This window comes from Grampus griseus (assembly GCF_964374135.1).
Source record: "Grampus griseus genome assembly, chromosome: 17".
NCBI classification, from domain to species: Eukaryota; Metazoa; Chordata; class Mammalia; order Artiodactyla; family Delphinidae; genus Grampus; species Grampus griseus.
This window is the reverse complement of record NC_139011.1, coordinates 52,711,650-52,771,272: the sequence shown is the minus strand read 5'-3', so window position 1 is coordinate 52,771,272 and position 59,623 is coordinate 52,711,650. Positions and strand designations below refer to the sequence as shown.

Genomic DNA, 59,623 nt, shown 5'->3' with positions numbered 1-59,623 from the left:
TAAACCAGAGCTCCTTGGAGAAATAGCCAATTCCAGGTCAGGGTAAAAATTGAACAAAATGAGTAGGGAACAGCCTGTCTACAGAAAGCAAGGAATTTGTCAGACTACTGGGGTTATATCAGAAAACAGGATGACTATGCTTAAATCCATATGTTAATAATAATATTTTTTATTTTGAAAAACAACCCTTATTGGTCACTTTTGGAGGATGCTAAGAGCCAACTTGTTATTTGGAAAACTAGTAAGTAAATGGAACGAGTTGAGCCTTTATCCTGCTTTCTTATATGAAATGTAAACTAGGGTAACCAACAGTTGTTGAAAAGTCTCTTTTTATATAGTTCTCCAGCTAATAAATGAAGAAGGAATGATAAACTAAAATATAATCATTTTGTGACTGAATGAAACAGTGGACCTAAGTGGTAATCATAAATGGCATCTGACATAAAAAAAAAAAAGAGATACGTTACATGCATCCTGATGGAAGCATTCAAGACTGCTGTTAAGTGTTCTTGCAAAAAATCTAACATGAAAGGGACCTAGTGGCCAGATTTAACTACCAACTTATAGGAATAACAGGAGATAGACCAACAAGTTCAGTGACACCTCAGAATGTAATCAGCAAATTCCAAACTGTGAAAAACTCTCCAGAACCTGAGACCAAGTGTCTTAAACAAAAAGCAGGGCTAGAGGGAGGGAAGGCGTACCTAAAAGAAAGTTAAGAGGCATGTAACCCAATTATAATGTCTCCTCATTCCAACAAGCCAAGTGTAAAAAAAATTATGCTGAGAAAATTTGAACATTAACTGGATATTTAATATTAAGGAATAGGGCTTCCCTGGTGGTGCAGTGATTGAGAGTCAGCCTGCTGATGCAGGGGACACGGGTTTGTGCCCCGGTCTGGGAAGATCTCACATGCCGTGGAGCGGCTGGGCCCGTGAGCCATGGCCGCTAAGCCTGCGCCTCCAGAGCCTGTGCTCCGCAACGGGAGAGGCCACAACAGTGAGAGGCCCACGTACCACAAAAAAAAAAAATAATAATAAATAAAAATAAAAAAATAATATTAAGGAATAACTTCAAGTACAATGGAGTCATGATTATATTATAATATATAATACAGTATATGTAACAATATTATATTATTGTTAAAGGATTTTTATCTTTTAGAGATAACTGAAATATTTATAGATAAAAAATGATATCTTGGATTTACTTGTAAATAATTAAGGATAGGGAGGAAGTAGGCAATGTTATAGAGCAGGGCCAAAAACGATGGCCCAGACCAAATCTGGCTCACCACCTGTTTTGTTTGTTTGTTTAAATATTTATTTATTTATTTGGCTGATCGGGTCTTAGTTGCGGCACGTGGGCTTCTCTCTAGTTTTGGCGGGAGGGCTCCAGAGTGCGTGGTCTTAGTTGCCCCACAGCATGTGGGACCTTAGTTTCCCAACCAGGGATCGAACCCATGTCCCCTACATTGGAAGGCGGATTCTTAACCACTGGACTACCAGGGAAATCCAATGTTTTTGGTAAATAAAATTTTATTGGAATACAGTCAGGCTCATTTGTTTATGTGATCTATGACTGCTTTCTTGCTACAAAGGCAGAGTTGAGTAGTCGCAACAGAGACTGTATGGCCCACAAAGGCTAAAATATTTACTATTTGGCCCTATGGGGAAAAACCTTCGTGATCCCTGGTAAAGCTGAACTAAGACTGGCCGTGAGTGAATAATTATTGAAGCAGGGTGATGGATACATGGGGGTTAATTATAAAGTATTGTTTCCATTTATATATGCTTGAAATGTCCCATAATAAAAGGGTTTAAAGTTTATTTGTTTGAAGTGCTGATAGCTTTAGAAAAGGACTTTGACTTGGCCTTTGACTTTGTCACTGAGTATGGCATCCTGGGCCCACTCCAGGGGGCCTACACAACACTGTGTAGAAGGCCTACACAGCACTGTATCCTACACAACACTGCCTCTAAAGACACTCCGAGGGACTGTTTGGCTGGGAATGGCTACGAAGCTAATGACTCTTGGGAGCTCTTAAAATTGACAGAAATTTGTAATAAGTCCTATATATTCTACATAGATAAGCATACATACACATATACATATATTTGTATAGCATGCTACCAAACCGCAATACCTTCATTCTTTGGATACAATTACCAAATATAGTGTTTCCTAGAGAAACGTGGAACTAAAGACTCTGTAAGAGCAATTTTATCCAGCAAACAGCTATTTGAGTCTCTGCCCGCCCTCAAGGCATGCTACTAGGCACTTGAGAGACAGAAAGATGATAAGATACTCTTCCTGGCTTTCAGGAACTCCATGTAGTTAAAGAATTAGGATTACAGTTTGTAGTAACAGGAGGAAGAAGGGAAGCCATTGCAGTAGCTTCTTAGCACACAAGCCCACACCTGCTAAGCATATTAAGGATTGTATCTCATTTAATATTTACAACAAACTGAGGTGAGTGTTATTATCTTCATTTTACACATGAAAACACTGGCACTCAGAGAGAGGAAGTCATTTAAACTCATACTCTGTCGCACTCCAAAGCCCACTCTCCTAAACATCATTGGTAGTTTAAACACTGAAATGAACATTTTTATTACATTTTCACAAGAAGGACCCATTTACAAAGAAGCTCCAGATTATTGTCACTGTACTGCGTTTCCTCTCATATCCCATGAGTTTGATCTCATTTTTGATAGGTACCTGCAGCAGGAATGAGACATTTTTGCTTTTGCTAGGTTAGAAGAGTAATGTGAAGAAAAGGAAATACTTTGCCTGCTTCATCCACTAATTTCATAATAGTGGAGAAAGTAGATGTCTATCATTTTAAAGAAACATTGGAACTTGTCTGCTTATAAATATAAAACATGGCAAACTGAAGTTTTTCGCACACACTCACACAAAATCCATTCTTTTTTGAGCATGTGGACATTCAGGGCTAGTTCTCAGCAAAACCATGAAGACTGTGTTGTGCTCTAAATATTTAACAACTGGCTCTCTCCCCAAAATATGTATATATGTTTATCATAAATTTTATGATATAAAGGATGCATATTACCCAATTTACAAATAACAATAAAATAATACTCTTTCTTACAAATCCCATATATTTCATTGATTTTCACAGTATGCTTTCATTTATCTTTGTTCAACTCTAGAATCTGTAGCCAACCTGTGGTTGCAATTGACAAACAAGTATAGTTCCAGTGACTGTTGGTTGATATTTTTATTTACATTAATGAGTAGGACAAAAATGAAACAATGAAGTCATATGTAATGTGTGTGGCTTCTTTGCTGAATAAAACAGTTTTTTGAATACTGAAAGACTATTTCTTCAAATTTTTTGCAATTCACAATGTAACTGTAACAGGAAGGGGGACGGGGCCCCTTCCAGGGCCAGAAAGTGAGCTCTTGTCTAATACTCGGAAATGGATTGTCCGAGGAGACACACGTACTGACAAAGCAAAAGATTTTATTGGGAAGAGGCACCTGGGCGGAGAGTAGCAGGGTAAGGGAACCCGGGAGAAGTGCTCTGCCACATGGCTCACAGTCTTGGAAATACTGAGAAGAGACTGGAGAATTTCTGGCACCTTAACTTCAATTAAGAATTTGACACAATATGTATGAAAGTGAAATACTACATATGTAAAATAGTGTTCAGGATATTTGATACAATTTTAGAGCTAAGTGTAAGGGAGAACAAGCATTCCTTTTGGGAGCATGAAACCACAATTACGTCCTGGCTTAATTAAGCTGTGCATTTTGAGCTGCCTCCCGACTTCTGAGAGCTGGTTCCTTATTTGTGATTTGAGTAATAATACTATCAGTCCAGATACTCGTCTGAGTATCCTGAGATCCAAATGGGAAAAAGAAAATGACGAGCGCCTTGTAAAGGGTCAGATTTTGCAAAGGTAGTGGCTTATTATTAAGAATCACAACACTGTGTATCAGCTCCCAGGATTGTTTTCTGGTCTCTGCCTCTAACGACTGGGAAGGGAGGGAAGCAGCTACGAACCTTTGACCAGGTTAAGGCATTACTAGTCACTGGTTTTACAAACACGGTGCTGATGAATTAGCTTCTCAGGGTTCTCCAAACTACCTGCTCACGTTTGCTCTATTTACATATAAGCTAATTAAAAAAAAAGAAGTCCTCTCTTTCTTCTTATTGATAGTCCTCAGGACACTTAGGACAAATGTAATTTACAATTGAAAGCTCAGAAGCTCAGATGGGGAAGGAATGTTTACACAACATTCTGCTGTAGCAAGGGTTCCAATAGCAAAGCGGGGAAGGGGCCATTTGCTCTCGCAGGGAAAGAGCCCTGCCCCCCGCCTTCTCACGACCCTCCTCTCCCAGCAAGGGTTTGCTCCCGGGTGTACTCGGGTTATCTAGCTGATTCACTGTTGATGTAAAAACAGGGCTGGGCAGGCGATGTTGAAAGCCACTGAAAGCGGAGGAAACTAGTCACGAAACCCCGACTATCAGCTGAGAGATCGCTTCCCGGTAACTCCGGAGAACTGCTAGCACTCTTTCCAGACTGGTGCACGTCCTCGGGGTCTGCCAGGGACGCAGAGCTGTTTTCAGCCTCTCCCGGCCGCGACCGCTTCCCCCATGCTTGAGGGCGCCGAGCTGTACTTCAACGCGGACCATGGCTACCTGGAGGGCCTGGTGCGAGGATGCAAAGCCGGCCTCCTGACCCAGCGGGACTACATCAACCTGGTCCAGTGTGAGACCCTGGAAGGTAAGCGCCGCTCTTCTCGCCGTTTAAAAAGGAAAAAAGGGATTGATGCTGCCCACTGGAAGCATGGACCAGGGGCCTGGGAGTCCAGGGCGGGTTCTTAGGCCCAGGGTCCAGACTTCAGGGGTCAATGAACTTGGACGAGGAAAAAATATTACACCTCTATTTTCAGTATTCTCTAAGTAAAATGTCGCATTTCCTTTCATTATGAATGTAGGCAACAAATCACGGCGGTTAGTACTTTGTCACCAACAGAAATTCAGTGTTTTCATATCCTCATACAGTTCTTACAGATACATTGCGATATCATTTATGTTTTCACTATTTCAAAATTATACTAGATATTGCACTCATCCTTGATATTTAATGTCTTAATAAAGAATCATGTTATTGCACATTTTAAAATATCTTAATAGCTATATTTTAAAATATTTGGTTTCCTTTGTAATACTATGTATTTTCGTTCTACATATTTATTTATTTTTGGCTGCCTTGGGTCTTCGTTGCTGCATGTAGGCTTTCTCTAGCTGCGGCGAGCGGGGGCTACTCTTCGTTGCTGTGAGTGGGCTTCTTATTGCGGTGGCTTCTCTTGTTGCGGAGCCCTGGCTCTAGGCACGTGGGCTTCAGTAGTTGTGGCATGTGGGCTCAGTAGTTGTGGCTCACGGGCTTAGTTGCTCCGCGGCATGTGGGATCTTCCCGGACCAGGGCTCAAACCCGTGTCACCTACATTGGCAGGCGGATTCCCAGCCACTGCGTCACCAGGGAAGTCCCTCGTTCTACATATTTATAAATATTATCTGGAGAAGGATATCACCAAACTGTCCAGGGATCCATGGCCAAAAAAAAATAATAATAATACCTTAAACCTTGGTCTAGAGAATTTTATTCTATTCTACTTACCAGTATCTATTAACACGAGAGTATGCATATTTGAGGTTTGTCTTTAATGGAGCTTAAGAAAAAAATCAAGAGGCATGGTATGTGGTGAGGCCATCCTAGATTCAAAAGTCCTGACTTTGACCTCTGCCAAGAATAGGTAGGTGACTTGGGGCTGAAAGCCTCTGAGCCTGATTCCTTATTTGTAAAAGTTGATGGTAACGCCTGCTTTGCTGAGTTGTTTGGAGAAATAAATAAGGCAGGACATGAGAGAATGTGTTAAGAACTGTGAAGCACTCTACAAATGGAAATGATCTCTTTCTTTTAACCACTTTATGAGGTATGATTGACATGCAAAAAGCTGTATATATTTAACGTATACAACCTGATGAGTTTAGAGATAGGAATACACCTGGGAAATCACCACAATCTATGCCATAAACCCATCCATCACCTCCAGAGGTTTCCTCCTGCCCTCTGTTATTACTGTGTGTGTGTGTGTGTGTATGTGTGTGTGTGTGTGTAAACTACAGGCTCTATGCTGTACAGTAGAGCGCTACAGTAGATTTCTAGGACTTATTCATCTTGTATAATCAACACTTCATATCCGTCTCCTCATTCCCCCCCCCCCCCAATTCTGGAAATTATCTTTTTCTTAAAAAAAATTATTTATTTTAAATATTTATTTATTTATTATTTTTTTGGCTGCGTGGGGTCTTAGTTGTGGTATGTGTGCTTCTCTCTAGTTGTGGCGCACAGACTCCAGAGCACATGGGCTCAGTAGTTGCGGCACAAAGGCTTAGTTGCCCTGCTGCGTGTGGGACCTTAGTTCCCCAACCAGGGATTGAACAAGCATCCCCTGCATTGCAAGATGGATTCTCAACCACTGGAATACCAGGGAAGTCCCTGGAAATTATCTTTAAGCTACAGTATTTTCAAAGGCTTACCAAAGATTTCACATTTAAATATATAGTATTTTTATTATTAAAAACACTACATTTGTTTACTTTGAAACATGCTTATAAAATTAATATAATAATGTCAATAATAGGGTACTTTAAAACTTCTAGATTATTCTAGAAAAAACAAGAAAGCACTAAGGATCAAGACTGCCAGGAAGAGTATTAGAAGGCAAAATAAAACAAAAACTCAGAGGTGACTTTGCAAGCTTCTCAAGTAGGGCCGATGTTCCTGAGGTCACCTTATGGTTCTGACCAGTTAGAGCCAGAGTTAAGGCAGAACTGCCCAAGTTGAGGGAGACCCTCTCCTTTCATTAGCAATGGAAACAGCTAGACAAATCTTGTAGATGGTAACTAATTCTGTTGGCTACAAATAATTGCAATATAATCTCAAATCCTAAATCACTTCAGCATATTTAATTAGGAGTTTGGTGTCCGGAGAATGTTAATCATATATATAAAATCAGCATAAATTAAGGTAGAAAAAATTAGTGAACACAGAGCATAATGAATGCTTCTGAGAGAAGCCATTTGAATGAATTCTCAATAGTTTTCAGTCAAGCTTTTAAATGGGCTGAGGAATGCAAATTTAAACATAAACAATATGTGAAATGTCTTCATGATACAAAGCAAGGTTTAGCCAGCTCACTAAAGAATTCAGAGAAAAACCACCCTCAGCTTCAGTTTGGGGGAGAAGGAAAGGTTTCAGACCCTTTTGAAGACCCGAAGAATGAACTTCTTAGAAAAATACACACAGGTGCATACATTTAGAATTTTCCATATAACATCAGGCGGTCATGGACCACCTGAAGTCATCCTGCACCCCGAGTAAGAAACTCTCTTATATACACCATTGCTTTATTGTCATTGTATCTCATGGTTTCTACCTTTCTTTCCTCCCATTAATATATATATTTTTTTCAACCATTCGTTTTACAACTGTGTTTGAATCTGTTGCCAATCTGTTCGGAGACTCTTAGGAATATTGAATATGAGCCATCAAACTATAGGTTATAATGATGCATGAGAAAATCAATCTAAATAAAGTAAGGGTTTCATCTCCTCAGTTAACTGTTGAGGACTCTGAGGCTTAGAGTGGCTGTGACTAATCTAACCACCTTGTCAGGGGAGGGGTATGCAGACATCTGCATCTGCTTTTCCACTAAAATGTCTGCCTCCTGAGCATGAATGGAAGATACATGAATAGGTCCATGTTGCTCTCAGCTCCATTTTTTTTTTTTTTTTTGTGGTACGCGGACCTCTCACTGTTGTGGCCTCTCCCATTGCAGACCACAGGCTCTGGACACACAGGCTCAGTGGCCATGGCTCACGGGCCCAGCCGCTCCACGGCATGTGGGATCTTCCCAGACCAGGGCACGAACCCGTGTCCCCTGCATCGGCAGGCGAACTCTCAACCACTGCGCCACCAGGGAAGCCCTCAGCTCCATTTTGATATAGAAAATAATGTCTGTCCTGCCTGTTTATTTTATAAGATGTTGCGAAATAAATCACTTGTGAAAAGCAGTGCAACTGTTGCATGTGTGAATGTACGGAGAGAAACCCAGCCACATTCCGAGCTGGCTTAAGACATGAAGAGAAGAACTCAACGACACTCATTGAGACAGAAGTTAAGGATTTTAGGATTTGTTTACTTTCTTACATAATATGCACCATACAAATTATGGGTAAAGAAGAGTAGGTAAAACAGTGTCAGGATAGTATTATGTGTTGAAGCATTTTCTGTAAAGGAAAGCTAACTTGGCAAAGCTTATATTTGCCTTTAGTCTTTTGAAGTCCTCTAGTCTTTAAAAGAAAAGTGTCCTGATACCAACAAGTTGTTTTAGAACCACTTACCAGGAACATATAAGGTTTCAGGTAAATTTGGAAGAGAGAAACATGAAAATTGTCCAGAAAAGCTTTGAAAAATCCTAGTATTTATGATTGTGTGAGTGTGGTCAGAAATACTCATCCACTCCAAGGCCTGACCCTGACTAACAATGACCTGAACAAGTCACTAGGACCCTCTGTGACTCAGTCCTTCCAGGGGACAGGAGAGGAAGCCAGTTCACATGGCCTGTGTCGATGGTACTGCTTGGAGGCTATATTCACATAGAAAATTCTTAAAAGTAACTTTTAAAACAAGTTCTTTAAAATTAACTTGAACCAAAATAATAATGTTAAAGGGACATGAAATAGTCTTTAGAAGAATTAACACTGCTAATTTTTTTAATTAAAACTTTTTTTAGAGCTGCTGTAGGTTCACAACAAAATTAAGGAGGAAAGACAGAGATTTCCTATATAACCCCTACTCCCACACACGCATAGCCTCCCCCTTGTCAACATCCCGTGCATTTGTTATAATCAGTGAACCTACACTGATACATGGTAATCACCCAGAGTCCAGAGTTGACAATTCAGTCACTCCTGGTGTTGTACATTCTATGGGTTTGGACAAATGGATAACGTGTATCCACCACTATTGTATTATACATAGTATTTTCACTGCCCTAAAATTCCTCTATACTCTGACTATTCTCCCCCTCCCTGACCCCCAGCCCGGCAACCACTGATAACTTTACTGCTTCCTTAGTTTGGCCTTTTCCAGAATGTCACATAATTGGAATCATACAGTATGTATGTAGCCTTTCCAGACTGGCTTCTTTCACTTAGTGCTATACCTTTGAAGACCCTCCATGTCTTTTCATGGCAACATTGCTATTTTCATCAGATTTTTTTTTAAATTACAAACAAGACTTTGTAAGTATTCTTTCTTCTTCAGAAAAAGGACAAAGTGGTAAAATGAATACTTCAGAGCTTTAGAATTTAGTAAGAAATAGCCTTTTCTAAAATTTATGGTGAAAGTGATCTCTGGCTCTCAGGGTGTGGTAAGAACGCTCTGGACCCAGCATTTACCTCGTCCTCTTTGCCATCATTTTTGGGAAGGGGATGAGAGGAGGTGATTATAGCTCATGAACAATTATTTCCTTTTCAAGGGACATGACCTTCATTACTTTCCAACTGTGTCTTCATATGGGAATTAAATCATATATTAAGCACTTTCCCTTTAGAGCCGAGGAAGTAAAGATGGAAAAGAAATAGTCCCTGCCCTAAAAGGGCTCCAACTCTAGAGAATAAAAATATTGAAAAAATAAGAATCCCTTAATGATAGCAGTTGGGCCTCAAAATTCCAAATGCATGTACATTTGACCTGGTACTTCATGTAGCATTGTTGGGAATAGCAGAAAATGAAAAACAAATAAAATGTCCATTGGCAGGGAACTGGTTAGATAAATTATGGAACAGTCATGTAATGGGATATTCTGCAGCTACAAAAAGAAAGAAAGAAAAAGAAAGAAAGAAAAGAAAAAAGCATGAGGACACACACACACACTCTAAGAGGACTGATATGGAAAGATAGGTGAGATGTATTAAGTGAGGAAAGCAAGGGGAAGAACTGTAGCATACGCATACTCTTTACTGGAAAAGGCAGATACATTTAAAATATATTTTCTATATGATTGTCTCGATACAAAGAAACTGTGAAAGGATTCAAATGAAACTAAAACTAGTAATTTACTGGGGCTAGTAATGAGTGGTGGGGGTGGTGGATAGGTAGGTGACAAGTAGGAGACCTTTCATTGTTTACCTGTATTTATACCTGCTACCTATTTTTTTTTTAAATTTTATTTATTTATGGCTGCGTTGGGTCTTCATTGCTGCGCGCAGGCTTTCTCTAGTTGTGGCGAGCAGGGGCTACTCTTCGTTGCGGTGTGCAGGCTTCTCATTGCGGTGGCTTCTCTTGTTGCGGAGCACGGGCTCTAGGCACACAGGCTTCAGTAGTTGTGGCATGCAGGCTCAGTAGCTGTGGCGCACGGGCTTAGTTGCTCTGTGGCATGTGGGATCTTCCCCGACCAGGGCTCGGACCCGTGTCCCCTGCATTGGCAGGCGGATTCTTAACCACTGTGCCACCAGGGAAGTCCCCTTACTACCTATTTTTAAATTAAAAAATTCATATAGAAGGAAGACTCTTATTTCAAAGGACTTTCACCAAGCTCCTTTAGACATTATTTGTACCTCTAATTATAGTACTTATTTTCTCTGCCTTGTATTAAAAATGCATATACAATACCATCACTTTTCTGTTCAAAAATACTTTCGTCAGGCAGAATAAACTTCACTCAGTTTAAAGGCTGGAGCACTCTGTCCTATCTCTACCTGGTAAGCATTTCCTCAGAACCCTTCTGCCCTTCTACAGTTATTCCTTCAGCCACAAATTCCATTCACCATTCTGCTTTCCTGGAGAACACCCATTCCTCTTTAAAGTCTCCACTTCCGAGTCAATTTCTCTATAAACCCTTTTCTACTGTATCCCTATTGGGACAGAATTGACTACTCTCAATTTAGTGTTCTATTGTGCCTTGTAATGGACCTAATTCTGTGTAGCATCTGTGATATTTGCATAAGTATGTCACCCTGGGGCAGGACATTTGTCTCGTTTATCTATTTAGTCCCCTGAACTATCAGTTAAGGGCTTACCTCCTGAATGAATAAATGAATCTATCCCCTCCTAAATTTAAGCCTTAAGGGCAGAAACTATAAATATGTCTGGTGACAGAGGTGTTAATTAACTAGGTGGGAGAATCCTTTCACAATGTAAATGTATATCAGATCACCACAATGTACACTTTAAATGTCTTACCATTTTATTTGTTGGTTATACTTCAATAAAACTGATTTTTTTAAAAAAAAAAGACTTTTTTTTAAGGGTTGAAACCACACCATATACTTTTTTGTCTCCTAGCTTCTCTAGCCCAAGGCTATGTTTTGCACATAGTAAGAATCTGAAAATACACATTAGAAATGTCTGCACGTTTGAGTTTAAGTCCTGGCTCTTCTACTTTCTGGCTCTGGGGTGTTAAGCCAGCTGCTTAACTTTTAGTCATGGTGCTTTCTTATCTGATGCTTAGATGGTATCTCCCTGGCCTAACTCCCAGTTACCAGGGGAGTTAGAAATTTCTGAAGATGTTTTGTAAACTGTAAACCATAAGAATTCCTGGGAAGTCATAAGAACACCCCCTGAACCGCAGTGTATATACAACAAGAATTAATTTACCCTCTTCTGCTGGACTTTGGAATTCCTAAAATAATCCTTCCATTTCTTGGTTATGGTTAATGGTGTTTGGTATATGATTCTAAGTAGCTGATTCTATTTGCCTTCAAAAGCACTGGTTTGTTTCGGAAATATTCATTCTATAAATAAAACAATTAAAAATATAAGAAGAGTTTAAACCTATAGATAGAAAATCTATTTGAAAGTGAACCGAATCTTGAAAGACAGTAGGTTGGGAAAATGCCAGTGAGATAAGGCATAGGAGGTGGGTGGAGGGGAGTTGATATGACAAGACATTCTAGGTTCTTGGGAAGAATTAATGAACTATAGATAGAAAACAATAAAAGCATATGGGTGAGGAGTAAAGCAGTTTGGCTGCAATACTAGCATACTTGGAGAATAAGGCAAGAATTTAGGTTGGGAAATTGTTTGAAGGCCCTTGAAAGTCTAATTATGGAACTTCAAAATATCGGATGAGGAGGTACGTTTGAATCTTCAGTCAAATACTTGTAAGCATAGAAAACATGAACAAGTTATTTCTCTGAGCATCGGTTTCTTCATCCATGTTTTTGTTTTGTTTTGGTTTGTTTTTTTCGCGGTACACGGGCCTCTCACTGTTGTGGCCTCTCCCGTTGTGGAGCACAGGCTCCGGACGCGCAGGCTTAGCGGCCATAGCTCACGAGCCCAGCCACTTCGCGGCATGTGGGATCCTCCCGGCCCGGGGCACGAACCCGTGTCCCTTGTATCGGCAGGCAGACTCTCAACCACTGCGCCGTCAGGGAAGTCCGGTTTCTTCATCTATGAGATGGGGATTATTGTTAAGGTTGAGAGATAATGTATATTAAAATCATTGTCAGTGGTAAAATACTCTGCAAATATTATGCAAGTTGCTTTTAATCTGCCTAAAACTCAGTAGTTCCAAGCTACTTATAGGATCATTATAAGATCAAAATATTTCTTAGGAAATATTCTTTGAGGCATGGAATACCTGGAGAGAAACAAGTCTGGGAGAATCTATTAAGAGATTGCCACGGTGAGCTAGGTTTATGATATGGTCATTCTAAATGGGGGATATAAGGAGAGGAAATATAGGAAGATATTAAGGAACAATGCAGGGGATTTGGAGTTAATAAAGCATCAAAGAGGACTTGAAGTTTTATCACCATGAGAATGGCAGTACATTAGCAAAAATTGAGGAAGAAGCGTCTCGTTTTATAGATCCTGATATATTTATTAAAATCTGAGTAATTATATGATGGTAGATTCCAATATATTATTTAAGAAAATTCTGGTTTAGAGAATAAAAATCAAAGTCTTAGCCAACTGAATCGAATTACTTTGGAAGTAGATGGGTACAAGTGAGGGAAAAAAGTCTCTTCACCTACATCATCTTTTAAAATCTCCACAACAACCCAAAAGCATAGTTTTTATACCTATTTTGTAGATGAGGAAACTGAGTTCAGAAAGGTCAAATAACTTTCATAAGTTCAGTGCCAGCAGAGTGTGGTGAAGAGGCAGGGGGCTGCTCAAAGATAGCACCCTTCACAGGTACCTCTGAAGGTGCTTCCTTGGCATAACCTACCTGGAGTGTGAAAGATCTGGACATTCATTTTTATAGAGTATCAACAGGAAGCTGCACAGAAGAAAAAAAAAAGACCTGTCCAACAAATTAATAAAGAAGAGGTAACAACCAGATTGTTGTCCTGCCTCACTGGCCAAGAGATCTCAGATAATTCCCTGAACCCAGTGGACTGCAACCCACAGAAGATGCATTTTTACTTTATGACCCTGTGTACACACATGCGGGCACATTTCATATACACTACTTTGGATGATATACTCAGATATTTGTTATAATAGCTCAATCTGTTCTCTTTATGTTATTACATCTGGGACCTATAAAATTGATTTAGTTGGTAGTGATCTCACAGTTCTTCATTTGAATAAAAAAAGCCACTTGACACACTACTCTGGATAAGAAAAGGGTGTAATTTTCCAAAGTGTGCTCTGTGGGTGTCTCCGTTGATTTCTGGTGGCTTGGGAGGTTCTGTACCATACTCTTTCCAAAGAAATCATTCAAATTAATGTATTAAAGGCTTTCAGTTCCTGCAGTTAAGAAGCCTTTTTATTCCAAATGTATTTGACCACAAAGCTCTATTCATCACATACCTATTTAGATAAGCATTTAGGGAAATGTGAGGAAAAATATGTGATCCTATTTTAAAAACTATAAAACTATAAGCATTATTGTCATTACTGACAGCTAATGATATTGTCTGAGCAAATATTTCAGGTCATAAGCTTTTCTTAGGATCTGATTGCAAGTGTCCCTTGGATCATCTTGGGGCTGGTGAGACAGGGCTCCTTCTATCTCAACTGTCTCTCCACCAAGCACAGTATTACAAGATTGCTTACAGGGTCTGAAACACTTGAGACATTTTTTTTATATAAATTTATTTATTTTTCGTATTTATTTTTGGCTGCATTGGGTCTTCATTGCTGCACTCGGGCTTTCTCTAGTTGCTGGGAGTGGGGGCTACTCTGTTGTGGAACACGGGCTCTAGGCACGTGGGCTTCAGTAGTTGTGGCACGCGGGCTTAGTAGTTGTGGCTCTTGGGCTCTAGAGCGCAGGCTCAGTAGTTGTGGCACACGGGCTTAGTTGCTCCACCTCACGTGGGATCTTCCCGGACGAGGGATTGAACCTGTGTCCCCTGCATTGGCAGACGGATTCTTAACCACTGCACCACCAGAGAAGCCCTGAAACACTTGAGGCATTTAATTTCAGAATCTCACTGGCAGCTGAAAGGTTTGGAAGTTATTTTGCTTAAAAGAACCATATGTCACATGAGCAATATACCATGGTTTTGGAAGAAATACCATTTGTGTCACTTCTGTTGGCAAATATTCCTCCGTGCTGAGAAGGCAAACTGTCAAACTGTATAAAAGTCTGACTGTCAAAATAAAAGCCAAAGAAGACATAGCAAAAGAGTATGATTTTTTTAAATTAACTTAATTAAATAGGTAATTGAGCAATTAAATTCTGCAGTCAATCAGATGAAGAGCATTTCTGTTGCATGACTTACTCCAGACACTGAGGAAGAATGCCTGTCTGCTGAATCTCAGAGACTCAAGAGCCACTTGAGTGCCTAACTGCAAATCCACCCTCCCATCAGTTTACAGAGCAATTAGTTCATAGCCCACAGGGGCTCCCTGTTATCCTCAGGATCAAGGAAGTCACACCAAGCCTTCCTGGGGACAGCCCCTGCTTATTTCTCTGTCTTCACTTCTTACCCCTCCTTCTCTCCTACTAAGTGCTTCAAACCACCAAACTGAACTGTTTTGAGTTTCTTGCACCCACCATACCCATACTAATTCATGGAATGCCTTCCTTGCGCTCTTACATAGCACCTTAAGGCTCACCTCTGGTTTAACCATCTTCTGGAAACTCTCCTAGGTTTTTTTGCTCTCATCCCTATGCATCTTGCTCTTATTTTCTATGTTCCCATATATCAAGGTTCTTATCTTTATCACTGAATTTAGTTGTTTGCATCATCTGTTTGTCATACCTCTACCTCCACCAGATTGTGAGTTTCCTTGAAGATGAGGAATATGTCTTGTCCATTTTGGGCCTCCTGTGGTAACAGCACATAACAGATGCTTAATAAATGTTTGAATGAAAAATACAGTAAGATCCAGGATGCTATATTATCTCCAGTTGTGTGCTAGATGGTGCCAAAGACTTTTTTTTTTTTTTTTTTGCGATACACAGGCCTCTCACTGTTGTGGCCTCTCCCGTTGCGGAGCGCAGGCTCCGGACGCGCAGGCTCAGTGGCCACGGCTCACAGGCCCAGCCGCTCCGCGGCATGTGGGATCTTCCCAGACCGGGGCACGAACCCGTGTCCCCTGCATCGGCAGGCGGACTCTCAACCACTGCGCCACCAGGGAAGCCCCCAAAGACATTTTTGATATTCAGATATTTAAGAACACTTATACGTTGGGTACTGCACAAGGAACCAAAAGATAAAAGATATAACTAAAAGATATAACGAAGAAAGCAGAACTGCATTTTTGGAGTTAACATATTAAGACTTTATAATATTCTGGGACAGGAGCTGTGCTAGAAATATTATCCAAGTACTTTGAAATTCAGCGTGAGATTGAATAATTCTGCCAGACAGAATTAAGGCTTTACAGAACAACTGATAATCTGATTTAACTGATTGGCAATAAATTACAGACTTTTAAGATATGAGGCTGGCTTTGAGTCCATTTATCAACGTGATTTTGAGCAAGCTATTAAGCTCTCTGAGCTTCAGGGTTCTTATCTGTAAAAGGGGCTAAAAATCATTCCTAACTCATAGGGTTGCCATGAATAGTAAATGAGATAATACACACTTGATACAATGCCTGATATGCAATAAGCGCTCAATCACTGGTAACTATTATTTTAATGCTGAAGGATACATTATAATGAGCAATCTGAAAAGGGGAGGGGGCCAACTCTATAGAGTTAGATGGGATCAGTATTAACAGAAGTGTAGGACTGGAAAACAAATGGTTTGTTCAGGATGAAGTGACAATAAATGAAATCAATTAAATTATCTGGCAACCAAAAACATTGCCATTTAAAGGACATCTAACATGGTCCCATGGAAATGATGTTGGAATTCAAGAGTAAGGAGACCCATCTCCTAGTTTAAGCTCCACTACTATATAACTCCCATTTAGACCTGCTGAAACTCAACTTCTTCATCTGTAGTCAAAGGATATTGGTGGCTGCCCTCCCATACCCATGGTAAATATTAGTAATAAACTTTTCTTTTCCATCAAGCTGAGATGGAGGCTTAGTATCCTCAAACAGTTTTCCTAGCACTATTTTCAAATGACTAAGTTGGCTCAGGTAAAACCAATTTGCAATCTCTGGACTAGGTGGTCTTTTATGTTCTTTTGAGCTGTGCTAAATAATTCTAGAATTTTTCAGGTAATTAAAAATTGTTATATCGTACTAGACTGTGTTAACATGAATTTTTTATTGCTTTAGAGATTGATGCTCAAATCTAAATCACATGTAGACCTTATGTTAAGGTCTAATAAGATAATAATTAAATATGCATTTGTCATAAAGTTACCGTACTTTCAATTAATGTTGTAAAGGTTATTCATGCATGTTCAAAATTTAACCTGATTTGAGGTTTCATTTAATTTCAGATCTGAAAATTCATCTCCAGACCACTGATTATGGCAACTTCTTGGCTAACCAAACAAATCCTCTTACTGTTTCCATTATTGACACAGAGATGAGAAAAAAGCTATGCAGAGAATTTGAGTATTTCCGGAATCATTCCCTGGAGCCCCTGAGCACCTTTTTCACATACATGACGTAAGTGATAGCAGGAGGCCCTACTCCTCCCCAGTGTGATTGTGCAAAGAACCCCGAACAGTTAACAGGTGGGGTGTTAGGCTGACATGAGGCTTAAGACCTCTTCTACTGTTTGAGAGTTTGAATACATTCAAATTTGAGCGACTGATAAGTTCACAGAGCTGCATTTTCACTGTTAGAATATAGATTTCATTTATTTATAAACATGATTAGATAGGTGGCAATGGCCCCCGTGTAAAGCAGTGTTTTCAGTTTTCATTCTAAAAAATAAGTACTGCTGATGCGTGAAGGTAGATATGCGACATTTCCAGATCACTTGTCAGGGTGGGGTTGAAATATCACAAATCGTTCTTAAAGCCACACCTACCCTTTCCTGATTCCTCTTCAACAACATAAGGAGTTCCCATCACAGTTATATGTGTTTTATTTTTAATCCCTCCCCATCACCAGTGGTTCCAATCTTTCAGTGTGAAGGCCCTTCTTTTTAAAAAATGTTTGAACTTCTACACAATAGCAAATTGTATTTCTTAATCCGGTTAATAGATTATATCCAGCGCTCAAAACTTTGGGCCTCTCTAGTTGTCTTAGCTGACAAACTGGGAACAAACGCCCGCAATGGATGAGCTGTTTATCATGTATATACAATTTAGATGTAATATACAAAGTTATGATTACTAGATCCAGGGCCTCGACTGGTTGAGAAAGGCATAAAATAAAAATATCCCTTTATTCCACATGTCCCCTCCTTCCCCACTCAGTTCGATTCCCTAAATGTAGGTACTTCTCAGTTTCTTATTATTTTTCTAAAAAAAAATGTACATTGTGTATGTATATTGATGCACACTCAACCCACCCTACCCCCACATTTTCAATTTATACAAACGGAATCAGTTTTTTCCCACTTAATATTTGTTAGAAATATCCTCATCAATGTCATACTTTATTAAATAACTGCGTAGAAGTCCGTGTTTGGTACATATCATGACTCCATTTATCAGGCATTTATTAACAACTAACTAACTTTTTTTAAATTACAAAATGTTTTGCAGCTAGCTTATTACTGTGTAGGTCTTGAATTTATTTCTAAGCTAAATTTCTAGCAGTGTGAGTAATGAATCAAAGGAATGCCCCGTTCTTTTTTGTTTTGTTTTGTTTTTTTGTTTTTTTAACAGGAATGCCCCGTTTTTATCTTAACAAAATTTGCTAAGTTGAACCATCCCAACAGCACATGAGAAGGCCTGCAGCCCTAACCATTACCAACATCACATACTACCTTCTTAAGTTTTGCCCTTCCAATAGGTTAAAAACTGTATCTCTGCTTTAATTTATATATTTTTATTAGCAAAAGGGAACATCTTTTCACACTTAACTAGTCATGTGTATTTGCTACCCGATCAAATACTTTTATTTGCTACGTGACCAAATACTTTGTCTATTTTTTTTAATTGAGGTATTCAGCATTTTTTGTTTATATATAAAAGCTCTTTTTAAATTAAGAAAGTTAACCTTTCATCATATGGGTTGAAAATTTATTTTCTCAGTTTGATATAATATATTTTTATTTTTATATTGTTTGCTGTAGGAACATTGAAAAATTTTAATTAGCTATTCGGCAGTCTTTTCATTGTACAATCTTTTGATTATTGTGTCCTGCTTAGAAAGGCCTTCTGCACTCCAACTCATCAATAAACTCGCCTGTCTTTTCTTCCATTTTTTTGCTGTTGTTGTTGATGTTTCATTTTTTACATTTAAAACTTTGATTCATCTAAAATTTATTTTGGTGTAAGGAATGAGACTAGAGATCCAGCTCAAATTGTTCTTCACACATAGTGATCCAGTTGTTCTGTACCATTTCCGTAAATAAGCAAGTAGAAGAAATGATCATAATTCCAGGCAGGAAGTAACCACTGACGTCCCTGAGACATGTTGTTAGTGCCTGTGTTCCTTGTTTGTGCAGTCAATCCTCCTATCACTAAATAGTATAGAATTTTATTTATAGGCAAGACACAGATGCTGACATTTTTAAAGACTCCAACAGTATACAACTAGTCAGGGATGAAGATTAGATATGAACTTGGGTCTGACTCAGTCTAAAGCCCAAGCACTTTTTTTGAGAATTCTGGAAGGGCCGACATTGTTGCCAAGCCTGGAAATGGAGTAGAATTTGGAGATTCGGGAGAAGGCTGAACATCTGGGGTTGACGCATGAAGAGGGAAGGATTCTGCCTGCATGAGGAATAACTGGTCAGTTTGGGCTGGAGTAGGCTGTGCAGAAAAGGAAGGAGAGAAATGGGGAAGGGAGGCTAGAGAAGTAAATTCCAACCAGATAATGGAGTCTTCAGTGGCCAGGCTAATGAAGCTGGCCTTTATCACATCAGAGTATTTTGTGTGTGTGTGTGTCCCAAGATTTATTCCTCTCCATAACAGTTGGGGTGAAGTAGAATGCACTTGAGCTTTGGACTGAGTCAGGTCCGAGTTTATATCTAATCTTGAATGGCTGCCTGTGAGAGAGGATTTGCAAGCAGGGAAGCCTCTTGCAAAAATGTCTGGCATGGGTAATTATGAAGACGTTAAAGATTCCTGAGCTTTAAGACAACATGGCCATAGTTATGTAACAGCAAAAATGATAATCCAAATGCTAGACACCATTTATGAACTATTTCTATATGCCAAGACTCTGCTAAGTACTTTACAAATATTGTCTCATTAAACCCTCATGACAAGTCTTATTCAGTTCTGATCATAACCATTTTAAGGATGAGGAAACGAAAACTTAAGTGCAATAACTTGCCTAAGTCACAGATCTAAAAAGTGGAGGAGTCATGATTTGAAATAAATGTTAGCAGTAGGCTTTGTAAAATTATTTTGCTCAGATTTTAGATGAGTTCGGAAAATCTGACCTGTGATGACAGGGGACAGTCCAATTTTAACAATGAGAAAGCTGCCAGGCTTTGTACTTTTTAGGTTGCAAGACGATCTCACATGATGAAAATTTTCCCCAGATCTGTGAAGAGATGCTCCAGCTCTAAGAATAACTCTGAGTCATTTGGTCAGTGGTTCCTCTTACGTGATGATTCCACGATTTATTGCTTCCTAATTATAGACTCTTAAACCTGGAAGGAGCCTTAGCATTAATTAGCCTTCTTATTTCACAACAAACTACCATGTCAATCTAGTTAAAATATACTCTGTTTCTAAAAACAATTACTTAAAATTCCAAATATTTCTAGTCATTAGCGATATTTAAAAACTGTATATAAGAATTCAGACAGTCACAAATACCTGGGTAGAAAGTTAATAAAAAATAAGACGTGGAAATGTAGTTTTGGTAGAATCAGTATTGTTAGTAATGGGCATGTTTTAATTTATCTTCTGCCTCTCTCTGTCTCTCTGTCTCTCTCTCAGCTGTAAACTCTTTGAATTAGTTCTTTTAGTATCTCTATCTGGACTTACAAGTATATAATGGGCACTGAATATTTGCTGAATCAATATATAATCCTGTATTTAGCAGTATCTTACACATACATATAGAAACATACTTTCAGACAGTTCAGGTTTTATATTTTATATAGTACTTGAGAATTGGTTATTTACTGGCCAGTATGTTAGGGGTAAAAACCAAATGTCATGCCTGCAGGTACATTTTGTGTGACCAGGTCAGTCTTTACAGTAATTTTTAAAAATATATTTAATTAAGGCTTTATCCAATTAGCCACAGTTGCCAGCACTCCCTTTTGTCTTATGATCTTCAGGTATTTAGTTTACTTATCAGACATCTGACCTAGATGTTTTACCTACATCTCTACACAAAGAAGTGTTTATATCTCCAGTTTTCAAACTAGAGAAACTGAGGCTCAACATATTAATGTATATTTCAAGATCACAACATTATTAAGAGATTTGGAAGAGATTTGATTTCAGGTCCATCATTCTAGAAAACTAATGATCTTGTACTGGCCCAATAGTTTATTAAAAGGCAAGTAAATCAGAAATATCTGTGGGCCTTTAAACAATAAGTATATTTCTGATCCCTATCCCAGGAGATTCTGATCCAGTTGGCCTTGGAGTGGGGCCCACCTGTATTTTGGAAGGCATGCAGGTTAATCTGATGTGCACCCCTAATTAAAAATGTCCCATTATGGTGCCTCAACTTTATGACTTGGAAGTCACTTTCACAATTATTCTTATGAGTTTTTCCACCACAGTTAATTACATGGATAGGATTATCTCCTTGTCAGAGACCAGAGAGCTCAACTGCACTGAAACCTAGGGCTTCTGAATCTCAATCCGTGGTTTGTTCCACCATGTCACGTGACTTGCCAACACTGGCAGCATCCAGCTGTGCTCTGTAGAACCTAAAGATGTGTCACCATAACAAAAGGTAACAAAGGTATGTGTGCAGGACAGTTGTCCAATAGTTCTGAAACTATTTTTCTTATTTTTCTTTTAGAACATGTTGCAAAGTCAAGTGTCTGTCTAGCGCCTGTGAACTCCCATCAAATAGGATTACTTCCTGCCCTATTAGGAAATGCCCAGGGCATCATTATGAAAATGATTAAGTCAACCCTAATAGAGATGGTCTAAATTTAAGGTGGTATGATAAATATAATCTAAGCATTGCACATGCGTGTGATATAATTACTGTATATGTAAAACTTGTTTTGAAAATCTGGAATGGATATTTTTAAATGCCTAATAGCAGGAAGATCTGGAGGTTTTATGTACTATAATTATACACAGTGGTATGAAACAAAGGAATGAATCCAATAACATTTTAATGAAGAGACTATGTAATGTAGGCTTGGATTGTTTTATTTTTCTTCCCTCCTACTCAACACTTTCCAGCAGCATTTCAATTTCTCCTATCTTTTGAGATTAGCCATCTGACTAGAATAACATTTTAATATTCAAAATACTAATTTTATTTTAAGATTGTTTTAATCTCTTGAAATAATCAAATTTTCTCAATATAGGATGACCAAGGAAATATAATATTCAATACTTCACAGTAACATCGACCAAGAATCGTAGGTTAAGGACCACACAGTGAAGAAATCTTTAGAGATTCATTTATGAAAGCTAACCAAAGTTCTTGACTATTCCAGTGACACTTTATAACCCTGCTGTAGGCGTTGAACTGTGCTGTACATTAGGAGGCTGTATACCTTGGTTTGCCCTAAAGGGTTTCTCAGGATGAGGTCTTTTGATGCTCAAACCAGGAAAAACCTCAGCAAACTGGATGAGTTGGTTACCCCATCACTTGTTAGTCAAAACATAAATAACCTAATTCTGAGTCACTAAGAACTTCCATTCTGATGGAGCAAGCATATGTGTTCCCAAAGGGTGAAAAGATGACAGAATTAAGCAACAGCTATAATAGAGACTTGAACATTCAATTAGAGGAGTCTGGAGGATGAAATAACTAAATCTGGTTTTAAAAGATTTTGCAGAGAAAGTAGAATTTGAACCAGTATTTCAGTGGGCATCTGATTAAAGGAATACATGTACATCAGTGAGGCATGATAAGATTGTGTATCTTGAGATAAGTCATCTCAGGTGTGGCTGGAGCCCACACAAGAGCAGGAGCATGGACTGGGGAACGAGAGTCAAGAGCCTGGCCTGATTTAGGGCTCTGGCCTAAGTCTCTATAAGTAACAATCAAGGAAGGCTTTTCAGAAAGGGTGCTACCATTTCATGCTTCAAGTGCCCAAGTCCTTGTAGCCAGGAAGTAGTAGAAATGCTAAGATGCGACATCAGGGCTCTCCAAATAGCATTTCAAAGCTGCTACTTTTACTTTTTTGTTTGTTTTTACTTTTCAACTCTTATTGCCTTGAAAAGTGAGGGTTAATGATCTGATACATATTTTAGGAAAATGATTCTGTTGGTATTGTGAAAGATGTTTTGAAGAAATGAGGCTTGAAGCAGAGAAACCATAGAGGAAGCTATTTTTAAAGTTTAGAGTGGAAATATTGATAGTAGAGTTAAGAAGGAGGGGACAGTGGTTAGATGCATCTGAGAGGAAGACAACAGAATTTAGTGTCTTGATTTATGACGAATGAGAGAAAACAGTCAATGATTTCTGGGAATTCTAAGCTAAGGGAAGAAAGAATTTGCAAGTTGGAAGAAGGATTTTGTTATTTCTACTCAAAAAGAATAAGCCCATTTAAGTTAGATAAAATTATATGAATAAATTAATCATTCTTAATCTCACCATGATTTGACATATTTTTATACTCTTTCTATACATTTTAAAAGAAAATCATGTAAAAATAATTTAATTAATTTAAAATATCTATTAGCATTTTTTTCAAGTAAGTTTTTCTAATTTTTTTTTACAGTATGGTACAATTTATATTTTTAAATGGGGGGTTTTGCATGTATTTGCTTGTTTGTGTGTGTGTGTATATATATATATATATATATATATATATATGGGAGATATCAAAGGCACTGATGGAGTTACGCTCCTGGAAGTTTCTTTGCACAATTTTGGTTCCAAACAATTTATTTTGATTTATTTTCCAAGTAAGACAATTTCAATATACAGAACACTTTTCTTCATTTGGGTTGAGAAATTGTTGTTGTTGTTCTGCTGAACTAGCTATCACAGTTAGTAGGGGGTTATCACATGATTGCCTAAAAGGAGATTCCGAAATGGATATGAGTACTCAGGGGAGAGAAGGGTAATGATGGTAACAATGTTTTATTGTTTCCTTTTTTATCTTTTAAATTCTGAATCATAGGAGTGTACTACCTAATCAAACTAACAGTTGCTAGTCCAATATCCATAGCTTATACATTTTTTTTTTTTTTTTTTTTTTTGCGATACGCGGACCCCTCACTGTTGTGGCCTCTCCCGTTGCGGAGCACAGGCTCCGGACGCGCAGGCTCAGCGGCCATGGCTCACGGGACCAGCCGCTCCGCGGCATGTGGGATCTTCCCGGACCGGGAACCCGTGTCCCCTGCATCGGCAGGCGGACCCTCAACCACTGCGCCACCAGGGAAGCCCATACCTTACGTTTTTTTATAACAATTTCCTATGTCCAAAGTATGCCATGCTATCTTAATCAGTTTCTGAACTCAGGGAGCAAGTTCAGAGTAAGATGGATACCTGAAAATCTCTCAAAGACCTAAACATAAGAGCCAGAACTATAGCCCTTAGAAGAAAACATAGGGGAAAACCTTCATGATGTTAGATTTCCCAGTGATATCTTGGCTATGACACCAAAGCACAGGCAATAGAAGAAAAAACAGACAAATTGGAGTTCATCGAAATTGAAAACGTTTGTGCATCAGAGGACACCACTGAAATGACAGTGTTCATTCTTTTCATCTGTCATCTTCCCATTTTTAAGCGCTTTTCTTGGGTGCTTGATAGTTGTTTTTATGGCAGGTTGACATACATAGTTCTCTAAGTTCCTTGGAGGTTTTTTAGTTCTCTTAGCCTGAAGGCCAATTTTCGATTTTCAGTTTCCCTCTGTAAAGTTTGTTTCTTTCACTGAAAACTGTTGCTGTACATCAGTCAAAGCATCATCTTTCCCTGCTTCGATGTTTCTTTCCCGATTCCACTTGCGAAGGTCCTCTTCTTCCTTTGTGCTGTTCTCTAGCTCTACTTCTGTCTTGCTGACCAGTGTGCCAGTACTGATGGCCGAGGGACTCTTTCTTGAAAATCCTTCGGAATCAGAACCCAATCCTAACAGCAGTATTTCTAGGGTCCATCACAAGTGTATGTTATTGCCAAGGAATCTTATGAAAATTTTACACAACTGTGTTCCATAAAAAACAGGGATCTCCAAAACTTTCAACCATCATCTCTTTCTCGTGTCAGAAGCCAAGGCCGAGAGAGATGAGAGTGCAGGGAAGTGCAGAAGAGGGGGTGGCTGCCACCAGGCTCCTCCGCTTTCCTTGGTCCGCAGCGGATCCCCTCCACTTGTCAGGAGGTGACCAGCGAGTGAGTGGACTTCAGCGGCATGAGCCCATGCCCCCTCCTTCACCTCCTCTCCTCCCCTCACCCCCTTCCCCCTCTAATATTTTTAAATGTTTATATAGCCTTCCATCTGGTCATGAATATTCTAGATGTTTTGTGTCTTCCTTACCTCCAAGTCTGTATAGTATTTAATTTGTTAAATTCTGATTTCAAGAATCAAATTCCCAATAATATTATGAGACTGACTATTTGACATCACTATGCACTTGTGATTCTGACTCTTTGGCCAGAAATGTTCTGAAATATAAAGATTGCACCAACTTAAAGGCTTTCTATCCATGTGAATGTTCAATGGGGAACAAGTGCAGGACAAAAATGTCTCAACTCTAGCTGCTGATAAAGCCTTCCTCGTATAAAACTCTCAAGCACTTGAATGGTAAAACACTGGTGCTCTTCTGCAAAAGTGATGCTTGGTCGAGCTATAACTGAATGATACTTAATCAGCATAATGTTTATTAAGTTACTGCTATGAGTGAAGGCCTATGCTAGGTTCTAAGATTAGAGATGAATTGAATATAGACTTTGTTCTCTAAGCCAGTAGAAGAGTTACTTAAGGTACAGATTCTAAGACCATTCCTCTAAAAAGTATGTTTTAGTAGGTTCTGGACTGCAATCTAGGAATCTGCACTTTCAATAAGCCTTTCAATCAGGTGACCCTGATGCACGTGAGAAATTCTTACAGCCAGTAGGTAGGTTCTCTGTCTACAATACACCAGTTGTGAGACCCTGAAAAGAGTTCCTGAATCAGTCAAAACCTTGGTTTCCTCATCTAAAATAATAATTATTATATTAAATTTAGAGTTGTGAGTTTAATTGAAAGTAGAACATTATTTTGTGAGGCCAGTGAAATGAAATACAGGGTCCTTGTTAAAAAATGTTTAGTAGGGCTTCCCTGGTGGCGCAGTGGTTGAGAGTCCGCCTGCCGACTCAGGGGACACGGGTTCGTGCCCTTGTCCGGGAGGATCCCACATGCCGCGGAGCGGCTGGGCCCGTGAGCCATGGCCGCTGAACCTGCGTGTCCGGAGCCTTTGCTCCGCAACGGGAGAGGCCACAGCAGTGAGAGGCGCGCGTACCGCAAAAAAAAAAAAAAAAAAAAAAAAAAAAATTTTAGTAATTTCAGGAGAAAAACAGCAGAGAATTAAACCAAGCACAGGGCCCTTCTAAGTGTGGAATCCTGTGTGACTATACAAATCGTACATCCATGAAACTGGCTGATTGAAAATTATGCACATATATAATACACAAATAAATCTACACATACAACATATCCACATATACACAAAAAATGTAGCTAACTTTATGCATTGGGGTCTAGTCACCTGTGAAAGTGAGAAAAGTTTGCATAAAGGAGGCCTGAAGAATGACCCCGTTTGTACGTGAACAGGAGGCACATCCAGCAGAGAGAGCAGAAACACAGGCTTAACCAGTATGGCTGTTGGGTTGCCGATGCCGCCTGACATCGGAAAAAGTGGTGTCTGAGGGTTAACGATGTTAAGGTAATGGATGCCACAGAACGTATAATATTGATACATCAGGGCCAAGGTGAACGGGTTCTATCCTTTGCTTTGCCAACTTTCTGGCTAGGCAGCAATCAACCACCAGGGGGCATGATTGATCCCAGCAACCTGTTTTCCAAAGTATTGCTCCTTCCCCAGCAATTGTTTAGTAAAAGACTTAGTAAAAGACTTGTCCCATAACCTGGAGAGATTGAAATCCATTGTGGTACTTATCCAGATAACCACTGCCTTAGTTGTATTTTATTTTGTCTCATGTATTTTGTTTTTTTTAATTGAAAATGAGGCACGTGTGTATATTTTTTTAAGAGTTTTTATTCAAAAATTTATTTAGTGCTTACTACAAGCCAGCAATTTTATAATCACTTTACATGTATTAAATTTATTTAATTCTCACAACAATCCTATGAGATGGCTTTTTAGAAATACAAAACAGAGGTTTTCTAAGTAAAGAGTATATTCCAGTACCCATTTCCCAAAGCCCAGAGGCAAACACTTATGTTTTATGCATGCCTTTCCAAATTTCTTTCTATTTGAAAAACATTTTATGTGTATGCATACATTTATATCTAAACCAATAAATATGAATACACATAGTTGGTTTTATTTTTTTAGAACAGTGAGATTATACTATGTATTGCCTACAATTTGTCTTTTTTATGTAATCTATTAAGATTTTTCTACATAAGTGTATATAGATCTAACTTATTTTAAAGCATATATTGTATTGCATTGTGTTGGATGTACCAAGATTTATTTAATCATCCCCCTTTTGTCCATATAGTTTATTTCTTTGCTATTTCAAGTAATGCTACAACAGACATCATTGTACACATATATTTGCTTCCTCATGCCAGAATTTCCTTACGTTGGATTCCCAGAAGTGAAACTGCTTTGTCAACAGCTGTGCAAGTTCTAGATTTTGATAGATATTAGCAGATTGCTCCCTCATGCTCCAACAATGTATGAAAATTTTTCTCATCTACCCTGTCCTCTCAGCTGTTTCTTTTTTTCTTTCCTCATTGGAAGAAATAAGATTCTCCAAAATTTATTGTGACTGGTGTTTTGAATATAATAAAGATGAGATTCACCAGTCACTGTTCTTGACTAGGTGGAGAACAAGCTATTATAGACACAGCATGTCTAACTGCCTAATGAGCAAGAAGTATCACTCCATTGGTGTTTTCCTATGAATTTCTGTAATATTTACATACAGTGCTAGAGAAGGGGCGACACTGGAGCAATCTCACTAATGTTATTCTCCTCAGTAGAAAAGTACAGAAAAAGCAAGGAATAAGCAGCTATGACCTCTAGAAAAAAATGCCAGTTATCTTCTTGATTCTGTTTACTCAGGGAATATCAGAATTAACATATTTGTCTGAACATAGAGAAAAATGTATTCATCAATTGAAAAAAATCATCAGTGTGTGTCCCTGTTCTGTGCAAGTATGGTTCAGGCCTCAGTACAAAAATTGTACTGAACAAAGTCCTTATCTTTAAGGATACTATAAGTAATAAAGATAGGTAGGAATTATCTGTAAATAATTACACTTGAACATGTAAAATCACTTACCCAAGAACAATTGATTAGTGGCAAAATTAGTGCAGGAATCCAGGTCTTAGATCTTTAGATATATAATAACTATTTGTGAATGGATGAGCTAACTGTTGCTCATGTTCACCATTGCTACTGCCAATGTATATTAAAAATTAATTTCACACCAATATAAATACAGAAATTTAGAGAGAAAAAGAAAGATATCACTTCTAGTTAGAGACAGTTTAAAAGCTTAAAATGAATATTTGAATATTGGCCTTAAAGGATGGGAAAGATCTCAGCTTTTAGCAATTGGTGGGGAAGGGGTGCTTTATCCATATAGAGAAGAGTAGGAACAAAGACACTGATAGAGAAAAGGACAAACAACCTTGAAGAATTTTTAATCCAAACAAATGCGTTAGACCAAGATTGTAGAGAATCTTAAGTACTGGAGAAAAGAGTTTTCTAGAGATTCCAGAGCTACCAAGGGTTTGGGAAATGCATAGTGATAAACATTTTTGTTCTAAATGTGCTGTTACAGCAATGCTGACTTCTTAGTAGTTTCTCAGTATTTTATTTTCCTGGAAGGAAAAGAAAATGAGTGTGACAGCAAAATTAATTGCTTTTAAAAATGGTTTTAATTTTCACTTCCTCTATTTAAAAAATGGGAAACTTCAGGGAAGTAAGAAATGTTAACCAAAATGTCAGATTTCAAGAGGGAGCAGTGTGTTTATGGGGATATTCTAAACCTCAACAGTCTATTAGCAAATCAGACTAAATGTCGGGGCTGCCCCATCTGAGTACATGGGATTACCATTGGATTGAATAAATCTGGGGTATATCAGAAATGTTTATCAATACAATCAAGGAAAACTTTCATTTGAAAATTAACACATGGGAAAATACTTTCCACATGGCCCTGTTGTCCATGTGACAGTAAATAACTGGTGGGCTTGTTAAGGGTGGATCAGTACCTTTCACTGAGGAGTTTCATTCAGAATGAAATAACTTAAGTACACCTAATGTATTTCACACACACCCCTATACTTTCCATGAACAATTACTCTTGATCGTGCATTTTGTAAAATTTTATTTATTTATTTATTTGCGGTACGCGGGCCTCTCACTGCTGTGGCCTCTCCCGCTGCGGAGCACAGGCTCTGGACGCGCAGGCTCAGCGGCCATGGCTCACAGGCCCAGCCGCTCCGCGGCATGTGGGATCTTCCAGGACCGGGGCACGAACGCATGTCCCCTGCATCGGCAGGCAGAATCTCAACCACTGCCCCACCAGAGAAGCCCTTGATCGTGCATTTTATGTCCCTGATCTTGTATTTTCTATATGTACAAGTGTGACCTAGAATCGTATCACAGTCCTGCTTGCCGAAAACAGCATCATTATCACTAAGAACACTATATTATATGTTGCATAGGAAAGGATGCTGATCCAGCCACTTAGGTAGAAGGAACCAGTCCTGACATCAGGGTGTGGCTCACATGATGAAGCCAAACCTTAGTCACAATGCTTTGAGATGATGAATCTCTTGTCATCTCCAAATTCGCCAAGTTGTTTCCTATCCAGTCGTGCCTGAAAGAATTAAGACTGAGTCATGAAGAGCTTCCATCTTAACAAAGGGGTTCAGGCCTTTTCATACATAAAAGCAGCTATCATTTATGATGAGTTAACCAGCATTGTTTTGAGATTAATGATTACATTTCCAAAGAGAAAACATTAATTTTTTTTAAATTTATTTACTTTATTTATTTTTTGGCTGCATTAGGTCTTTGTTGCTGCACGCAGCCTTCCTCTAGTTGCGGTGAGCGGGGGCTACTCTTCATTGCAGCACACGGGCTTCTCATTGCAGTGGCTTCTCTTGTTGCAGAGCACAGGCCCTAGGTGCACAGGCTTCAGTAGTTGCGGCACGTGGGCTCAGTAGTTGTGGCTCATGGGCTCTAGAGCGCAGGCTCAGTAGTTGTGGCTCACGGGCTTAGTTGCTCCGTGGCATTTGGGATCTTCTAGGACCAGGGCTTGAACCCATTGGCATTGGCAGGCGGATTCCCAACCACTGCGCCACCAGGGAAGCCAACATTAAATATTTTGAAGCTCAGATATCTTAAAGGAAACATCATATAAAATAATGGCCACACAAGGATAATTCTAGGGTTATAAGATGTAGAACAGGATGGTAACAGATTTTATGAAAGGTATAAATCTAGACCTGAGGGTGAGTATCCCAACAGGTATTATGATTTATGGTCTTGTGGATGTTCTGTCTTCCAAATGACTATACCACTCAGCTTCTTGTCTCCATGCCATACCAGGAGTTAAACCCTTCTTTTTTTTTTTTAATTAGTTTATTTTATTTATCTTTGGCTGCGTTGGGTCTTCATTGCCGCACTCAGGCTTTCTCTAGTTGCGGCGAGCGGGGGCTACTCTTCGTTGCGGTGCGCGGGCTTCTCATTGCAGTGGCTTCTCTCGTTGGGGAGCATGGGTTCTAGGTGCACGGGCTTCAGTAGTTGTTGCACACGGGGTCAGTAATTGTGGCTCGCGGGCTCTAGAGCACAGGCTCAGTAGTTGTGGCGCACGGGCTTAGTTGCTCCGTGGCATGTGGGCTTTTCCCAGACCAGGGATCAAACCCGTGTCCACTGCATTGGCAGGCGGACTCTTAACCACTGCGCCACCAGGGAAGTCCCTAAACCCTTATCTTCTAAGAGCAATAGGTAAATTTAGAAAGGATTCTGTTAACTAGAACTAAGTGTAAAAGTGCAGAGATGTAGAAATCTCAGACTTGATGAAAGAGTATGAACATTGCAATTTTTTTACTCTAAAGATTATGTATGTGGCTTATAATTTTCTCCTCCTCTTCCTCCAAGATCTGGTTTATAGAGAATTAACTTCCTCTAAGGATGTATGACCCTCCTTCTTTGCAGGAGGCACTGCAGTAATGCTTTCATATGTATGACTAATCCTGGTGCCAACCATTCAAGTTGAATAAATATTTCCATTTAAGATGAGGAAATGAAGCTCTTGTTAAACTGGTTTTTAAGTAACAGAGCTGGGCTTAGAATTAGGCTTATCTGTTTCAAAGCTTGGACTCCTTTTACTGTGACAATTTATGATTCCAAACTGTTTTCATATGTGTGATTTGATTTAATTTACACAGCAACCACGTGAAGATAATGGTATTCTACCCTTTCCCACCCTCTTGATGCCAAGTTTCTTAAAAAGGATAGTCTCTACTGCTATATTCTCACTTATTTACTCAACCCACTCCAGTCTTATTTTCTACCCCACCAGGCCCTCGAAACCACTCTAGTTGCTAAGTCTAATGGATATATTTTCAGCTTTTTCATAACTCACCACAGTAGATGTCCTCATCCTGTGCATTCTGTGATGACACTTTCTTTTTGGGCTCCTTTAACCATCCTGGCCTTTCCTCATTCTTCTTACAAAGTCTTCTTCTCGCCCTTTAAAAGTTTTTGGGGTCTGTTCTATTCTCTCTTCTAAAATATATACTTTCTTTTTAATGCTATCATTCACATCAATAGCCAGAGAAGTAATCAGAAACCAACGAATGAAGGGCCTTGAATACAATTATGAGAAACTTGTGTTTCATTCTAAAGGCAGAAGGAAGCCATTGAGAGATTTTTAGGAATAAGAGTAGTGAGGTTGCTGATAAAGATAGAGATTCCAGAAGAAGGAGAAAGATTAGGGGCAATAAGATTTTTGAGATAGTGTGACTGAGGTGCCTATGAGAAAATCAGTAGTCATATTCACAGAAAGGAAGTGAAAGAATATGGATCTGAGGCTGGAGAAAGAGATTTTGCCTGGAGCTGAAGATTTGCAAATAGTATACTTCTATGTGGCAGAAGGAAGTGTGGCCATGGATAAGGTTTTTGAAGTGGGACCTACTGAGTGAGAATAATACTCTGATGGAATCCTTGCTTATTAGGTATGTGTATATTTCTTTGCTCTTAGCTGAGAATGCCTACAATAAAAACCACACTGGTAAATACCCCACCTAATGCCCAGATCTTGGTTTCTAATACCATTCTCCCATAAAGGGAATCAGCGTTCCTTGGAGAAAAAGCTAATTTTAAGACTGGGGCAAGAAATATATAAGATGAACTTAAACTGTCTTGGAATGCCAGAATATGAGGACATGAAAAACGAAACAAACAAAACAAAAAACCTGCAATGGTTGGGTATGTTAAAGGAGCACACAGGAGCCAACTGCAAGAGCCCTTAGTGGCTAAAGCTGGAACAATCTGAGCAACAAAATAAAGGAAGTTGTACTGAATTATCACCCCAAATAAAAATAAATGTAAAATAAATATTTATGAGACCATCCTGGTCTAAATAAATGATTGGATAACTTAATAAATGAGGGAGAAGAGACAAATCTCCCTTGTAGAATAATTTGTGTAGATACTCCATCCTCAAGGAGGGGAACCATATTCCCTACTTCTTAAGGATAGGCTGTACACAGTGACTTCTTCCAAAGGGTACAATGTGGAAAGAGGGGGCAGTACCTTCGCAGTGTGGAGACATCTGGCAAACACTGCCTCAGCCAGGTGATCAAGATCAGCACAGTCATAAACTATGCTAATAGTATGTACCTTTGATATGATGGGATGCAAATGGCTCCTTCTACTTAGCTTGTGGAAGTACAGAAGTAGTCTGCAGGGGTGACTGGGGGGGATGGGGGGGTGAGGTGGGAACAGAGCCCTTCTCCAAGCTTCTGGATTTCAAACTTCCAGTTCTTCCCACTACATCCTTTAAGATTAAGACTCCTCCAACTCCATTCTCTCCCTCACTCCTGGGACTCAAAATACACAGCAGCAATGAGTCCCAGGAGGAGAGGAGAAAAGGGGAAAGGCTGAAAATGTATTCAAAGAAACAGTAATTAAAAATTTTCCAAATTTGGCAAAACACAAACCTACTGAGTCAAGAAGCTGAGTGAACCCCAAACAAGAACAACCCAATGAAATCCAAGCCACGACACATCATAGTCAAACTTCTGAAAGACAAAGACAAAAATGCCTGAAAGCTGTGACACTTGTGGGGGAAAAGCAACGTGAACAATGGTGGATTTTTCATTAGAAACGATGGCGTTCAGAAGGAAGGGGTGTAACTTTTTTTTTTTTTTTTTTGAGGTACGCGGGCCTCTCACTGTTGTGGCCTCTCCTGTTGCGGAGCACAGGCTCCAGACGCACAGGCTCAGCAGCCATGGCTCACGGGCCCAGCCGCTCCGCGGTGTGTGGGATCTTCCCAGACCGGGGCACGAACCCGTGATCCCTGCATCGGCAGGCGGACTCTCAACCACTGCGCCACCAGGGAAGCCCAGTGTAACATTTTTTTAATGCTAAAAGGAAAGAGATGTCCACTCAAATTCTATATACAATGAAGATATCTTTCAAGAATGAAGAGCAACTCAAAACAGTCTCAGATGAATGAAAACTAAGAATTTGTGCCCATAGACCTACCCTAAAATAATGGCTGAACAAAGTTCTTGAAACAGAAAAGAAATGATAAAAGAAGGAGTCTGAAACAACAGGAAAAGAACAATAAAAAAAGGAGGAAAATATGGGTAAATACAATAGACTTTCTCCTCTTGATTTTGTAAATTATATTTGACAGTTGAAGCAAAAATTAATACTTGTCTGATGTGGCCCTTTCTGTATGCAGAGGAAATATTTAAGACAATTCTATTATAAATAGAGAAGGTAAGGAGATTTTAAAAGAAGAAAGGTTTATACACTTCACTAAAAGTTGTACAGCCACTCTGGAAAACAGTTTGTCACTTTCTTAAAAAACTAAACATACCCTTACCACGCAACTCAAATTGCACTTCTAGGCATTTATCTGAGATAAATTAAAATTTATTTCCATATAAAAACTGACACAAGTTTCCATAACAGTTTTTATTTATAATAGCCAAAAACTGGGGGAAAAACCCCCAAAACCAAATGCCTTAAATAGGTGAGTGGTTAAATAAACAAGTATACACATACAGTGGAATACTACTCACCAATAAAGGGACAAATTATTTACATGCAACAACTTGTATGTATTATATATGTCTCAAGGGAATTAAGCTGAATTAAAACAGCCAGTCTCAAAATGTCACATAATATACAATTCCTGTTAAATATTATTCACAAAATGGCAAAGTTACAGAAAGAACAGATTAGTATTTGCCAGAGGTTAAGAGATAGTGGGTGGGAAGAGAAGGATGTGACTGTGAAGGGGGTAGCACATTGGAGATCTTTGGATGATACAATAGTTCTTTACCTTGACTGTGGTGGTGGTTACACAAATAGGCACATGGGATAAACTAACACAGAACTACACACACACAGAGTACCAGTGTCACTTGTCTAATTCTAATGTTTCACTATAGCTATATAGATGTAACCCCTGGTGGAAACTGGGTGAAGAGTACATAGGACCCCTCTGTATTATTTTTGCAACTTCCTGTCAACCTAATTATTTCAAGATAAAAAGCTTTAAAAATTTATGCCATGCTGGTGTGCCCACATAGTAGTAATCATAATAATAACTCATAAAATTTCTTCTAACATTTGAAGCCTGTGATCACAGGAAATGAAAAATAATATTCAATTATATGTACATAGAGTTATAGAGAGCCATAAAAGACTTTCAATATAAAGACATAAATGCCATATTAGGGTAAAATTTCATCAGAGAATTGGAATAGAAATAACATTTCCAGAAAAAAAAAAAATAAGGAACAACATAATTTCCTTCTGTTTATGTATTTGTAATTGAATAGTGGTAGTGTCTTAGTGAGCTCGGGTTTCTGTAACAAAATGGTATAGACTGGGTGACTTGAACAACAGGAATTGATTTCTTACAGTTTTGGAGGCATGGAAGTCCAAAATCAGGGTGCCATCCAATTTGGTTCCCTGGGGAAGGCTCTCTTCCTCACGTGTAGACAACTGCCTTCTCATTATGTCCTCACGTAGCAGAGGGAGAGAGAACAAGATCTCTCGTGTCTACTCCTATAAGGACACTAATCCCATCATGTAGGTCCCACGCTCATGGCCTCACTTAAACCTAATTAATAGCCCCAAAGGCCCCATCTCCATATACCATCACATTGGGGGTTAGGGCTTCAACATGAATTTTAGGGGGACGAAAATCTGTCTTTAGCAAGTGGGTATTCAGATTCTTCATTGGATAATTTAATTTGACTGATTTAACAGGTTCATTTTAAATACTGACATTCACAATATACCAGAAATATTTTTGCAGTATTTAAACTTATAATAAAAGTTTTTGTTTGTTTGTTTTTGTTTTTGTGGTATGCGGGCCTCTCACTGTTGTGGCCTCTCCCGTTGCGGAGCACAGCCTCCAGACGCACAGGCTCAGAGGCCATGGCTCACAGGCCCAGCTGCTCCGTGGCATGGGGGATCTTCCCGGACCGGGGCACGAACCCGCATCCCCTGCATCGGCAGGCGGACTCTCAACCACTGCGCCACCAGGGAAGCCCGCCTCAGTTTCTTATGTGTAAAGTGGTGGTAATAATGGTCCTTAGAGCACTGACTTGTGGGGAGGCTTAAATGGGAACATGCATGTAATGCATATAAGGTACTGCATGTATGTAATATAATGTAGTGTAATGCATGTAATGCCTGGCACATAGCAACAACCTCAAGAAGCATTGGCATTTTTAAAAATTATTATTTTTACAACCTAAAATTTTTGAAATAGAGTCATTTACTGTTACAATTTAAGGTGACTTCATGATTTTCACATGTGCCAATATCAAAGTTACAGAAGAAAATATTTAGAAGGGGCTAGAAGTGAAGATGTTTGTCTAGACCATGAGTGGGAGAAAAATTAGCCCAATAGAGTGGGCACTAGTTTTGGCTCTGTTGCTACTAATAAGCACAGTTATTTAAAACATTAGGAGTTTGAGCTAGGTGAGCACCCAGATGTCTTTAAACTCAAACATTACTCAAACAACGCCAGTAGAGATTTCCTTCCTAACCACTGGAGGCAGGGCCCTAGAGTTCTATCAAGATTATACTCTGGAAAGAGCAAGCTGTCTTCTGGGCACATTATCCCCCCGCCATCCCAAACAGCCAATAATAATTATATACCTGGTGCCTATGTGACAGAGATGAGGGAGAGACAGGAAAGATACCCCCCTCCCCTGCCATGGGCCGAATCCTAAGTCTCATTTCATTTTCTGAACAAAACTATGAGAACTGCTACTGTTGTCCCATCTTAGAAACAAGGCCACTTAAATGAGTTGAAATAAAACAATTCAATCTCCATAGCCCTTGCTCTTTGCAATAGAGGGCCTAGCCTCTCTATTAATTTAAAAAAAAAAAAGCACTCCAGACACACATGTGCACACATACACATGTACAGGCATAGGCTTGAGTGTTACGTGTGGGCTAAATTCTCACAGCATTGACTTTGGTTTCCCCTGTCAGCGTTGGTCTCATTGTCCTCTGCACATTGGGAATGTTGGCGGCTCATATGCTGTTACATTACAGGGGTGCTGAGGGGGAGCAATTAAACATCTGGAGTCTGCTAAGGATTATTAAGTGCTGGCAATTCCCCTCTCAGGTAATAGCTTTTGAGCCATAAGGGGACAGTTAAATAAGCACTTCCATTTTAATATCATTTTCAAGAGATAAAAAGGGTTCTAAAATTCCATAATGTCCAAATTTGGTACTGCTGTTTGGGGGAGTGAAGAAACTTTATAGCCATGTGCTTTTTATAAAGGGATAATTGCCTTCTTCTAAACTTCTTTAGGTAAAAATTTTATTGGGGTACATTGCGGAAGCTCAGTTGCAATGCAGGAGATTCTTATCCTGCTGTAAATGCATTCTTTTTTTTTTTTTTTTTTTTTTTGCGTTACGCGGGCCTCTCACCGCTGCGGCCTCTCCCGCCGCAGAGCACAGGCCCCGGACGCGCAGGCTCAGCGGCCATGGCTCACGCGCCCAGCTGCCCCGCGGCATGTGGGACCCTCCCGGACCAGGGCACGAACCCGAGTTCCCTGCACCGGCAGGTGGACTCTCAACCACTGCGCCACCAGGGAAGCCCTGGAAATGCATTCTTGCACAGGAAGTCAGTAACCCTTGCCGCCAGACTCCAGTGACAGGGCTTCTAAGTGGCCAGGTTCATTTTCATCCAGTGAAAGGTGTTCTTTTCAAGCCTTAATTGTGCAGTAGTTGAGTCCCATCATTGCCAAACGTGGAGGACCTTGTCTCATCGCTTGGCTGTCCCTTCCATCTTCTGAGCCGCCACCTCAGCCTCTTGGCCGCCTCTTTCCCCTCAGCTCTTAAATGTGTTCTCTTCTCTCCCACCTTAAAAAACAACAAAAAAACCTAAAAATACACCCAAACTGAAAGTCCAAAGCTCCTCTGGCCCCCGGGTCTCCATACAGTTGCCTTCCCCTGCTTTATAGTTTAAACTCTTTTAAAAAACAAAACAATTAAACATTCCAAAACCCTCTGTACTTCCCACTCATTTTAAACACACAGTGGTCAGGTTTCTGGCTTCTCCCCTTTCCCTTCCACAAGCAAACTCCACCGAACATGTTTTGTGGTGCCAGATGACCTCTTAGTGGCTGCATCCTGAGAACACCTTGCTTCAATGTCTACCCTGACTTTCCTGTGGCCTTTAACCTCTTCCTAGAATTCTCTTCCCTGGTTTTCTTCCTACCATCTGGTCATTCCTTCTCAGGTTCTATCAAGGTCCTTAAATGTTGGGGTTCCCCAGAGTTCTCAGGACAGAACTCTTGACATACACTCTAGAATGTGGTCTCAAGCATTCCCAAGACATCTGCTTCCACCTTTAAACTAGCACCCCCTGCCCACGCTCCCTAAATGTCTCTGGTCCACAGCTGTCTCTTCAGGACTTAGACGTCCGAGGCCTATTGGGTATCTCCTCCTGGGCATCTAAACTCATTCGGTCCAAACATCAGCTCCCACTACAAGCCGTTCTTCCTCCAGTGCTCTCATCTCAATAAATGGCTCCAGCTTCTAACTGTTAAACCTAGAAACCTATGTGTCATCCTTGACACCTAAACACAGCATAATCTGAGCGTTAAGAGAAAAGTTTCAGAAGCAGGCTGTCTGAGTTTGATTCTCAGCCCTCTTCATTTGTTAGCTGTGTCGTTATGGGTGAGATTTTTACCTGTCTGGGCTGCCAGTTCCTCATCTATAAAACGGAGGTAATAATAGTACCTATCATCATCACAGTGTAATTATCGTGATTAAATAAAATAACTTTTGTAAAGCACTTTACTATATAAGTGTTGGCTTACTTCTTATCCTGTTTTAATGCATATTCTATCTACATAGATCATAATTCCCCCTATCCTTGACGTATTCAGCATCTCCCATTGCCCTCAATCCAAATTCCTCATCTTGTCTTTCAGGACCCTGCATGTTCAGACTGGGCCCCACCTCCAGTGCTCAGCAGGCAAAAGAACGTCCTTGCTCCTGGCCCTCTTGTCTCTGGGGCTTTTCACATGCTCTCCCTTCTGCCTGGAAGCACTCTTTCCCAGCCACCGCTTTTGCCTGGACAGCTCCTAATCATTCTGCAAGTTGCAGCCTGAATGTCACTCCCTAGGAATTCTGATCCCAGACTGGTTTAGTGCCCAGCTCTGAATCCCCACACCCTGTAATCTCCTTTATGCAGACTGTATGCTGCACTGCAATGTACCAGTGCCTCCCTTAAGCTGTATTTTCTGTGAAGGAAGCAACTATGTCTCTCTTACTTCTTGACCTCATTGCTTGGAATATCCTGGGTAGAGCTTATATTGAATAGAGAAATCACATAAAGTGTGAACCTATGGGCTCTTGGGGTTCTGGGAGGGGAAAAGGCTAGAAAGTTGACTATCTGCTCTCATAGGAGGAAAAAAAAAACAGAATACTTTAATTTTTAATATATAAAACATTTTAATATTAAAATTACTAAATATTTTTATTTATTTTTAAATATTTAAAACATCGAACACTCAACAATGAGCTTCATCAAAGATTTAAATAGTCAGTTTTTGAAGTATAATGAAACGCTTTAGGTCTGTGTTTCTCAACTTTTTAAGCCCATAGTCCATTATGAGAAACCAAACAATTTAACACCCTCACTACTGTCTGCCCCACCCACCACATTTGGCATTTACTGTGTAAGGGTCATCTTCTGTGTGGTCCCACCAGTCAGGTGTTATAACTGTGAACATGGTTTTTCAAACTATGGTACCCTCTGAGAGTCAGATATTTTACCTCACCTACATCTCTCAAAACCCAGAGTTTAAAATAAAAGGAGATATATATTTCCTTAACGAAAGCGTGTGTGCCTGAAATGTGGGGGGGGGGGTTGTTTTGTTTTTTGTTTTTTACCTGAGGGATGCTTCTTGTTCTCATGCAACTGTTTTCCTAACGATTGAGCCCTCTTCTACACCAGGTGCAGTTACATGATAGATAATGTGATTCTACTGATGAACGGTGCATTGCAAAAAAAATCTGTGAAAGAAATTCTGGTGAAGTGCCACCCGTTGGGCCGTTTCACAGAAATGGAAGCAGTCAACATTGCAGAGACACCTTCTGATCTCTTTAATGCCATTCTGGTTGAAACACCATTAGGTATGAATGCATAAATCATTGCACAGCTGCTTGTGTATGTTATCACAGTATTAGAAAATGCACTTTCAATTCACAGTTTTCTCCATGAATATAGTGTCGTACTATACAGATTCCTAGAAGTGAAATGGACATTAAAGAATCATCTGGTCCAGCTCCCTCATTTTTCAGATCAAGACAATGAAGTATACCAGATCACATGCAAACCATTTGTAGCTGAGAAGGAGTTAGGGCTCATCTCCCAACCTCCAAACCCCTGTACTTTGTTCCTGACTATAGCAAATAAATAATAGAACTTATAATTTTTCAAAAAATTAATTTTCTAGCTGGGTTTTGTATGTTTAGTTCCTTATCTTTTCATTTTAAATTTCTGTCTTAATAAGGCTGCATATAGGAAACATTTTGTTTTAGGAAATTTAAGAATGCCATTTTTCTGAGATGCTCAGGAGTGTCTGTCTAATGACCTGAAGCAATGATGAAATAAATAATAATTTCATTATAATTTGGCACTGACAACAGCTGTAGCATTTAAAATACTAATGGGATAATTTTATACAGTTATTGTCAGGAAACCTGGATTATAGTTATTCACTGTTGATCATTCATCAAAATAGTTGCTGTTTAAAACAAGTTTTAAAAAGAAAAAAATTACATCTTTATTAAGTGTCCAGTGCTAATGGAGCATAGCATGGCAGAAAGAGGGTGAGTCTGAAAGCAGATATCCCTAAGCATGACAGGCTCTGCCCACCACCAGCCAGGTGACTTGGAACAATTCATTTCACTCCAGTTTCTTCATTTTAAAAACAATAATATCTTACTATAACAGAGTTTTGAAAACTAAGACGGTTTTAATACAACTCAATGATTGGCACATAGTAAGGTTGCAAATGGTAAATATTACTGTTATCTAAAGGCGGGTGTCGGGGGGGCTTCAAAAAGTAAACCATAAAGTGAGTAGTTCCAGGTTGTGAGGATTAAATAAGTTCAGGTATATCCAGTGTTTAGTGACAGCTTGCACAGAGCAAATGCTTCCTGAGTAATCACCCTTCTTGTCACCATCACTGTTAGCCTCACCGAGTCTGTGGATTGCCACTCCACAGTGTCCTAGTTAGGGGTGGGCAGAGGGTGGTGCGTTCAGGAGACATTTTCTACAGTTTATAATCATGTTTTGATTAATTTATTTTGTACAATAATTTCTGCTTTCAGCTCCATTCTTTCAAGACTGTATGTCTGAAAATACTCTAGACGAACTGAATATTGAAATACTGCGCAATAAACTGTACAAGGTAACTGTTTCCCCCAATATTATGTTCTTCTTTATTACATAATGCATCATAACCAGAGTTCTTTATTAAATGTTACTTGCCTGTTAGCCAGCTGCTGAATTATGAAGCTAGGCATACTGGGGACAAAGATCTTTTAGTCCTGGCCTGTCTTCTAGTTAAATACATGTATGTCAACTTCTCCCAGCCAGCAAGATCCTTGAGAGGATCCCATGCATCTCTGTATCCTTAACTCTTTACATGGTGCCTGGAACATAAAAGGTGTCAATTGGATGGATGGATGGATGGATGGATGGATGGATGGATGATGGGTGGGTGGACAGATGAGTGTGGTGAACCATATGAATCCATTTCAAAAGAACCAGCATACATAGTGAACCTTGTGTTATGTATGTCCATCTCTGTCCTCAATCCTGTTACCAGAGTCCCTGAATTTCACAGTTAATCTGTCCACACAATTTTAATCTACTGACAGTGTGCAGCATACCAAGATGACCATCTGTGGACACAACATCATAGGCACCACTTTGTATAATCTGACCAGCTGTCTGTCTGGACTACGCTGCCGCCATTTGAGTCATTCTGTGTAATAAGGGCTGAGCAAAATATATCCATTTTCACTCACACCACTACAGCATCTTTGGACACTCTCATAGAGTACCTGAATGAATATATATATATGTATACATTGCCATGCTGTATATCTAGCTTCTTATGCTGAAACATGTGGGCCTCTCAAAAGCATTGCATTGCAGCAGTTTTCCTTTTTATATAAAGACTTATGGGCTTAGAGGAAGCATCCCTGAGATATAGCTAACAGAAGGTGCTGTTTTAAGCATTTAAAGGCATTAGATCACTTAATCCACCCAGCAAAACTATGTGCCATCCTCATTCCTCAGATGAGAAAACTGAAGCACGGAGAGGTAAATTTACTTGGCAGAAGTCAGTTAGCTAGTAAGTAACAGATTTGGGACTCAAACACAGGGCTGCCTCTACAGCCTAGACTCTGCCTTTCCAGTGTATCTTCCATGCTCAATGCCATCCCAAATGTGTCTCCTGAGCACATTAAATATCAGCATAGGACCAAATCTAGACTTATTTGCAGAGCTCATAAGAGAGTTTGGCACTCTTGTTAGAATAGCAAGAATTAACAGTGAGAAATAATCCAAGAGGCATGCAAAAAAGTGCTTGTTGAGTAATTATAAGTTATGATAAGTACAATTTTGTTCTTTTGTGGAGTTCCTTTTTTAGGCTGTGCAATGTGCTTCAAGGTGAAAGTTTACACCAAATTTATTATAAAATATCTCCCTAGGGGAGAAGTAATTCAATTTCCATTAAAGAGTTTAATAACCCATGGAAAGCTGATCTAGAAATTTCCAAAAGGAAAATATATTCATTTTCTTGCCTTATGATCTTTCTTCTTTTTAAGTCTTACATCGAGGCATTCTATAAATTCTGTAAGAATCATGGTGATGTCACAGCAGAAATTATGTGCCCCATTCTTGAGGTAAGAAAGAGTCCTTGAATTTTTTTATGTCAAATAATGTGCTTATACACTTTTTATTTATATAATCCTACCAATTTTTAAAATCTTAGAAGTTCTTTTATTTAGAAATAAAATAGCAGTATATTTTATTGTACATATATCATTTGATGTCTTCAGTTAAAAGAGGTATTTTCTTAGTTTTCTACATAGAAGAGCTACTTTGGAATTAGAAAAGAATGGTTTTGATAGAAGTTTGATCATGATTCACTTTGATGTAGTATGAAGAAAGCAGATTATAATTAGTTAAAAATTTAGTATGCTTTGGACAATTGGTGCACTATAGGTACTCTTATAATAATCATCAACTTCCCTCCCAAAATTGGGCAGCTGGGGACCCCCACAACTTGGCAACAAAGTCTACTGTGGGCATGGTTCCTTATATAAATCCTAAAATAAAGGTTGCCCCAAACAACCATTGAGCATCCCCACTCTTGGCAAGAAGATTCTATGGGTAGTGATTCACAGTTGGCATGCCCACTTAAACCTCACAATGTGTCAGATGCCACCATTGGTTCCAACCTCTCTAAAAGAGAATAATTATATTCTCTTTAATTCCTCTTTATCATCACAGATTTCATCTGTGCCCACAGGACCTCTTGCTTGCAATGTCAATCTGCACATGCATGAGGGACCCAGGCCAGAGATCAGAATGGTCTGAGGGGAATTCTGGGCGTAGTTTGCACTGAGTATTTGACATAGATCACTCTTGCTGGCTTCCTATTTCGCTTGGATCTTAAAAAAAAAAAAAAAAAAAAAAAAAAACCATTCTGGGCTGAAAAAGCTCTCACTTTGCCCTGTGAAACAAAGTTTTATCTAAAGAATATCTTTAACCATTAGATTATATGTTACAGTGGCTTCTACACTGGTGGGTAGATATTTAAGCTGTTCAGTGACTTCTGATTTCAAGAAAAGCCTGATAAGAACTACCCTTTGGGTTTGAAGAGAAAAAAACCTGAAATAACCTCATCTGCATATATTTCAACCAAATGTTCTGAAACTGCATTTGATAAAATTAGCTCCCCTCAAATACCTAATTATTAACATCTTACAGTTAAAGCTACTGTTAAAACTTTAAGGTCAAAGCAGTCCTTGAAGTCAGAACTCCTTGGAGAACTCCAAAAAATATTTTTTGTCTTTATCTATATTATACAGACGGTGCACATCGATAAATAACATTTGTTTTCATGGCATGCTAATTGTCAGAAAGTGAGTTAGTCTCTTCCAGACATGCTGATAACATAACACAAGCAGCCTAGTGACTCTATGAAGCTCCCCCATTTCTTTTCATAAATTTAACTACTAGCCACACTATAAAAAGCCACATTATCTCTGGCTCAAAAATGTAGTTTGGGGCTTCCCTGGTGGCGCAGTAGTTGAGAGCCCGCCTGCCGATGCAGGGGACACGGGTTCGTGCCCTGGTCCAGGAAGATCCCACATGCCATGGAGCGGCTAGGCCCGTGAGCCATGGCCGTTGAGCCTGCGCGTCCGGAGCCTGTGCACCGCAATGGGAGAGGCCACAACAGTGAGAGGCCCATGTACCGCAAAAAAAAAAAAAAAAAAAAAAAGTAGTTTGTACATGGCATAATTCCTGTGGTTTAGAAATGGTTCATGTACTTTATACCTACAAAATATGTAGGAAAATATTAATGTTAAAATTAATAACCTTCACACCTGTCAGAATGGCTATCACCAAAAGGAATACAAATAACAATTGTTGGCAAGGATGTGGAGAAAAGGGAACCCTGATACACTGTCGTTGGGAATGTAAATTGGTGCAGCCACTGTGGAAAATAGTATGGAGGTTTCTCAAAAAACGGAAAATAGAACTACCACATAACCCAGCAATTCCACTACTGGGTACATAGCCAAAAGAAACAAAAATACTAATTTGAAAAGATACATGTACCCTAATGTGCATAGCAGTATTACTTACAATTGCCAAGGTGTGGAAGCAACCTAAGTGTTCATCAACAGATGAATGGGTAAAGAAGATGTGTTACACATATACAATGGAATACTACTTGGCCATAAAAAAGGATGAAATTTTGCCATTTGCAGCAACATGGATGGAATTGGAGGGCATTATGCTAAGTGAAATAAGACAGAGAAAGACAAATATTGTATGATATCACTTACATGTGGAATCTAAAAAATAGAACAAACCAGTGAATAAAACAAATGAACAAACAAAAAGCAGACTCACAGATATAGAGAACAAACTAGTGGTTACCAGTGGGGAGAGGGAAGGGGGCAGGGGTAATATAGGGATAAGGGGGACAAAAAGGTTATTCTGGGATTATATGAAATGTGAAACTTCAAAATTGTAAAGCACTTAGTATTTAAAGAATCTTTCATTCAATAAAAAAAGAAAAAATAATAACCTTGCAGAGGTATACAATGGCACTATTAATAGCTAACACTTATTATATACCAGATACTATCCTAAGTGCTTTATATACACAAATTCACTTGGACTTCAAAATAGCACAATGAGATGGGTAGTTTAGTACCTCATTTTCAGAAGGGACAACTGAGGTGCAGAGAAGGCTAGTAAGTTGCCTGATGTCTAGTAAGTGGTAGTGTCAGGATTTGAATACAGGTAGTCTGGCTCCAGTTCTTATATGTTTATCTATGTTAAATTATGTCTACATCAAATTCACCTGCACAGTTCTTTTGTATAAAAACTGCTCTTCTGTGCTAATTCTTAAGCAAGATCATACTGCACGGGCTTCCCTGGTGGTGCAGTGGTTGAGAGTCCGCCTGCCAATGCAGGGGACACGGGTTCGTGCCCTGGTCCGGGAGGATCCCACATGCCGCGGAGCGGCTGGGCCCGTGAGCCATGGCCGCTGAGCCTGAGCGTCCGGCGCGTGTGCTCCGCAATGGGAGAGGCCACACAGTGAGAGGCCCGCGTACTGAAAAAAAAAAAAAAAAAAAAAACTGAAAAAAAGATCATACTGCACGTGCTACAAAAATCAGAAGTAAATGAGAATTATGTCTTTGTAAATGTAAAAAGGATAGCACAGTATTAGCAGAATGCTTATCACCAGGAGGATTTGGTCAAAATACTATATACCCTGTGTTCTCTTTGTCCCTTTCCTATACCCATGATACTACCTTATTAGATTAGATTTTTTTCAAGCTGTGTTAAAAATAAAAATCCATTTAACTATCTTTGTACATTTATATAAAAATATCAGTTATGTATGTTATGCAGTTATAACATTTCTAATGATATGATTGGAAGAGGCTTGTCAGTTTTATATAAATATACCAGATCATGTAATTACTTCCCCTTTTATTTGTGCAACTATAGAGCACTTAGAGTTTCTGAAGTTCTTCCATATTCTCATTTGATCTCATTTGATAGGAGACTTTAAAAGACTGAATACAGTGGAAGAGGGCATTAACCTAGGTTTGCAGGTTAAAATGTGACCTAATCACAAGACTGTAGCTTCATATTTAAAAAAAGAAATTTTTTATGGTGCAGACAAATGTGCTGCAGTGTACTGTTTGCCTCTTATTCCTGCTCTTCTGACGGTTTGTAAGGTTAACGCAGCAGTGAAAAATAAGCACAGAATATGTTTGTTTCATCTCCCTCGGTCAGTACACATGCTAATAAGGCTCCCACCAGGGAGACCCTTCCTCCTGTAAGGAACTGGCCAGAATTTTTGACTCGATGAGCCCAACTCCATCATGAGCAACGGATAATGGTTTTGAATACATCAACACTGCATGGTTATCTTTTGCAACAACAACAAAAAATAAGTTATGGTTTTAAAATGCGTGAGTGTTTGAAGGGTAGAGTGAAAGGAAAGACATCCGACGTACACTGTGCCACACAGGCTGGCTGCCCTCTGAAAATGATACAGGGCTTACAGGAAACTAGTACCACCCCATCTACTGTCCTCCATAATCAGATGTCATAGCAAACTGTCTGCTTAGGGATGGTCAAAGACAGCATAGCTCCTTTACAATTCAAAAATTACAGTTCTTTTCACTAAGAGAATACACATACACACACACACACACACACAGAGCCCCTAGGCTAGAAGTAGTAAAGTAGATAGACAGTTATAATAAAACGGAAATTATAGTATAATAAGGAGTCAAAGGAAATCATATCTAATTAGAGAGGAAAGAGAAGGGCTTCTTAAGAAAAAGATTACATTTGATGGAACCCTCAAATGCAGGTAGGATTTCAACCTGGAGAGTCATGGGATGGAGTATGTGCTCTGTAGGCAAAGGGAACAAGTGTTAACCAGGACAAGAAGTTGGAAAGTGTGTGGCGTGTTCAGATAACCAGCCGCATCAGTCAAAGTCCTCTCTTCTTGGCATGGCTTGTGAAGCCTTTCCTATTCTCTTCCCAGCTACCTGTCCATCCTGCCTCTCCAGCTGCTTCCCCAGGGTTTGAGCTATGGCCATTCCTCCAAAATGTCATGCTCTACTCCATGCAGCTGCCTCCCCTGCCTTGCATACCTGCAGTGCTGCCTACCTGGCCCTATTTCTCTCCTTATTATTTTAACATTCTAGAACTAGAAAGGACGTTGAAGGTCATCTGGGACAATTAACTCCATTGTTGCTCCCCCTGCCCTATTATTTCAAGGTTTTTTTATTGCCATGAAATCTCCCTCTTGCATTTCTTCTTTTATTCTTGGACAGTCTGAAATTACCGACAGGACTGGATATATTCAGTAGCCAGAGGCAGCTGCCTTTGCTTCCGAATAAGCCCACTCCTCGCTTCTGGCGCACCCACAATTTCCATGAGAGCAATCAAAAGGATCAGAAGGAACCAACTCTCACTGTACTGATAGGAAACACCTGTTCTAACAAAAGAGTTCCAGTAAAATCTGGTGCAAGTCTGGATTTGTTATTAATTAGTCAAAAATAGTATTGTAGAGCAATTCATTTCAACTTTCATGTGCATATGAATAAGCTCGGAATCTTGTTAAAATGCAGATTCTGGTTTACTAGGTCTGGACTACCGTCTAAGATTCTGAACTTCTAACGAGCTTCCAGGTGATGTCAAAGCTACTAATCCTTGAAACACACCTTGGATAGCAACATTGTAGAGAATAATAGAGAATTTTTAAAATAGTAGAACCATAGTAGAACCGTGGACCATTCCATTGGATTTAGTAAACAGTTAAGATCTTCCTGTGTCAGGCACTGGATATTTAAAATTGAACAATCAACGAGAGAGACATGATCTCTCAAAGATTTTAGAGTGTGGTGGGGTGAAAGACACATGCACAGATTTTAAAATAATGTGGTAAGTGCAGGTTGCTTTGGGTGGATGGAGAAGGCTTTCTTAGCCCAAGGATATCATGGCAAACTCCTATGGTGGGCAGAGGAGATGCCCATGGAGGACAGACTGAGATGAAGTAGTCAGAGTAGGTAAAAGGAAAACTAAGAGGAGTCCAAAGGAAGAGAAGGCAATTTCAAGAAGGACTCCGTGGTTAGATAAGACAGAGAGGCCTGACGGGCTGGGAGCTTGGGTGCCTAGTGGTGCTCAACACAGAGAAGACAGGCCGGGAGTACATGTGACCCACTTGAGAGATCGTGTAGCCAAACCCCACCATTTACAAATAAGAAAACTGAGGCCCTGAGAGGAAGATCACTTGTCCCAAGCCCTGTAATCCTTAGCTACAGACTTAAATTTATTGATATCTAACCTAGAACTTTAAAGAAGAAAAACAAAACCAGGAAAGGACAAACGAATTGTAAGTAGCACAGTTTCATTACGTAAAAAATCCTACTGACATCAACAATCAGAAAGGGATGTTTAACATGCATGATATGCACATTTTGTGCTAAACACTCTGCTAAGCCCTTCTATTTACATTACCTTGTTCTATCTCTGAATCGACCCCAGCAAGTAGGTATTATTCCAATTATTATGGAAGACACATTTGAGACTCTAGTGGCCTACATGAGAGAGACACATGAGTAACTAGTAACAGAGAGCCTGGGAACTGAAGTTTAGTGGGAGGTCCTGGGCTCCTGGGCTGTTGTCACTGCTGTGTGATCCTTCTCTGGCAAGCAGAGTTACTCCGTTACAGGAAGAGACTACGGGAACATTAATAACGCATGTCTGTATTATAATTAGACATAGATCAGGAAAGGAAAGCAAATCATTTTGGAAATGAATTTGTCTAGAGCGTCTAGTAGATGGTTCAATTTCACTGATTTTATGTCTTGCAAATTCAGTTTGAGGCAGACAGACGTGCTTTTATCATCACGCTTAACTCCTTTGGCACCGAGTTGAGCAAAGAGGACCGCGAGACCCTCTACCCGACCTGTGGCAAGCTCTATCCCGAGGGACTGCGCCTGCTGGCCCAAGCAGAGGACTTCGAGCAAGTGAAGAGGGTAGCGGACCATGGAGTATGTGTTTATCCCGGGTTCCCGAAATGTCTTGTGTGGTTTCATCACCTGTACTTTAGAAGCCCGCGTATCACATTTACACTTCCTATCTATCTAAAACATTTATAATGTTTGTGCAATAGAAAGCAGTATCTCTTGCTGTAATGTCTCTCCCAAAGAAATACGCTGAGTTTCTAACCCAAGCTATTGGTGTTTTTTAAGGTCCCTGCCAAGCAAGTACTTGTTTAAATCTCCAAGGAACGGTCATTTGACCCCTTTTTTTTTTTTGAAGTGCTTGATAAAGCAAGTTCCCCAAGAGACTGGTGCAGTGTTCTGGAAATGTGAGCTCATGCCAGAGTTATGTAAAAGAGCCTGACCCAGCCATTCTTTCAAGTGCCCATTGGGCAAACAGTGTTAGGTACAGACTGTCTACTTGAAGGACAGCGGAAAATATGGACATACTGTTTATACCACTCCCTTTGCTCAGTGTCCAGGATTCGGGAAAGAAAGGAGGGCTGCTATGTCCTCTCCCACTCCAGCACCCAATTGCTCTTAGAGAGCCTGAAGCTTCTTAGCTCAAGGTTATAACCTCATCCCCTGGTACCGTTCCTTCTGACCTGCAGACAGTAACATACAGACCCTCCAGGTAGCTTTTCTAGAACTGGGATGACACCCCTCTTATCTTTGCCTATGGATTTCCGAAACCCTCCAGGAAAGATAAGCCAGCAGACAATGCGTGAACCTTTGTGACATCTCTTGTGTCACTGCAAGAGGTTCTTTAGCATAATATTAAAATTTGAGTTTCTCCCCAATTTCCACCCATTCCTCACTTGAAATTCCATAATGAATTTTAATCAGTTTTCATCTCAAAGAACCCATGAAGCCATACTGATTAAACCACAAGCACTCCTTTAGCCTCTATAATGTGTCTAACTAGCCCTAAGAATCAAATGTGGAAATCAGCTCAGTATACACTGAAAGTAGAACTGCTTTTGCCTCTTGCCTTGTAGGCCTGAACAAGCCAATAGAATGGAATGCCATCTGTACTCTCGTTGTTTGGATTTTTTGGTATTTCCTCAAGAAGCCAAAGATCCTACAAGAAAAATTGTGGCCTTCTGGATAGATTTTCTAAGATGGGTGCACAGTTTCTATATTGCTGGAAAAATATAGTTTTTATACTTATAAAAAATGAAAATTTGTTAAAAAAACAATTTCTTGTCTTTGTTTTTCAGGTATACAAGGCTTTGTTTGAGGCTGTAGGTGATGGCAGTGGGGGAAAGACATTGGAGGATGTGTTTTATGAGCGTGAGGTATGATGTAAATGGAAATGCTGCTAGCTTATGCACTCTTTTTCTCATACTCTGGGTCTTAGTATTTCTTTTTTTTTTTTACTTGGGTTTTCTTTTTACAGTTTTCTTTTTACAGTTGATCAGGCCAATTGATTATATACATTCATAGTTTGAATGGGTATTAGTTAGTATCTCTGCCTTGGAGAGTCAAGGCACTGTGGTTCACATATGATGGCTTCTTGTGGGATTGTCATATCCAGACAGATGTGCACATAGCAAAGCTCTGGAAGTAAGGCAGCCATTCTGTAATTATCTAGAGAAACAAAGCTAGGATGTTCTCATGATCACATATTGACTGTCCCCAGGGAGCACACCCTGTTAAGTGCATCCCACTCGAATCTATCCCTTTTTCAAGAAGGATTTATCACTCCTGCGCACAATTAGAACACTTAGGAATTATTTGCATGGAAATCCATCCCGTCTAGATTATTCTCTTTCCCTGAAAAGGCAGAAGAATACTTGATCCATTTATAGCCAATTCCTGAGCTACTGAAGTGTGCAACAAGAGGACTTCAGGGAAGTGTAGCCAGGTAAAGTCCCCCAAATCTGGAGACTTTTTTCTAGTGTACTTTATCCATTTCCCTAAAACCACTGGTCCTTCCATCTCAGTCTGATTGGAATTAACAGAGAACCCTGAAATTCACCCACACTTTAGGGTTAAACTGGCTTGAGAAAGCAGTATGGGGGTCTTCCTGTAAGTCCTACTCTAGGCATTTTCCAACAGTTCTCTAGAAAGAAGTAAAAGCAATGCAAGTATTCCCATATAGTAGGGGTATTTTAAAATTCCACACTATTGCCCTTCTGCTGCAAAGACAGCTGTTAAAGGAGCTGCCCTTGCCAGGAAAAATGTGTGACGGTTTCTAAGAGCAGGGGGCCTCCCCTACCTGACTGCTTTGCTTGAGGTTTTCAGAATTACGTGTGGGACTCAGTACCTCTTCCCCTTTTTTCTAAATGGAAAAGAATAAAGGAATTGTTCCATTTTAGACTGTACCCCAGTTAAAAAAATGTTTTTTGAAAATTTTCTTCTACTGATCTGCCTTCTGCAGAAAAACACTATTCAACTGCATGTTAAGTTGCTGCAGAGCATCCTAAGGAAACTCATAATATCACCTGGTCCAAATTCCAGAGGCCTGTGCCATTACCCTGAAAGGGAGTTCAATAGCCTAAAAACCACCTTAAAATTTAAAAAATTGTGGCCAAGGAAAAATACTTTATCTAAATGAGACCAGCCTACTAGCTAGAAGCCAAATAAATATCACTACAAAGTCACACACACACACACTCCAAAGTCCTCCTAGGAATCTTGGTGCTAGCAGTGCTGCTGAGATTTGGAGCTTGTCTTATGATTTTACAAACTTACTTTTTACACTACTGTTGTCTGCCTTTCTCTGCAGAGTGACGCTCTCCCTTTAGACTTGCTGAATTTCCTACTGCTTTCCTTTCTTTGACACAATTTAGAAATTGTCTATTTAAATACAGATAAGCACTGCACAAGCACAAACCAGTCTGTAGCTTAATATTATTTAATTAAAGTAGTATGTTCCAGAAGAGTTGATGGTCCATGTTTTTTCTTTCCTTCCCCAGGTACAGATGAATGTGCTGGCATTCAACAGGCAATTCCACTATGGTGTGTTTTATGCGTATACCAAGCTGAAGGAACAAGAAATAAGAAATGTTGTGTGGATAGCCGAATGCATTTCACAAAGACATCGAACTAAAATTAACAGTTACATTCCAATCTTATAACCCAGTGAGGGGCCTGAAATGCATAAAATCATAAATGTTAAAAGAAAGTTACTGAGGGAAATAGGAGTCGTGTTATATTATCTAGATCACACAAAACTAAGCCACGCTTCACTTCATGAATTGCAGACCGACTGGAAACGCAGCAAGCCAACCCTGAAACAAAGCATTTCTTTTTCTTCCAGAAGCTTCCACATCTTGCTTCCACATTTATGTCTCATTCTTCACCTTGCCTTAGACATTAATTTTAATTAACACTATGGTACTTTTCCTATTCTTATTTTTGTTCTTTTAAAAATCAAATCTATTAAAAGTATTTTGCTTTCCCATGATTCTCCACAGGCCCAAATACTGAGTGTCTGCTTTATTTTTTAACCGTCCATCCCTTCCCTAGGTCCACAAAAATCCAGAGCTGTACATAGCCAACATGGACCACATATGGTGGAAAATACCATATTTTTTTCTAATACACTTTGATCTGGTAGGCTTGGGAAAGCTACATAATTCCAAATCATATTCCATAGATGCAGGTAGTGTTACATTTGTTATTAAGGCTACCACTTATAACTAATTTTCTTACAACTTTCTTTAAATAAAAAGTATACCTCTCTTTCTTGCAGTTTCTTCATACTTTGCCTGAGAAGAAAGTAACTCCATTAGTTGTATTTTATTCATTCAGAAGCATAAATCACAGGTTCGGTTTACAAGATATGGATTCTCTATAAAACTTCAGTAGAACTGGTGCAGAGAGCTACCCAGAAAAAGAAAAAGTGACAAACACTGCTCTAGTGCTTTCTTCAAAAATAAAAAATTCCTAAACAGAAAAATCTGTGTTTGCTATAGTTTAAAAATTAAACATATATCCATATTTGAAAGTTCTTCAAGTGAGAATATTTACAGAGAATATACATATACTGGTAACTAGAATTAGGCACAAAGACCAAGAAGTAAATCAATTTTTCTGCAAAATTTCAGAAATTTTTTTGTAGAACATTTTCATAATTTTAGTGATAGGAATGTTTAAGCATAAGGAAAAACAGCAGCTCATACCGCCAGAAAGAAAGCCAAGTGCCTAGCCTCTCAGCTGTGCGAGAAGCCTAGGCCACACCCCAGTTCTGATGGCAGCGGGGAGCAGCTGGTGCAGGGCTCCGGTGCAGATCCATCAGCTGGACCCAGGGATCCCGCTTCCCATGTATGGCCTCTGGTCTGGAAAGCATCCTCCCTGACTTGTTCCTGCCCCTGCATGCAACTGCTGTCTTCCACTCTGAGGCCTGGATGCCAGGAGACATCTACATTTTACATTTTCACCCATGGTGTCTACAGTGGGGGTGCGTGAGGATGGGGGTCAAATTCTGGGCTTCTTTAAGGGTTGAGAGCAAAGATGCTGATAGGAAAGAGGCAGCTTAGAGAAAGTTGATTCTCAGACTAAGCCCTTCCCACCCACCTGTGCATGACATGCGTGGGGGCCCTTCATGCGCCACAAGGCCACAGGCTGATGATACTTCTCTTGTTCCCTCCATATAAGCAATGAAGCTTCCAATCCCCCAAACCCTTTCCCTAGCCACCAAGTGTAACCATTGTGTGAATAGAGACGAATTTCCTATAACCTCATGAGGCAAGTACTGTAAAATGTGCCCCTATTAGAGAAGGGGATACACGCTCTGCAATTTGAAGAACTTGCCTTGAACTTACAGCTTTTTAAGTGTTGCTGGGATCTGACTTCTCTGTCTTACCTCAGGCAACTGGTCCACACTGGAGAATATGGACATTTGAAAAACATTACGTATGCTAGAAAACGAGGCCAACAAATCAGGTACATAAAGCAACATAGAAAACAATGAGACAAAAATGTATTTCTTTTTCTAAGTGATCGAAGCTGAGGCTCCCTACCATCCCTTTCCCACCCTCCTCCCAGCAGTATTTCATCAATCTGTCATATTTCCACCTGTATAATTTGCTACAGTTGGTCTTGGAACATTGTATTCCAGTGAATTCTATACCCAGAATTGCTCTCAGTCTGCAGCCAATCCTGCCTGTGCGCTGGTGCCGACTTCCAGCCATGCCCCCACCCCCCTTCATCCAGCTCCCTTTAGCGTCATTCTCAAAGGTTCGAAAGTACTTTATCAGTCTCTCCGTGGGCAGGAACCCGTTAAATCTCTAAGAAAGTTTTGCAGTCAGGAGAATTTGCGGTGCTAGGGGATTCAAAATTAGCAATTGCAGTTCTCAGGATATTTGGCGAATATCTGAGAGAAAAAAAATGCCATCCTTTTATTTGTTGCAATGCTTTAGGAATGCTGAGAGTAAATGGAAATGACCATTTTGAATCTGGGTGAGTTTGGGCTAAGGCTAACTTGCTGGATAGTGGAGGAGTTGAGTTAACCATTGGCATGGCAGCAATGTAATAAGACATTGAGAAAGGGAAATAAATATTTGCAGAGTGAAGAAAGACTTGGTGATGATCAGATTTGAGGGGTTTCATTAGTAGTAACTTTTAGCCTACCACTTGAAAAATGCTGTCAATGTCAGATCTCACAGGTAAGACGTAGCTATATGAGAAGGACACGATTGCAGTTCCACCCTGTTTTGTCTTAGTTTCAGCAGCAGACAAAATTCTCCTTATTGTTTGATGCATTTCAGTCATTGTGAGTCATTTTCTCTTCCCTTTCACAAACGGAGGCATTAATACTAATATGTGGGGAATAGAATTGCTGAGGAATATATGTGACTTTATCAGACCATATCATTCTTAGTGATTTCATCCCATATGTCTCACAAGAGCTGATGTTAGGAGTTTTGATGACATTTTGGATTGCTGCAGAGTCACAAAATCTATAAGCTTTATAAATATGAAAATAGGATGTAGAAACTATCATAAAGGCCAAACCACCTGCCCTGAGCAATTTCCCATCCTGATTTTCCTCTTTTACATCTTCATTATTCTATCTGGCCTCTCATCAGTTACTTTTCCACCCTCCTCCCGCTTTCTCCTCAGTCACTTTGTGCTACAATTTTCCGCTTCCACCACCAGCTTGATCACTAATTGAAATCCCTCTGGTCAAGTTGGAATTCTCTTTGGAAAGAAAAGAGATACGTTAAGAAGATGCACATTGAAACTAGTGTCAATCAATATACTAGAAAGGAATTGTCCCCAGAGAATTATCACTCTGACCAGATCCACAAAATGTCATTTAAAGACTAAGACCTGGGCTTCCCTGGTGGCGCAGTGGTTGGGAGTCCGCCTGCCGATGCAGGGGACACGGGTTCGTGCCCCGGTCCGGGAGGATCCCACATGCTGCGGAGCAGCTGGGCCCGTGGGCCATGGCCGCTGAGCCTGCGCGTCCGGAGCCTGTGCTCCGCGGCGGCAGAGGCCACGGCGGTGAGAGGCCCGCGTACCGCAAAAAAAAAAAAAAAGACTAGGATCATTGACAAGCTGTAAAACTATATCAGTAGCTCTGTGGAGACTTCTGATATCCCTGGGATTGTTGTTAACATTCCAGCCAGTGTGTCTCTCTTATTGACAAATTTGGAAACAAGTTTTTAAAATAAATAACTAAATAAAGAAATAAGAAAATATTAGGTCTCCATTTCAGGTAGCAAGAACTAGGCTTCCAATCAATAGAGAGGGCTATCATTGAGACTGGTTGCAGCAGCTTTACATGTCTACACACTCTTTAAAACTCCCCCACCAAGAGATGGGATCTTTGTCCTTCCTCCCTGAATGTGAACTGGCCTTAGTGACTTAACTCATAATCAACAAAATCCAGAAAAGCAGTGCTGTATGACTTCCAAGGCAATACAGTTTCCTTTGCTTACTGGATTTTGGAGTCCTGAGCTACAGCCTAAGTAGTCCAGCTTCCCTGAGCCTCCCATTCTGTGAGGAAGCCAAGCCACATAGAGAGGCCAAGTTTAGACACTCAAACCACATGGAGAGGCCAGGTATAGACAAATATGACAGTCCCAGGAGAGCACCACCCAATAGCATCAACTAACAGCCACGTTTGGCCCAGTCAATCCTTCAGATACTAAAGCCCAAGCCCAATACTTGAGCACAACTGCATGAGAAATCCCAGGGGAGAACTATCTAGACAAGTCCTTCCTAAATTACTGACCCATGGAATCCTTGAGCTTGAAAAAAGAGTTGTTTTGAACCACTGAGTTTGGGATACTTCCATGCAGTAGTACAAATGGAACAATGGTACTCAGCAGTCATCCACTGAATGTGTCCTACAGGGTTTTGTGGCCTCTCTGAAGTCCTTTCTAAGGCCTGCCTAAGTCATCTACTCTCCAGCCATCTTTGCAGGTGGTCGGGGCAGGTGTGGTTTTCTGCACATATCACCTACAAATGAGTCTTGACTCTGGCCCGGAGGGACTACCTCTATGCCATTCGGAGACAGAAATGACATCCTCAGGGCCAGATATGAACAAGCAACTCCAGGTGACAATGTGGCATCTTGTTTTCCAATAAGATTTGGCAGAAACAGGTTCACTGACACTGAATCTAGCTCTTCAGAGGTGACAATCATTATAACATTTGTCGTTTTTTGAACAAACAGCAGTTTTAGATTTAAATCATTTATACATTTTTCTTTTGTAGGATTTTTTTAAATTAAAGCAGTTCATTCTCTATTTAACTGTTAATGCTGAGATGCATATTTCATTATGTAAGATGTTCACCATTTTAAAATTTTTGCTTTGTTTCAGTTTGGGTTTTATTTTTAATTTTCTGGGTTTTATTTAAATATGAGTGAAATAGTAATATATTACAGTTTATTTCTGCAACATCAGGAATTTTTATTTTTTCAGCTTCCTTTAGGTATAAATGACAAATAAAATTGTAAGATATTTAAAGTGTACAATATGATGATTTGACATACATAGACATAGATATTGTGAAAGGATTCTCCCCCATCAGGTTAACACCATTTTTCTTGTATGTGCAAGAACATTTAAGTTTTACTCTCTTAGCAAACTTCAGTTATACAATACAGTGTTATCAACTATATCCACCATGTAATGCATTAGATTCTAAGACCTTATTCATCTTACAGCTGAAGGTTTGTATCTTTTTACCAACTCTCCCTAATTGTACCACTCCCTGCACTTGGTAATCACTTTCTACTCTCTGCTTCTAATGAGATTGACTTTTTTTTTAATATTCCAAATGTAAGTGAAAATTAAAAGGAAATGTATGGCTAATATTTTAGTGATCTTCATGATTAGATATTTTAAAAAATGGTACTGATGAACCTAGTTGCAGGGCAGGAATAAAGACATAGACATAGAGAATGGACTTGAAGAAAATGGGTGTCAGGGAGAAGCTAGGGTGAAATGAGAGTAGCATCGACATATACACTACTGAATGTAAAATAGATAGCTAGTGGGAAGCAGCAGCATAGCACAGGGAGATCAGCATAGTGCTTTGCAATGACCTAGAGGGGTACGATGGGGAGGATGGGAGGGAGGCTCAAGAGGGAGGGGATATGGGGACATATGTATGCATATGGCTGATTCACTTTGGTGTACAACAGAAACTAACACAGTATTGTGAAGCAATTATACTCCAATAAAGGTCTATTAAAAAATAATATATTTCTTAAGATGTGTGGAGGCATGGAAGGGTGGGTGACCATCAATCCCAGCTCCCAGGGTCCAGATCACATGGTTGTGTACAAGGATTCACCCTGGTGGTGTGATAGTGGTTTATATTGAATAAATCTTTCAGAGCCTGAAAGGCTTTTCAGTAGAAAGATCAGAGGAAAGTCATGCAAGATCCACACATACAAATAAATAAAGATAAATCATATCATAAGGAATTAGCAGTTCACAGTTCAACTGTTTCCTGTGCTGGAGGTAATTCTGTGAAATACCAGGATTATCTGAGCCACTGAATTTAACATGAATTGTTAACAGTGGCTTTAATCATTTGGGTTCAAATAACCCTATAAGAATCTGATGAACACTGTGGATACCTTCCATTAGAATAATAGACATTACACATTCACCTAAAAATTTGCATAGTATATGAAAAGACTATGGATCCTGTAAAATTCACTCATGAGCAACCTAGAAGTCTATGGACATAGATTAGAAACCTCCATTGCATAGGCTGAGGAATGAAAGAAAATGACAGGTTAGAAAGTAATAGATGGGAAAGGATTTTAATTTGATGAATAAAATATAGATACTCATGTACACTGCTCATCTCTTAGAAGGGCATCTTGTTCAGCTGAGCAAATAACTTTGGGATGGAAACTGGTGCTGTGGTGGAAAGGGCTCCCCTCATGGCCAGCAAGTTCAGTCATGGCAATCATGGAGATGATGGAGGGACAGGGGTCACAGTCAGTTTGCTCTCATTATAGGCTAAAGCATCTAACTCTGCTTAAAACTATTGATGTTCATATCCATCAAATACATTAAATAATGCTACTGGGGTTTTTGCAAGTAAAGTAGGTGAAAACTTTGCAGATTGGTTGAAAATAATTGCTGACCTATAAGTATAATCAACTGAACTAGAATGGGCACTAGTTTTCCAGATAAGGAAACTGTGGTCAGAAGAGCTAAGAGTATGGGAGCCAAAACTAGGTCTCAAGTGTCCTGTCTCTTCCATTTTATATATATTTTTAATATAAATTATATATATATATATATATTTCTTCATGGTGGTTTCATTTTTATTTTCTCTTTAAGTTACAGCCTCCAGTTTAAGACTGACGTTCTTGTTTGGTCCAAATATGTTCTGTGAAAAATGACAGAAATCCTGTCAAACTAGCTTAAAATGCAAAAGGGAAACTTACCATCTCATGCCTTTGGGAATTTGAAAAGCTCATGGACCTGGACCCAGGACTTCAAAGACTTCATTAAAAATTGTTTCTCTCTCTTCCCCATGTTGGGTCAGAGGTGACCAGCAGCAGGCCTGGGTCACATTGCACCAGCTACCCAGCCTAGTGGAAACTGTTCCTCTAGTCCAATAGAAACAAATGTTCTGGATTTGATAGTAACTGACTTGCCAAGGCATTTCACATAAACGTTTGAAATTATAATTTTTATTATTCTACTAATATTTGAGAAAAGAGGAAGCATTTTTTAAAAATTTGTTAATTTACTTTTATAAATTACTGGAATAGTAGAAACACTACCTATTTTACCTAATCATTTAATCGTTTAAGCACTGAGCCTTTACTGAGTACCAGGACATATCATGCCCAGGGTAATTTGGGAAATAATTTTGCCATCGTTCAACACTAAGTGCCAAATACGTAAAATTATTTGGAATGCTAGTTATGAAAGCTTTGGTTTATTAAGGTTTTAAATTTAAAATGTTAATAATTGGGACTCCTCTGGTGGTCCAGCAGTAAAGAATCTGCCTTCCAATGCAGGGGACATGGGCTCGATCCCTGGTCAGGGAACTAAGATCCCACATGTCACGGGGCAACTAAGCCCAAATGCCACAACTACTGAGCTCATACGCCTCAAAGAGAGAGCCTGCGTACTGCAAACTACAGAGCCCACGCACTTGGGAGCCCGCGCGCCACAACTAGAGAGAAGCCCACATGTTGCAATGAAGAGCCCGTGCCACAACGAAAGATCCTGCATGCCTCAAC

At 39.6% G+C, this 59,623-nt stretch overlaps 1 protein-coding gene across 1 annotated transcript; it reads left to right on the top strand.

The window, feature by feature from the left end:
• Positions 1 to 4,627: 4,627 nt before the first annotated feature.
• ATP6V0D2 (ATPase H+ transporting V0 subunit d2) lies at positions 4,628 to 52,077 on the top strand (the record flags this gene model as incomplete). Its single annotated transcript, XM_082675068.1, has 8 exons — positions 4,628 to 4,757; positions 16,908 to 17,079; positions 39,566 to 39,744; positions 40,948 to 41,027; positions 42,454 to 42,531; positions 48,778 to 48,951; positions 50,163 to 50,240; positions 51,864 to 52,077. 8 exons carry the CDS (start codon positions 4,628 to 4,630, stop codon positions 52,023 to 52,025), a joined length of 1,053 nt encoding a protein of 350 aa, XP_082531194.1. The 3' UTR covers positions 52,026 to 52,077.
• Between the last annotated feature and the right edge of the window lie 7,546 nt (positions 52,078 to 59,623).